Raw genomic sequence first — 72,089 nt, forward strand, 5'->3', positions numbered from 1 at the left:
ATTTCCGAATATATGGAAAGAGGCATCTATTCTTCCATTTGTGAAAAAACCCTCCTGGGATCCAACGAAGGTGGAAAGCTATAGACCTATATCCTGTGTACCTTTCCCTTCTAAAATACTGGAGAAAATACTGGAGAAAGTTATGAATGAGGAAATTCTAGCTTTTCTGGATGCTAACCTGCTGCTTGACTCTTCACAGAATGGCTTCAGAGCTAATCATTGTAGCACCCTCAGAGGAATTAAGCATGGTAATCAACAAGGGAAGCAAAGCTGCATTGATTCCATTGGAGCTAACCACCACCTTTGATATGGTTCACCATTCACTTCTCATTAAGCTGCTTCATTTGCTGGCTTCAGAAACTCTCCACTAACCTTGCTGAGCTCATTTTTGGGTAAAAGATAACAGCGAGTGGAGATGCTGGATGTGAGTTCTTCTTCTTTCTCCCTTCTCTGTGGTGTTCTCCAGGGGTCCTCCCTCAGCCCCACACAGTTTAATATGTATATTAGCCCCCTTATTAACCTCATTCACAGCTATGGTTTAGCAGGGTTCTTCTACGCCGATTTCATCGGATGTACACAAGGAGGCATGGCATTTTTGCAACTGCATGGCTCAAGTTACAATTTGGATGCAAAATAATTGTCTGAAATTGAATTCGGAAAAAAATCGAGGTGCTGCTTTTAAGAAAAGAAACCACCTTCTGGAAAGAGTCAGGGTGGCCACTGACCACCAGTCCCGGTTCAGAGTGCAAGAAATGTAGGAGTCTTTTTCGACACAAACATTATCTTTTTCTGAGCAAGTAAATTCAATTTCATCTTCAGGTTTTTTCATGTTGAAGGTTTTGAAGAAAATCTTTCAGTTTATTCCCTTTGACTTGCCAAAAACAACTCTTATTTTCATGAAGCTGCGCTACTGTAATGTCCTGCATCTAGGCCCTAATAAATATGTGGTAAGGAAACAGCAGTCTTTACAAAATGTAGCAGCTAGACTGCTGTTAAATAACCCCAAGTTTACATCTGTATCCCAATCAATGCAGGTTCTCCACTGGCTCCCGGTGAGAAAAAGAACTGGCTTTAAGGCCATGTGCCTGGTTTATAAGGTGCTTAATCGGACTGGTCCAAAATATTTTCAGGAACCGTTCTCCTGGTACATACCAAGTAGGAATCTTAGTTCTAGCTCTTCACGAACCGTCAGCATTCCGAGATCAATCACAGCTAGATGGGGAGGTAGAGCTTTTTCCATTTGTGCTGGAAAATGGTGGAACTCACTGTCTCCTACTCTGCGTCATCAACCATCCTTGATGCAATTTAGGAAACAGCTGAAAATGTGTCTGTTTGTCGCAGCCATGGAATAAACTGCTGTTAGAGTTAGAATCGTTTGGGTCTGTTGGCTTCCCTTTAGGGATAAGACACCTTAGAGTAATTGCGCGCTTTATACAATTATTTTATTCTCATACATTCATTCATGTTGGATTTTGGTAGAACAGGGCACTGTTATTCAGGGTCAAACCCCCAGGAACTGATGTCAAAGTGGGTAGGGTTGCCTCTGAGAATTTTTTCCCTATTGGACAGGGCGTTGCTCCCACCCACAAGCTAGTGCCAGGCATAAAAGCTGCACCCCTGAGTTTCTTCTTCAAAACACTACTGGACTTGAGGAAGACCGAAGGAGAATTGCACCTGCTGAACCCTTTGGACCTCAGCAAGAGGGCTGCACCTATTGCAACCTGTGATGTCAATGTGGGTAGGTTTGCTCTTCGGAACCTTTCTCCTGTTAGACAGGAAGTTTCCCCCACCCATAGGCTAATGCTAGCCATAAAAGCGCCCCTGGGTACCTTCAGCAAACCACTGCTGCACCTGAGGAAAACAGGAGGACTGTACTTACTGAACAATTGGGACTTCAGAAGGAGGGCTGCACCTATTGTAACCTGTGGAGAGTACCCCCAAGAGCTGGACCTGGTTCCACCTGAACCCAGGATAGAGGAGTGGACTCCAAGGGCTAGTCAGTCAGCATCATGTTAAACTCTAGAAATACAACAGCTACCACAAGCCTGCAACTTCAAGAGTACAGCTGATCAGTTTCACCTGGACTTGCCCTGGACCCTGATGCTGGGTTCAGGGAGATTGACCCTTGCCCTCCCCCAAGTGGTGCCCACTAGTTCTTGAAACACTTACTTGGTGCTAGAACTGCAAAACTGGGCACCTAGAAACTTTTTCCAAACTGTTTTAAAAAAGTACCAGAGTCAGCCACTGGACCGCTGACAACTAAGTCAGAAGGTGCACTTTTCAGGGGGATGAACCTGGTCCCAGTATCTGTCCTGTGCTCCATCACGGTTGGATTTAACTTTTGACTGTGACCAAGTCTAGTGCGACCAGATATCCACTGTTGGCACTTCATATCATCAGCTTCTTACATCACATTTTTGTTGTTTTCATGTCTCTATAAAGATTAAAATGTATACTATTTTTATAAATTGGAGTGGGATTTTTATTGTGTTGTGATATGTACTTTTTCAATGTTTTGATACTGACAAATGCTTTATACATTGCTTCTAAATTAAGCATGTTTGTTCTATGCTACAGCTATTCAGGGTTGAGCTCAGGTTTAAATTATTGAGAACTAAGTGGAACTTGGCAGAAATAGGTCCATTATTACTTGACGAGGACTACCATCCACTGCAACTACTAATCCACATTCTCACATTGTGCATGTATTTGCTTGTGGAACTTTTCTGTGTTTGGAGGTCTGGGTGGGTATACGGACCATTGGAACTGGCCCCAGCTTCAAAATGATTGAAGTACTTCATTTTTCATACTGCACAGTGCAGAGTTGGGCATCTCTGAGGAGGGCTCATCTATTCCCTCCCCCAGGATATGCCTCCAACACAGAGCAATCCTATATCTCTCTTGCAGTAGATGGATTCAGACATATGCAAAATGAGCAGAGGGTGATGCTGCACATGAAGCAGATACTTCCTGCCAACCAGCTTAATGCAGAGCAGGAGAGTTTGAAGACTGCAATTGCGAAATAGGTGATGATGTGACAGATGAGTGGATGGATATTTGCACATCTGTATTTGTATGTGTCTATGAGTGTATGTCATCTATATGGGTAGGTTTATGTAATAGTATACATGAATATCTACTCACAAATATATTCTGATCATAATATCACGATCAAAATATCCTGACTACAAATATGCCATGGACCTAAACATCAAAGGTAAGTATACCATTTTTTACTACAATATTTGAGTTCAAAATATTGTTATATTAATATTGGTTTTGTTATTTTTATTATGGTGTTTTATTGTATTATTTTGTTTTATTATACACATTGTCATTACAATAATTTTGTAAAAAATTATATGGTAAATGTTTTGGGTTGTGTTTATTAGGGGATAGGCTAGATAGTGTTTCAGTTAGGTGTTAATTCATGTGAATTGGTTAATATGTTAACAACTTTATGGGGTCCATTAGGATGACGGACGGACTTTGTCCGCCCGTCATCCTACCGGTGAATGGGACCACCCGCCATATGGGTGGGCGTCCCATCGAACAGATTAGGATGCGCCCGCCACAGTGGCGGGCGTTTCCTGCATTTTTAGCATTATGGCGGGCGGTGCTGAAATCACCGCCCGCCGTAATGCTAAAAATGCACGTTGTGCATTTCAATGCACAACATGACAGGCACCACAAGGTGCCTGTCATGTTGTGCATTGAAATGCAGGGGGGTACCATAGGTACCCCCATGAGCACCCCCACCCCCGGAGTCCCTGGGGGCTCGCAACGGGCCCCCGCAGGGGGACTCCGCATGCCATGCCACCACGGAAAGGCATTGAAAAATGCACATCCTAATATGGCTGGCGGTGTCTAATAGACACCGCCACCATATAAACCCTTTTCCAACCCGGCCGCAAGGCGACCGGGGCGGAAAAGCGGCGGACGTTCTTTCCGTCCGCCGCGGTACCCCCGCCATGCTAATATGGTGGGGGGTCATTTAGTGCAGGATGGCGGGCGGATCGCCCCCGCCAGGCCGGCGGTGGCTACCGCCATCCTGGCAGGGGCGATCCGCCCGCCATGCTGATGGGCCCCTATTTCTTTTAATTTGTATTTGTTTAATTGTTTAATTTTTTCTAATTATCCATTACATTATAGCTTTGGATTGTTGGGCCTAATGGGAGATTGGGTCAGTAGTCTTAAAATAAAATGCCTGTACAGGTTTAAATATTGATTAATCTATTAGCTATGCAACATGTTTATTTGGAAATGTATCAATTGCATGTTTAATTATTATTGCAACTTAAAAACAATTGTGTATATATCTTAAATACATGTTATTACATTTGTAATGACATGTTTGGAATACTGGGAGTGTGGGTGGGTATTGTGTTAAATTTTAATTTATAACTAATTAAAAACTTAAATATGTAAAATTAAACATTTTCGTTTTCAAAATAATTTTTTAGCAACATAGTACATTTATTTAGGTTTGTGTGCTTTATTTGTGAGTTTGAGGGATACATTTTCTTCAAAAAGGTGTTTTGTATAATATTTTTTTTGCCTCAATTCTTTATTTGCACAGTTAACAAAGACCATTTCAGTAATGAGGATAAAAGCAACACGCTTTGGTGGTTCATCAGATATTTGGACATTTGTCAAACCATAATAAAAATTAAAAAGGCAAAGATTAAAAAGAAGAGCTGGTGTCCTCTGCTAGACAACTTTTGTGCAACAAAAGTCAAATTGCATTTAAAAAAAGAATAACGTTCCCTGTTTCAGTAAGTTTCAGCAATTCAAGTTAATGAAACCTGAACAGTCGCTTTGGAGACATTTCTCTTTTGGAACATTTGTATAACCATAGTGAAAACTGAAAAGAGAGAGATTAAAAAGAACAATCTGGATTAATACAAGGCTATTTTTGTTAATTTCAAAGTATAGCAACTTCCTCAATTAAAGTAGGTTTCAACAGTCCTGTCTGTTAAAACATGAATATTCGCTTTGAAGACTTCTCCCTTGGATTTTATTGACTGGGAATATTCTAATAATGTAAATGGAAAAACTACTGTTTCTTGTCATTGAGTCTATTTTGCAGCGATTGGCAGTTTTGTGCAAACTGTTCCTTCTGGAGTATTGTTCACTTAGTCCACTCCTTAGAACCCCCACATGAATAAAACAAAAGTATGATACTATTGGACCTTTTCAAAGCAAGATTCCCCCTTTTGAGAAGAATTTTTTTTGAGCCCCCAGTGATTAAATTGAATCAAACTCAGAGTTGATTTGCTTCCAAAGCTGATCCACTTTTAGAAGAAATTTGGCAAAGAACGTTATAATTTGTGGGGAGGATCCTTTCAGGCAAATCAAACTTGTGGACAGATTCTAATGCAATTTGAGTTAGAAAGGTTTTGAAGGAGCAAATCTAGCTTGGAGGACTTCGATTTTCAAAAGATTACTCAAGATGGTATGCACATAGGATTGTGTAATTTGAGCTCTGAAGGTGTTAATGGCCATCCATATCTGTTTGCGCTGTCTACATTTTGTTTTGTCTTCCCACTTAAAAATCCGTCAAGATTGTTTGTTCAGAACTCGCTTAAACAGCTGTGCGGCAAATTCGAATTTGAGACCTGTTCTGCGTTCTGATGTTTTATTGAGGCCGATATTCTCACGGGCCACCTTTTAGTATTCTGGAATGTATTAAAATCAATTTCTTGCCATAATAGTGCTCTTAATAGGTTCGCTTATGCATGATTAAGTTCGGAAACATATTTGAGAAAAGCTTCCTCTTCAGCAACTATCTGTTCTTGTAGGTCAAATTCCAGTCTAATATATGCTGGTGAAGTCCTTTGTGGCAAGGAAAAAATAAGACGGAAATCTATGCTATGTGCTTTGATAAAAAAACATGAAAATTTCCCTGGGAAGAATTCCAAGCCATATGTCAGTGAGGGCAAAAACGTTGCTTTTATTACCAGGGGCTGCCAGAAGAGGCTTTACAATTAAGTACCTAAGGTCTGTAGCACGGTCATTTGAGATGTCACCCTTGCTTTCAACGTGTTCAAGTGCAAACGATGTGACCAGCACTCTTGCAACCATATTCCTAGGTACTTGCAACTCTCACTTCTGACCACAGGGTTTCTTCCACAATACCAGGTCTTCTTCCAGATAACCCTCTTCCCAAACACGATTACATTTGTTTTCTCGAATTTTATAATTAACTCATTGGTCATACAGTATTGAGATAGACAGTCATTAGGTTTTGTATGCTTATGCCCAATAAATTCATTAGAACAATGTCATCGTCATATAACAATGCTGTTTTTGGTTGTTGGCCTATTTTTGGTGGGTGTTAGCGAAATGGATCGAGTTGGGCACTCAAGTCTGCTAAATAGAGGTTGAATAACATAGGTACCAGACTGCACCCTTGATGCCACTCTCTATCTAAATTCTAGTTGTTAGACCTTGTTGCTTCTGAGGGAGACCCATGCCCAGTTTCTGAATACAGTAGCTGTATTACTCAAAGCAGATTCTCTGAATGTTCCAGTCAGTAAGTTTCTGCCAAAGGCAATTTCTGTATAAATATTTTATTTTTCTAAAAATCATGTAAAAAACATTTTAATATTTTATTTTTTCAATATTAAGAAATAAAATTGATAAAGATGTTATACCTGTTTTGCCCCAAAATTTTAAGATTATTGTTAGAGTAGCATAATCGAATTGTTCTATATATTTTTTTTTTTTTAACATTTTTGGATTTGCGATTGGAGTTAGATTTCCATTTTTTACTTCATTCTGGATTTTGCATACAGTACTTTAAGGGATTTCATTTATAAATTATGGATTTTTAATATTATTTCATGTTTTAAATATTTCTTTCTCTGTTTCCTTTTAAAATATTTCCTAATTTTTGTTATGTATTTAATATTCTAAAATTAGTTTTAGTTATACATGTTAGTGGTTTGATATGGTTCAATAAATAGAAAATATTTTCTAACTATTTCAAATTATTAATATTACAGACATATTTATATAGTGATTGTTTATTTAATATTAATTCATATTAATGTACATTTTATTAAATAGTATATTTTTGTATCATATATTTACTTCACTTTATAATGTGAACGTATTTATATTAATTATTAAAATGATGGTAAAGTTATACATATTTTTAAGAATTATGTTTTAAAAGATAATAAGTAATGTATATACACTTTTATGTTATTTATTTTTAAACTGTATTACTTCTTTAAACATTAACTTATTTTTTTAATTGCAATATTCCTAATCACAGTTAAATATAAATACTTACTCATATTAAGTTGACATTTTGGTCCACAGTATTTTTGCAGTCGATATTCAATTACTTCGCATTATATGTATGTAAAGCTGAAATTTAGACAAGAATATTTTTGTGCCACGATATTCTTGTGATCAATATTTGTATGTGTATATGTATGTATGCATGCATATGCATGTATCTGTGTGTGACACATGATGCAACGCCTGCCATGTGGCAAAGAAGCTGATTTATGCATATAATACCTTGTGCATGGCGGATGAACATGTAGATGCAATTGCGATCTCATCTGAGGCCTCCAGTGTGAATATCCGAGCATTTAATGACAATGCCTGCAATGTTAATTTGGCAAATGACAGCAATCACAGGTATGTGATGGGAGTGCTGAGGCCTACTGTAAATTCATAGCATAGTAAGACAGCAGACTGGTATATAACAGCAGCAGCTCAGATAATACTTTACTTTATAAAGTGCATTTCGATTGGGTAGTAATTGACACCAATGGCATTTTTTATGGTATAATTCTTTAATGGCCATTTACTGACACAGAGAGTAGTCTATTTTGTGGCTCACATGTATTCCTTATTAATGACTCTCTCAGATGGTACATTTTGCTGTTAACTAAAATAAATGTTTATATACCTACTTGACATACTCAGTGGCAGCTCCTCTGCTGAGAGGGAGGAGCATTGCCCCACTGCTCTCCGAGCAGTGAAAAACGGAAAACAAAATGTATAATAGCGTAATGTTATCATTATTTTCTTTTAACTACTGCAGCAGCTCTATTCATTCCTGGGGGTGGGGCTGGGCCTCTTGACCCCAGAGCACTGCAGAGGGACGAGTGGAGGCACTCCAAATGTGCATGACATTTTGACCGTCCCTCTCGGGCCGCCCAAAACAGTCATGCGCCCTTGACATGTTCTCCATCCAGGCTGCTTTACACTTTGGGTGGAGAACAAGCCCAAGGCTCCCAAACTTGGTCTGAGTGCCGAAATAGGGGCTTCGGCCAATGACAACACTGCATTGTAGCATTGTGATTGGTATGGGGAGCTTGGGAGCCCGGGAACTTCCACCTGCCGGACTCCAGACAGGAAAGGAGAGTCGGCAGCAACATCGGCCTTAGCCAGGTAAGTGCTTTTTTAAATTTACCTTTTTAATTCCCTCCTCCTTCCCCGGCGCTACCACCCGAGTCCGGTAGCAGCCGCTACTGGACACACTTATAGATTAACGTATACCATTGGTAACCTTTATTCGACATCACACCGAGCCACGTTGGTACGCTGAGCATCTCATTGCTGAAAGCACGCTGGGAAAATGGGCTAATACACAGATGCTTATTGGAAGTGTTCTTTGATTTAAATCTAGCTCATTAGGAATATATTATTATCAACCTGTACCTTAGTTTATGGTGCACACACGTTTTACGAATGTTAATCGCAAATTAAATCTTTTGGTGTGCAATCAGCCAAAGGTGTTCTGTTTTACAGGTACACACAAGCTGGGGAATATTACCTAGCACAGATGGCACTTCACACTTTAAATTATATTTTCTTTCACACAAATTGGCATGTGGCCGCCACTTTATGAGGTACTCTGAATAATTCAAACTGCAACCGTACACATGGAAGTACTTTATCTTATGATATCTGAGCCCTAGCATATATTTTATTTTCTGCCATATGAATTTCCATGGACTATAACTGTCACAGAAAAATGGAAGAGAATTATATAGCCTAATGCATTTAAAATCAGTCTAATTTCTCCTCGTGTATCCTTTAGTAATGTGATAATTGTCTTAGGGAGTGAGGCATTGTGGTACATTGCTGTCCCAAACACAGCCTCGGACTTACTACATATATGTTTGTCTGTTGTACATCTCATGTTTCTATCAGGTCTACACCTTTCTGATGGGCACATACATGAATGAAGGACCCATCAGAAATACCTCTAAAATGTATTATCTTTCAGACAATACATTAGGAAAATTGCATTTTAAAGCATCATTTTATACCAATTGTTGTAAACTTTCCAGACATGATTACTTGGAGGGTGAGGCTTGCTTGTGGGTAATGCTTGGTCACTCAGTGCAATATTTGGCTGCTGTTTTTAGTGAAAAGAAAAAAAGGTTTTGTTTTTTATATTGGCCATAAATGCTCAGAAAAGTATCAGTTATAAATCCTCTTCCAAAGGTTCTGAAGCAATTTAGATGTGAAAGAACCAAGGCTCTGATTCTCAAACCCAAAGCGAAAACTGTTTTGGGATTTACAAGCCAATACTAATTGGTATTAGCACTGGCTTGCATGTAAAAGTATGAAAAATCAGTGCAAAATGCTGCTTTGCATTACTTTGCATCAGGGGGCCGTTACATGGGGGATACATGAGCATACCCGCACTACCACCCCTGCTTTTTGATGCTGAACCCTACTCTCAAACAACAGTATAAAGGGTTTAGTGCTAGAAATGAACACAAATGAAAAGCAGGCGTTAAACCAAGTCATTTTTAGGTTTCGACCTGGCGAGGGGCACGCAGTGCCCCTCCCAGATCGAAAACCTTTGTTTTCAGTAGGGATGTTTGGACCGCCTCTGTTTCCAATTGGCTAGCTCCATAAATGGAGACTAGCCATTGGGAGACAGAGGCTGTCAATCGCGCTTTCTCTTGAAAACGCGATTCGGGGGCGTTTCTGGTGCTTTTTTTAAGCCCTGCCCCTTTGTCCCGGGCCGCGCTGCGATTGGCTGCCGGCCCGGGACACCCCCGTGACGTCATTACCGGGCCGCGCTGTGATTGGCTGCCGGCCCGGGACACCCCCGTGACGTCAGCCAATCACAGCGCGGCCCGGGACCTGACTTGTTTAAAACTTTTATTAAAGGTGCTGACTATGGGAGTAAATAGAAAAAAAGTGTAAACTCTCGTCTTTCCGACCGTAGACAGAATTAAAAACGTTGCAGATAATAAAAACGAAATGTTCCAGTATCATCGAATTATATATTTTGAAGTCACAGTACACAAGTGACTTGCGGCTGCGCACTGTTATAAACAAAAGCGAAAAGTAAACAGGTGCGTTTCAAAATGGCCTCCTGGCTTCGCAGGGTCACAGCGCTCGCCTCTTCCCGGTGCCGAGTCCCTTTATTTACGTGTACATGAAGTAAACATCTTCAGTGGTGATGCGTCATATCACAATTAACAATATGTATTAAAAACAGTACTGTATCGCTAAAATATCCACGCTAATCAATCCACGTTATCCTTTAAAAAATCAAAAAGAATGACTACGTTTCAAGAGCTCATTTTAAGTGTAATGAATGAGTTTTTATTTTCACTGATTTGCTTAAGCGATCCACTCCTGTTGCTTTGCTACAAGGTTCTAAACCTATTTCCCCTGTCGGTCTTGCATCATTCCTTCTGAAATCCGTATGCGGCACAGCTTCGACATGGCCGTCTGAATGTTCTTCCGTGCTACACCTATTTTTCGTCTCGCTGGCCATCTCTATGATCCTCGGCGGAGGGATCGCCTCTATGACGTCATTGCCATGTCTTCCGCAGATTGAGGTTGGTGGAAAACGGGTTTGAGAGGCGCTTCAGGGGGCTACAGCTTCCAGCGCTACCTCCCAGGGTCTGCAGGAGGACCACGAACATCTTGAAGCTTATTTTGTGGACCGAAGTGAGTGTAGAGCTCTTTTGAGGAGATTTGAGCCGCTGGTTGGGGAGAGGGTTAGGTCACGGCTGGGAGAGGCTCGGCTCTGCTATGCTCTATCGAGACTGTGCTTGAAGTGCATGAAATGTATGTTGGGAAAATAAAGACACTAAATCACTGGCGATCGAACTTGGTCCGTCTTAGGGGGGTAGTGCGATAGCACTTGAAGACGTTGGTTGATCTGTCGATGCCTCCGAATGCAAATGTATAGGGAAATTATATAGGCGCCATTTAGCAATTATGGTATTTTTATTCCACGTCATTTCCATTCGCTTATATGTATTTTACCCTTTCCTTTTAAAAATATTCACTCAAGACGCACCATACAAAGTGCTGTCACCTATTAAGCAAGGCCTGTCAGTTTGGACCCGACAAAGGACTTGTTTGTTTAGGAGTACATAGATGTTAAGGGCAAAAATGCATATTAGTGTATACAACTATCTAGGCCGCATCCGGAGACGGGTGGGAGTCTGAGGTATCCCTGTGGAGGAAGATGATATATAACTTGCAGTATTGCACTAAGGGCTTCAGGTTAACATTTTAAATCCCGAGGCTGAGTGGTTTGTAAATGTCACAATACCCCTGAAATGGACACAATTCTGTTAAGCGTTAGTCACAAACGGTGGTACAATCCCGGATGGATTGGACAGCATCGGTATTATTTACAGTCGATATATAAACAAGCATTTGGCAAAGGAACAGATTGGGCCTGGTGATAGATGACGGGGCTCGGCCCGCGCTACTCAAACATCCCCTCTTGGGCAGACCTCGGTGCCCACGAGGCCTCCGCGTTTCCTGCAGGCTCACTCGCCCCTTTGAAGCGCAGTCATATGTGCGGGGGTACTGAGTGAGGAGCGCTTACAAGGGAGGAGTAAAATATTGCAAACCGGGAAGGTTCCACTTCCTGCGCAGCGTTATTCAGACCAGTGCCCTCACATAGTAATAACACCATCCCTTTAAACACACGAGGTTTTCAGATACCAAAGCCGGAAGCATTGAAAGAGGCCAACCAAGGCAAATGTGCCTGTATTTTTGGGTACGAACGTGGAATTTTGTGTGCAGCCGTGATCCCCTTGATGCAGAAACATTTCTGTTTTCCAAACTTGCTGATTCACATCACAACTATCAGAATGTTCGTGAAAACCAAAGTCTGTGGAAATGTGGCCTCCTTTTTTTGGCCTTTATCTTTGACTCTTTCTCTTCCTTCCTTTCTAAATTCTTTCTTTCCCCTTTCTGTTTCTCCTTTCCCTTCCTTCCTTCCCTTTCTCTCTTCCCTTCCTCTTTAACACCCCCTTTACTCCTCCCCCTTCCCCCTCCTCCCTCTTTCCTCCTCTTTCCTCCTCTTTTACCCTTCTTATACTAGTGGGATGTAAAAGTGGATTGGATCTCTAAAACAAGCATTTACAATGCAACGGTTTCGCCTTTGGAAAAGTTTGAGCTATTGCCATTGTAAATGACAAAATTTGTATTTATGTGTTGGTTTTGAAAACAGATAATGGCATTGTCAATTTCATTGCCAATAGCTCTAACTTTTCCAAAGGCGAAACCGTTGCATTGTAAATGCTTGTTTAATTTCTCTGTGCTTTTCTGAGTTTGCATGCGTGCTCGTCTGTGCAGCACACAAAGTAGGAAAAGGTTTTTCATTTGCTAAGCATAGTATTTTGTACAGGAAGGATGCTGTTCCTGTACAAAACCTATGTTAGACTCACACACACACACTAGCACTATTGCGCTAAGGTGTGTATGTGGCACTCAGCAGCTGAAATCAGCACCAGCGTTAGGGAGGGGGAGGAGAGAGTCATTCCTGCTCCCTCCCTGTCATGCAACTCAGCGCAGCATCTTTGGGTGCTGCGCTGCATTGCCTGTTAGCTTTCAGAATCTGGGCCCATTTCTCCTTCAAACAAGGTAAAATGTAGTCTAATACCGTGCAATAATTTGCAGTTTGGGGAATAAATTTGTATTGAAGGTTGAATGAAGCTAGAGAGACATTAATGAATAACGTCTTAACAATATTGTTGGATCTATGTAAAAAGAGAAAAGGGTATTGCACAAACATGCCTTTAAGCACAATCAAAGAGCCATTGGTTTGCAATAAATGAACAATGGCTAATGGAGTAACCTCAGTAAATGATTTCTATAAAGATCGAGGAGCTCTCTCAGCATGTGAAGAGATTCATCACAAAAAGGTGCGATTCTCCTCTATACAGTTATATGAAATATCAAAACAGTTCATCATAAATCATTTATAAAATTTAGCAAAATCCAAAAGCCACTCTGGATGAATACTGGAAACATATGTGTCTCTTTTCAATAAAATAAATTCTCTTCACGTCTGCAAGTTAATGCCAAGACCGAAAAGTCTGACCTTTTTAACATACACAATCATTCCGCTCGTCAAATGTCTGTAATACAGTAAATTAAATTGTCGTTTCCTAAAGTGCAAATTTCCTAATTAGATTAAAGGTATCAATTTATTGCAAATTCTATATTTTGTTTTTCATATTATCTCCTTCATCCTGTACAATTGGGAACACAATAGCAATATCATCCAAGTCAATGAACTCATATCAAATCAAATATCATTTATAAAGCGCCTGGTTACACCAACGGTGTGTCCCTGTGCTAGGATCGTAGCCTCAGAGAAAGGAAGAGCAGTTAATTCAGACAGAAGCATAAACTAAATGGGGAACAAGAACAGATATTTAAGATGTAAATGGCCAGGTTTTCATTTGTTTACGAAAGGTGTGTTCCACTGATTCAGATCTCAGCATTATAGACAGGGTGTTCCATATTTTTGCTGCAAGATAGTTAAATGAACGAGCTCCCATTCTGGCTTTTTGAATTTTAGGAACTTTGGCCAGGAGGGGTCCTCTTGAACTGAGATTCCATTTGGGAGTGTAGGGAGTGAGGAAGAATCGAAGATAGCTTGGGCTCTTATGCCACCAAATTTTGTGGCAGAAGTACATGGCTTTGTAGATGATTCTCTTCTGTACAGGCAGCCAATGAAAGGAGATCAGAGCCCTAGAGGCAGTGGATCGTCTAGGGAGATTAAGAATTAAACGTGCCACTGCATTCTGAATGCGGTGAAGTTTGGTAAGACTACCTTTGAATGGTCCTAAATACAGAATGTTGCTGTAGTGTAATTGTGATGTGACCAAGGCATGAACGATAGTCTTCCTGGCTGCTATGGATAAGAGATCAATAAGTTTCCTTAGTACTTTGAGAATTCCAAAGCACTTGCCAGAGACTTTCCAAATTTAGTTATCGAAAGAGAGTTTCGAGTCGAACCACACCCCCAGATTTTTGGCTTCTGTTTTGGGGGTTTGTCCCAAGGACTCAGGCCACCAAGCTGAGGTCCAGATAGAGGGAGCTTTCCCAACTATCAGTACCTCAGTTTATTGCATTTACATTTAAGGCAATGATTGGACATCGATGATGCTAGCTCTTCTAGACATCTGGCAAAATGGTAGGCCATAGCCTCATTGTCCTGAGAAATGGTGACAATTAGCTGCGTGTCATCTGATAAGCCACAATTGTCTAATTAACTGTATAATTAAGTATCTGAGAATAGTCAATGTTGTTCCCTTTGCCAAAGAATGAGTTTGAGTTTAAATCACTTCTAAAGCGCACGTACACCTGACGGTTTCATGGCGCTATGGTTCACTAAGCCTCAAATTGGCAAGGGGGCCAGGGGACAGAAAAAGAAAAAGACTCATTGGGGGAAAGCTCGTGAAAAAAGAAAAGTTTTTAATGCTTTCCGAAACAGAGGATATTGGGTAATTGAATTCCAAAAAATGGGGGCAATGGTGGTAAATTTGGAGCCTCCCCATTTTTTTCGACGAAACCGGGGAACAGCCAGCAAGTGCTGGAAAGAAGATCGTAGCTCCCTTGCAGGGGTATAGACCTTAATCTCAGAGGAGATAAAGGCAGGGGAGGAACCTGACTGAGCCTGGACGGTGATGCAGCCCATTTTGAACAAGGAACGTTCGCGGATAGGGAGCCAGTGCAGGGATTTGAGAAGCGGGGTGACATGGTGAGACTTGGCCAGTTTGTAAACCAGGCGGGCGGCCTGATTTTGCACCAGCTGCAGCCGTCGGACACTATAAGCAGGCATACCACAATATAGAGCGTTGCCATAATCTAATTTAGAGACGACCATAGCCAGTACAATAAGTTTTAGGGCAGAGAAAGAGAAAAAGCGAGAAACCATACGGATAGTGCGGAGTGAAAGAAAAGAGGAGGACACCACCGAACTCACCTGGGAGTGCAGGGTAAGTTGGTCATTGATCTTAAATCCGAGGGCTTTGACAGAGGGAGAAGGGGAAGGAGGGGGACCCAGGGAAGGGGGCCAGAAGAGAGAAGACCAAGGACTGGCACAGCCACCGGTTAAAACCAATTCGGTTTTATCCGGGTTTAATTTCAGATGGTGGTGGCTCATCCAGTCCCGGATAAAGATCATAGTGGTTTGAAAGTTAGATCTAGATTCAGGGACTGAAGAAAGGTTAAAAATTAGCTGGAGGTCATCCGCATAGTTGAATACGGAGACCTCCATGTGTTGGAGAGCGAAAACAAGAGGGGCAATGTAGAGATTGAAAAGTAATGGGGAAAGAGAGGAACCCTGAGGAACCCCGCATGACACCTTACAGGGCTCAGCCGAGAATTCGCCCAGCCGCACTGCTTGGGTGCGGTCCCTTAGGAAGGAGGACAACCAGACAAGGGCTACCCCGCCGATCCCAGCCGATCCCAGCCGCCCGACACGGGAGAGTAAGATGGAATGATCTACCGTGTCGAAGGCGGCGGACAGATCGAGGAGGACCAGGGCCTGGTGAAGATTGGTGTCCATACCTTCTCTAAGGTTATCAAGGATGGATAGGGCCACAGACTCGGTGGAATGAGCAGGGCGGAATCCGGCCTGACGGGGGGTTAAAACCTGGTTGGCTTCCACAAAGGTGGTAAGGGCTCTGGTCACATGTCGTTCAGTACTTTCCCTAAAAAGGGTAGTAAGGAGATAGGTCGAAAGTTGACTGGAGCAGAGGGGTCAGCGCCAGGTTTTTTTAGGGTGGGAAGAATAATGGCTGTTTTTAAGATAGGTGGAACAATGCCCTGAGATAGGGAACAGTTAAGAAAAGAGAGGGGGGTAGCACACAGGTTGAAAAATTGAGCCTAAGGATGTGAGCGGGGCAGGGGTCTAGAGGGGAACCCGATTTGACCAAGGGAAGAAGGGAAAGGAAAGATTCTTCTGTTAGGAGGGGGAATGAATCAAAGCAAGCTTTTGCAGAGGGACTGAGGGGATTGTGGAAAGAAGAGGAAGGGGGAGGAATATTGGTTTTAATTTTCACAATTTTATCCAAGAAGTAAGTGTTCAGAGAGTCGCATAGGGACTGTGACGGTGGGGGTTTGAGGGTAGTTCTGTCGGCGTAAGCAAGGTCGTGCACTATCGAAAAGATTTCTTTGGGCTGGTTTTCTGCGGCTAAGATTTTGGAAGAAAAATATTCCGATTTAGTGGATAGGATGTTTTTTTTATATTGAGACAGGAGGGAGATGTACTGGGTTTTGAGATTAGGGCAGTAGTGGCGTCTCCAGGCACGTTCAGCGTGGCGAACTGAAAGTTTCAGCACCTTGAGTTCCTGGTTGAACCAGCGATTAGAGTTTTTAGGCCGTTTGGACGAGACTCGCCGGAGGGGTGCGATCGAGTCGCAGCCTGACTGGAGCCAAGAGTTGATAGAATCAGCTTGGATTGTAAGTGGTAATCCGAGTAAAACTGGACAGAGGGGGAGAAGAGAAGAGACCACTAAGGATGTATCAATCCGCCCCCAAGAGCGTGCCCAGATGTTTTTAGGAAGAGAGGGCTTGGAGGTTGAAACAATGGGCGAAGAAAAAGAAATCAAAAAGTGGTCAGACCAGGGACAAGGGGAAATAGAGAGGGACGATATAGGGCAATTGAGAGTCCAAATCTGGTCAAGGGTGTGTCCATGAGTGTGAGTGGGGGAGTGCACATGGGACTCAAAGTTAAGGGAACGAAGGATATCAGAGAATTCTTTGGAGGTAGCACATTCTGCTGGGTCAAGAGGCCAAAAGTTGAAGTCTCCGAGCACCATAATGGAGGAGTTGTTAACTACTAGGGTGGCCACCATCTCTTGAAACCCAGGAAGAAAGGTTTGGGAAGGTTGAGGGGGACGATACATTAATAGACAGGTAAGGGGGACTTTAAGGGAAAGGGAATGGACAACTAGGAAATCCGAAGTGCCAATAGAAGGGAAAGTAAGGGGCTGGAAAAGGAGTTCTTTCCGAGCGATCAGGGCAACGCCTCCACCTACTTTATCCGTGGGTCGATCAGCTCGAACCGCGTAATAAGTGGCGGGAAGAGCAGCTAATAGAGCAGGTAGAGAGCTATCACAAAACCAGGTCTCAGTGAGGAATAAGAGATCAGGTTTGTGTAGATCTAAGAGAACAAAAAGCTCATGATGGTGCTTAACCGCAGATCGCGTGTTTAGGTAGTAGGTGGAGAAAGAAGCAGGAGTAAGTGGAGCCGAGTGCTCAGAGCTAGGCACAAAAGGGAGTAAGGGGGGGGGCAGAGAGAAAGGGGAGGAAGTGAGGATATGGAAGCTGTGAGTCCCAGGCTGTCAATGTGGAAGGACGTGGAATCATTGAGCGGCCAGGGGCCTTGGAGACCGTAAAGTTGAGCCGAGGTATAATATCTCAAAGGGACAGGGGGGGGGGTGGCCCTTGGTCCGGTCGGTCGCGGACGGGCGCAGACGGGCTTGCCTTAGGCGCGCCTTCGGCGCGCAATCGTCGCGCCCGCTGCGCCCGTCCGCTGCGCTTCCTGTGGGGACACATATTATATACCAATGAAAAGTGGGTTGGGTGGGGGCGTGTCCTGCGCAGGTGGGCGGGGCTTGCTGCTCGTGGCGAATGGCGGCTGTAAGGACCAAACACCTCGTCCGCTACAGCGCTGACTCCGCTGTGCTGGGGGTGTCGGTGCCAAGGTGTAGTGATGGCCCAGAGGTAAGTAGCGTGGTGAAGGTTAAAAACACACAAGTAAACAATTTTAAAAAGATTACACAGGGCTCTGCTCCCGGCTGTGCCTCAGGAGGAATTAGTGATCTAAAACGGCGCTTGTAATCAGCGCTTAAATATGATCCTGGTGGAGGGGGCGTGGCCTGCGCAAGTGGGCGTGGCTTGCTGCTCGTGGCGAATGGCGGCTGTAAGGACCAAACACCTCGCCCGCTACAGCGCTGACTCCGCTGTGCTGGGGGTGTCGGTGCCAAGGTGTAGTGATGGCCCAGAGGTAAGTAGCGTGGTGAAGGTTAAAAACACACAAATAAACAATGTTAAAAAGATTACACAGGGCTCTGCTCCCGGCTGTGCCTCAGGAGGAATTAGTGATCTAAAACGGCGCTTGTAATCAGCGCTTAAATATGATCCTGGCGGAGGGGGCTTGGCCTGCGCAAGTGGGCGTGGCTTGCTGCTCGTGGCAAATGGCGGCTGTAAGGACCAAACCTCGCCCGCTACAGCGCTGACTCCGCTGTGCTGGGGGTGTCGGTGCCAAGGTGTAGTGATGGCCCAGAGGTAAGTAGCGTGGTGAAGGTTAAAAACACACAAGTAAACAATTTTAAAAAGATTACACAGGGCTCTGCTCCCGGCTGTGCCTCAGGAGGAATTAGTGAAGAAGTGTTCTCTTGAACCCAGCAACCCTGACGTTTTCAGATTGGATATGCAAAAAATGTGTAATGGATCCGGCTCACCAGGACCGACTTTGGAAAGCCTGATTTTAGACCAATCTTGAAACTACATCAATTTCTGTTGATGGTTTGAGGTATGGATTAAAATATCCTTACCTCAGGGCTCCACACAGGTGTGCTATAGAGGCTTCTCTTCCTTTTCACCTACTGACTGTGGTTCCCCACAGCAGCCCTTCTCTGAAGCCGGCCGTGCTGTGTCAATGCAACAAAGACAACATCCTCAGTGGTAGCCATTTTGAAATTATGCTTGTCAGCTTCTGAAAACATTTGTCTCCAGTGAAAACCCTGTTACTGATTTTTAATAATTTTTTTGCCTTTTTCACAGAGATAAGAATTAATTCCAAGTTCATATTATTGTTATTTTACCATTTACATGTTTTTTTCACTTATTTATTAATTTTCCTTCCCAATCCAAAATGGCTAACTCTTTTTAGGAATTATTGAATATCATATTTTTCCTATAAAACTGAGTTCCATAGTTAGTCCAGTTGCTTAGCAATTGTTCCCGAATTGTTGCTTGCTCACTAGACTTCATGGACTTCACATATTCTCCAGGTCCTGGTGTTGCACCTAGTTCCATCGCCTCGTTCCTTGGCTTGATTAGCAAGAAGGTTTTATCTGGTGTCCCTTTCTTTTCTCCCTCTTGCCGAATTATTTTCTGGAGCATTGCTGTACTTCCTGTTTAAATTATGCCATCTGGCACTGACTCTGGGGATAAGAGGCCCTTTCTTTTGCACCAAGAAGAAATTCCAAGCGTCACCCAGAAGACCACAGCGTGACTCTTGACAGCCTTCACCTGGCATCAGATGTGGGTGAAATAAGTACCCAGGTCTTGAGTCTTTTGGCAGCGTTTGATCTCTCTACCACCCTAACCTGCACAACCAGCTTGAGATATTTGGTCTCAGCGCTATGGATGGCCCATCAGTGGCCTCCTGCTTTTCTTCCTAATAGGGATAAGATGGTGTTTAGTACACCTTTCTCCTCTCACCCCAAGCTGTTATCCAGTAAGGTTAAAAATGTTCATCAATTCTCCAAATAGTCTATATATTATGAAAGTGGATCCTTTTGCATTTTTGGTCTCTTGCCTGTAATGCTTACATGCAAGCAGACAACGTCCATATTCTCCTCGGATTAGATAGTGATTTGTTGGTGAAAACCCAGCATGTTCACTGTATGGCTATGGAGAAACAGTGACTGAATCAAGTTCATGTCAAACTAGACTGGAGCCTTGATAGTCAGTGAGTTGAAGACAGACAGAACCACTTATTTTGCCTGCTGGCAGTGGGCCTCTGCCCCATTCACTTTTCTTCCACAAAGCTTGGTGTTCTTGTCAATGATGATCACTTCAGCATGACATTCAGATATCGGCTGTTTCCTTTCTTACTGTTTTTCAATTAAGGGTCCTTAGAAATATCTTATCTCATCTACTCTGGAAGATCTACATTAGCAATGACCCTGATTGGTTCATGAACTGATTGCATGAATGCATTTAATGTTGGTGCTGTTAAGTATCTCCTTTCTCCACTCTAACTGTTTCAGAATGCAACTGCCTTCTTTCTGTGCATTGGCTGTAAATTATTCTCTTCAATAAACACGAGGGTCTCCTGATCAATAGTTTTTTGTGGGTCTTAGACTTTCATATAAATCGAAAGCCTGGGAGGTCGGGCTTAGCTGTTTCTATTGAAGCAGGATCAAGCATGGTTACCAGTCTTATTAATGGCCTGCTAAAAGTTGTTTAATGAGTAATATACTAGGAAAAGTTACTATTTTTCATTCCTAAATGCATATTTCTTTTTAAGCAAAATAGTTTGTTACGCAATGCAAGCACTAAAAAACTAATATTACACAATTGTAAAAATAAGGTGCACCAACAATGAATAACTATTCTTGAATTAAAACATCTTTACCTATTGCTACTAAAGATCATAATGCTTCAACAACCTCTTTTCTTGTCATCACTATTAAAAACATCTCATCACATTTCCTAACTACTGATCCAGCATGATTTTAAAAATCATAATACACAACACATGTCTACACAGAAGACACGAACATTGAAAGCATGTTGCACACGTTAGACACAGTGACACATGAAACAGAGACACGTGTAGTAGAAGCATCATAAAAGCATGCTTTAAAATATGAGATGAAGAAAGCACATTTATATGGTAACAAAAATACATATAAAGCAGTTGCGCTAATACATTTTTAATGCATATGTTGCTTATTGACGTATAATAATAAAAAATTGTGATGCTGTGTGAAGTGGCCTAGTGCTTTTTATGTTTTTGCTGAGAATGGACTGGTTAGAACATTGGTGCAAAAATGTGTGGCAATTAAGTACAGGTTTGAGAATTTTCAAATTGATACTCGAGACTTTATAGTTTATGAAATATTAGAAATGATTTTAGTAGAATACAATTAGAAAAACATGTATTTACATGAATATCTTAAAATGTTGTGGTAGTAAGATATGTCTAATGTTAGCCATTTCCATGTAATAATTTTGTAAAAATGTAAATATTCTTCATTTGAATTGATTTCATTTCATTATGTTTGAAATAAAGTCAGAGCTCATTTCTTTTAAAAGTGGAATGCTAACTTAAACACCTTCATGAAATAATTTTTCATGAATGCTGACCATTCCCCTGATTGAATACAGTGGATCTCTTCTTTGCAAGTAAAATTTGACATATTTGTCCTGTGCACAACTATCCCCTGACATTCTTGAATGCTTTTACATAGTTCACAGTGAAATATTTCTTTGGGAATAGAATTTCAGCTATGGCTTTAAATTGCAACTTTGTATTTTTATTCTCTACCAATGCTAGGCCCGTGAGGACTCACAAACTTTCGTTCCTCATGACTAGCATGGGAAACCAGCTTGATGTTTCAATCATCTCAGGATACAATATGTGAGCATGGACATGTCTTTCAATGGTGTTGTGATGCCACGCCACTGGACATTACTGAAATACTATAAAAGAAGAAACATCAAAGGAGGGGAAACAACCGCTGTTCTGTTTTTTCCTATTTGGGACCTGGATGCGATGTTGCTCGATCTTTTACTTTGGACCATTTTGTCGATGCTCCAACTTGTAGCTGTTGGAGTGAGACCTTCTTTGCCAAACCATTTCTATTTTTAAAATGTTCTATTATACTTTTAGCTCTAAGCTAAAGGACTCACCCCTAACTGACTTTAAGCCTGAACCTTTTCCCCTTTTTCCATAGGACCTGAGCTGTTAGAACTTGATCCATCCTTATGCCTTAAAAGGTAGTGTAGCTCTGCATTTCTGGTTTTATAATCATTTGATAAAGATTTGCCTAAATGCTTGGTGCTTTAATGCAAGCTGTGACATGCTTAAGAAGTTGCTTATTTTAATACATTTTTAATGTTTAATTTAATAACCAAATTTACTAAAATATCTGTCTGTGTTTGTTATTAAGTCCTGTTAACTTTTTTATTTGACTGTGAATATTTTAAATGTATTTTAGGGAGAATCATCAAACTTTTGTCAGAACATCAGGTATTATTTCTCCTGTTTTGTGTCACAATTGCTAAGCTTTTGTTTGCATCATCCTCACTTGACTTAACGTCTTTAGGAAGTTGTGGTCTTCCAGTTGTTATTCTTTATTTTTGCAGCATGGTTTTGAAAGTGGTCTATCCGAATCTGATTTCAAATTTTGTGAGTTGTCTGTCAAGTACTGGTCCTCATTGTACAGCCAACATGATGTTTGGTCACCCTAATTTCCACCCCCTCTATCTGCAGAGAAAGATTCATCAGAACATCATTGCCTCTGTGGCAATGGAAACGCTTCAGAGTATCTAATCGCAAAGGGCCCAGTATGGTTAGAGGAGAAGTAAAGTAAGAGTACAAATAAATCCATTTTACACACACTTCAAGCTACAACACTACCAACAAACTTGCAAAAAACATAAACAGACTATTTTTGTTTCAAACAGTCGGGGAGGTAAGAAAAATATGTTTAATATTCTATGTAACCAAGACAACTGCCATTATTCTTTTTGAAACACTGAATTACATTTTTAATCTGCAACCTCAGATTTATATCAGTTCTCAATGTTAGCTAATTCCTTAGCTGTTTTCATCTAGGCCATGGTATGAACAGATTGTTTGCTTTTCTCAAAATGCAAACCCATTTGCAGGCGTTTCACATTTGTTTTCTAGTAAATCAAAAAGAGGATTCCTGTCTATTACCAGTAGATTTCCACCATATGAGGAGCTGTGCTCAATCTTCATTCCAAAACTGGTAATGTTGATTCCACAGAAAAGTGCTGGCGGATCATATAAAAAATTTCAAGAGGCACTAACTTCGGAATCAAGCACTATGTCTGATGTTCTACTTCACCTACAGAACAATTGGAGGCCAGTCTTAAAAATCACTGGTCTGAGAGTGCAGTCTGGGGAAAGAGAATGGGAAAGCAAAAATGAAAAGAAAGTAACAGTTTCGATGGCTAAAAAGGATGCAGGCATCCTTTTCTACCATTCCTTCTGCTTGTATGGATTTGTTCTGGAATAATAGCAATAAGAAACATTTAGCAAGTTGCACAACAGATTGTTTGGCATAACACAATTTCTTAGAACAAATGTACTCTCCTTGTAAATTCACAACGTCACACATCAAGTTTTCTGATCTCAGAACATTGCTAGCTAATGAATATTTAAGGTTAGTCTGGTATAAGTCTTCTTCTAGTTGTTAGTGTTCGTTCTACTGGTGACACGCTTACACATTCACCTCTGCAAAATTGGCTTATCACAAGCATAGTTAGAAAATGAAGCTCAGAGACAAATATTCTTGGGTAAGCTCCTCCTGAACAAGACAATAATTGCTTGGTGACAACAGGAAGGCAAGTAATGCAGTGCCGAAAATGACCGATTCTAGCATGGCCTTTGAGCATTTGGTGTGGTATTTATAGTACTGATAGCCAAGATAGCCGGTTAGAGTCGGTTTTCACAAAAGGCGTTGGAATATCAAAATACAACCGCTTTGCTTTATTTGAAATGTAAATCTTTTGGCTAGCTGCACAAAAATCGCAAGGGAGCCAGATCTGTAAAGCTCTGTCACCACACTCTAACAGCAGTAAGCCAGGTTTAATCCATCTTAACTTTGGTGCTGGATTTACCTTTGGGACTATGCTGGATATTTCCACAGTGGAAATCCTTGTGGGTGTCTACTGTTTGGATGCGCAGGGTAATTTTGTGGGTGACCAATGATGGGTGTGAGTGTCCTCAACAGTCCAACAGTGAGGCATTGCCACAAGTGGGAATGACTCTGGTGCACCAGTAATTGGTGGTCATGACACAGGGTATAAACCAAATATTTGCCAATACCCCAGCCACCAACTTTGTGAGACCCCCACACTTTTTAGACGTGGGGAAAGCATTGAATTTCTGAAGGACAAAATGTACTATTCTCACTCCAGTCAGAACAACAGTAGGAAAAGTGTTGGACTTGGGAGGGTTAAAATGAACTATTCCCACTCCAGTCTTTGTAACAGTAGGAAAATCATTGGATTTCAGAAGAGTGACATCTCACTCCAAACAGGGCGAAAGTAGGGAAAGAATTAGATTTTCGGGGGGGTGAGGGGAGGAGGATTTACTATTTCCAGTCCAAACAATGCAACAATATTGAAGTGTTGTACCCGTTGGACTTCGGAGGGGTGAAAATTACTGTACTCACTCCAAGCAGGGCAAATGTAGGAAAAGCACTGGATTTCGGAAGGGCAAAATTTACTATTCTCACTCAAAACAACGCAACAGTGGAATAAATGCTGGATTTTGTAGAGGTAAAATTTACTATTATCACTCCAGTCTGTGCAACAGCAGGGAAAGTTTTGGATTCCAGAGAGATTACATGTATTATTCCTACAGCACAACAAAGGGAAAGTGTTGAATGCGAAGATAATAACTTTACTATGCCTATTGCAGTCTAAACAAGAGTAGGAAAAGTACTTCACTTCAAACACATTACATATATGAGTAACACCATGAATGTAGAAAAAACACTAAGCTCTTAAATATATCAAATATTATTTTCCATAAAATATATGTATTAAACATTAAAACAATTAATCAATTTACATAATTACTATTCAATAAAATAGTTAGTTATCAAATAATAAATAATTGGTATTCAGTTATTAATTAATTAACTTCCCACCCTTAACCCTCCAAACCTAGCAGCCTGCACCTAAAATATAACTAAAATAATAACTATTCTGTGACTTATATATTTAAAATCAATTAAATAATTAATTAACAATCAATTATTACGTCATTAACTTCCCACCATAGACCCCTACAGAGCTAGCATCCCACAACTAAAATAAAAAATAAAAAAAGTATTCCAGAAATTAAATATTTAAAATTATATGTATTAAATAATTTACAAATAGTAATACATAGTTAACTATTACCTAATTAACATCCAGTCTTATGCCCCTACAAACGTGGCATCCCACACATAAAATATAAGTAAAATAGATCAGTATTCCATATTTTGCATAATTAATAATCAACTAAACAATGTTTAACAATTAAAAATAAATTGTTAATATTACTTAATTGACTTCCCACCCTACACCTGTACAAACCTAGCAGCCAGCAAATGTAAAATATAAGTAAAATAAATAAGTATTCCTTAAATTACATAATTAAAAATCAATTAAATTGCTAATTTACAATTAATAATTAATTGTAAATTAATTATTACCTAATTAACTTCCCACCCTATACTCCCACAAACGGCGAGCAAATAACATATAATAGAAAGAAAATGTATTAAATAATTCTTGATTAATTAATACCTAATTAACATCCCACTCTATCCCCCTACAAACCCAACAAATCCCTACGACATTATAAATTAGTTAAAAAAATAATTAAACAATTCTATTACTTAATATTGCAATCTATATTTTGAAAAGCAACTAATAACACTTATATAAACAATATTAACACATAAAAGTAATACATCAACTAAAACACTTAAAAATAATTTTTAAACAATATTTTTAACCACTATATTAGTGAAAACGACCTCAAAAACATACATATTTTTTAAAACGATATTACTTACCTGAAAAAAGGATGCTCTTCTCAACAATATTTGTGCATCTTAAAATCTATGTGTCATCAAATTTAGGGCCTGATTACGATGCCAGTCAGATCGACTTCCGTGGTCCTCTCAGATGCAGTCGGACTGCTGCGGTGTCATCAGAATCGGTCGGTACGACTGCCGGATTACAATGCATGCATTGTGTACTCCAACCAACCACTGACAGACCACCGACTCCGGCAGCCTTTCTCCGACCACCGAGATGTCAGTCGGACATCAACAGCAGCCGTAGGGCAGTACAAGGATCCTCAAACACCATCTGGATTACAATGTGGGTTTCTGACGGCCCGACCATGGCCATCCGACCGAATGCCTTGAGTCATCGGACACAAAGGTTTTGGGATGCATACTCACCCAAATCCTCTTCTCTCCAGCAGCCTCCACTGTGGATCCCTTTTTCCAAGTCCCTCCACACCTGAGCTTCTGAACCCCGATGACTCCCACCTTGTGGGAGCCAGAATTCAGGTAACTCCTTCTTCTGTAAGCATCCCCATTGACTGGACTGTGCACATTCCGTAATACTCCAGCTATGGCGTACATGGAGCACCAGGTATATCCCCACATATGTCATGCATATGTGTATAATTCACATGTTTTCTGTGATTTTGCATGCACTTGAAGCAACATCTTCGGGGATATGTGCACTGCCGTAGATTTGACAGCCGCACTAGCACTGGTTCCATCATAATATGGCAACGGCACTTCCCAGCCTCGGTGGTCAGAGACGGCTTGCAAAGATAGTGGTCTGGCAGTGGGTCAGACTGGAATTGTAATCAGGCCTTAATTTCCAATATTTCTGCCTCCCTGTATTTTTAACCCAGTCCACAAATCTACACACATGGACTGTCCAAGTATCATGCACCTGGGTATTTGTACAGGCCGATTAACTATTCTTCCCAAGCTCTCCCATAAATGTCACCATGTTGGTCTTCTCAATTGTCAAGTAACCCCTTCTCTACTAGCTCCTAAATCTTTTTCCCAATCAGCCAATGAAAATAACTTTATGTAATTCTTCTCAACACCAAATTGCATTGTTGCATTTTTTCCCTCTTACCATCTTTTACAGTCTATTGGAGATAGTTTATGTTTCTCGATGGAGACCCTATTTCCTTTCCCAAGATCCCAGGTTCTTATAGTAATTATTTTAATATAGCTAGATTCAGAGTTGAATCCAATAGAATATATGAAGCCAGCTCCTAAACCTTCAACATTATTTTCTTTGACAACTTCTTGGTTTCAAAAATGTTGCATACCTCTGCACAGACCATACCTACCAATCTGTTGGGCCACATCTTCCCTCTTCACTGGAAAATATTCCTTCTCCTACTGGCATTCCAATACGTACTCCAAGATATCCATGGCCTATTTTACTGAAATTCTTTAAAGGAAATCAGTCTCTTTTTCTAAGAATAGGGCATCGTCTTTTCTCTCTTTTACTGCCATTGGCCTTTCCCTCCTTCTACCCATAAATTCCCACCAAATCCCCTTGGATGGTTTGAAAAGCACAATTTCTGGGTGGTAGCACACAAGAAAATGAGAAGGGGGTCACAGTATTGTGATGAGAAGGCCTGCACAGTAATGAAAATTACTGGCACGTAATCAGCATATTAATGCCCTTTTACAATATGGTTATATGGACACCAACCAAGTGCTCAGTGGCACAACCTAAATACAATTTGGGATCCACGAAACTCACCTTAGATGGCAAGGAAACGGGTACAACGAGCAAGTGATGTGCTGAAGCCGAAAGCAAGAAGTGTGTCTCAAAACCCTTAAAGGGTGGTGAAGAAAAGATTCCAAGAATCTCACAGTGAGAAACTCAGCCGCAATAAGGGAAAAGGCTCTAGAATGCATTACCTGAAAAATTCCACATCTGAAAAACAGAAGCCAGGGGTAAGAAACCCATGCCCAGATTCAAGGCTGCTGAAATAGGTGGCCACAAGCCTCCTCCCATGTACCAACTAAGATGGAGATGTTTAAAGCACCTAACACCCAGGCCACATTGGGGAGGCACAGAAGGACAGCGGGAGGCAGGCATGTGTATGAGATGGAATGCAGCACGGGGAGGCTTATAGTTGTAGGATCAGGTAAACTGCACTGTTAGAAATGGGGGTCTCTAGTTGAGAGTGGCTTGCACCCTTTCCATGTAGCAACCCTTATTCTAATCAGGTAAGGGAATTACCTAGCTAAGATAACCCCTGCTCATCTCCTTGGTAACTTGGCACAGACAGTCAGGCTCATCTCAGAGGCAATGTGTAAAGAATGTGTAAAGCCTTTGTACAACACACACACAGTCCATAGGAAACTATTGATGCATCCCTTTGGTCACAAAGTACCTGGGATGGGTCAAAATAAAGATGAAAACAGGCACAGGGGAGATGAGGCACCAGAAAAGCAAAGTGATGTGTTAATTCTTAACTCCCAGGGGAGGTGATGCATCGATTCCTTACTGCAAGGGGAGGTGATGCGTCGATCTGCAGAGACACTGCCTTGGTTGTTTGCTGCTGGACTATGTTGATGAAGAACTTGGCACACAGGCGAAATGCGCCAAAAATCCAGATGCGCTGGTTAGATACAGTGGCAGCGAAACCGGTACTGCACTTATTTCCCAGCCGCGTGGCAGGTGATGCATCAATTTCTTCGGCAGCACAGCAGAGCTTGTGTCCGAGTTGGACTCGTACCTCGGATGTCGGAGATATGGTGCTCAGGGCTCGGGCTGTGTTGATCTTTCAGCCACACCGCAGACGCCGCATCGATTCTTGGGCCACACTCTGGTGATGGATTGGTTTTTCAGCTGCACATTTGTACTGCATCAGGAGAAACAGACACTGAAGGTCGATGTGTAGATTTACTTCAGCCCTTTGCAACAAAACCACCTCCAAGGACCAAGAACTGAAATTGGCACCACTTGGCAGGTCAGAACTCCCAGAAGAGGAGTTCAGGGGCTGCAGCTGCAAGTCTTTGATGGCCCTGAGACTTCTTAAAATGGGGCAAGCACACACAAGCCCTTGAGGAACTTTGGCAAGCAGGATGTAGAAAGCAAAGTCCAGTTCTTTCACTGCCGAGGACTGATGCAGCAAGCAGCAGGCCAACACAGCAAAGCACACAACAAAGTGGAAGTCCGTCCTGACAGTTTCTCCAGCTCTTCTTGGCAGAACGTCCTCTTAGTTGAGAAGTGTTCTAAAGTTATGGTGTCACACCTCAAGTACTTATACCAGTTTCTGCCTTTGAAATAGGCAAACTTCAAAGGAAATTCTTTGTAGTGCACAAGACCCTGCCTTTCTGTGACCTGGATCCAGACACACTACAGGGGGTGTAGACAGCTTTATGTGAGGACAGGCACAGCCCTATTCAGGTGTCATTGATAACTCCTCCCACCACTCTACCTGAGGAAGGCCCATCAGCCTGGTGATGTGACATTACGATATGCAGGGCACACCTCAGCTCCCATATGTGTGACTGTCTAGAGTAAATGCACAAAAAGCCCAATTGTTACCTTCCCTCAGATGTGGATTTCGCAGGTAGGCAGAGGCACAGAGTGGTAAATCAAGAAAATGCCCACTTGGGTAGCTGTGTTTTTTTCTTTTTTGTGCAGTTTTTCGCTCCTGTTTCTCCCACGACGTGTTTCCCTCAAGAGAAATAGTTGCAACCACCATTTTGTCTGCTGCAAGCCGCGGTGGTGACTAGCTGCAGTTTTTAGTGCCCTGCTATTGTATTTGTCAGTAACAATAGAACGATGGTTAATGTTTACTTGGAAGAGGGGCACTGGCCAATATGTTCCTGAAAATTGCTGTTATTGAGGTTTTCTTTCTGCTTTGAGGGTTACCAGTGGCTTTTCTTTCTAGACTTTCTCCATTCTTCTCTGCAGTACACTGGCTGTCAATAAAGGAGGGGGACAAGAGAATATGTAAAGAACTGTGTATGTTTCTTCCCAAGCTAGGCTCTTTGCTGCACATTGCAAGCTCTGGTAATTTACCATCATTGGCGGTATTTCTTCCTCCACATATATATGGTACCTCCTCCAATCAAAACGTTGCCTCTACCACTATGTCTTCCATACGCAAAGACTCCACTGCTGTTGTGTCAAAACGCCAAAAAAAAGGTCCGTCCTCTCCCTCAAAGTCTCCATTACCTATCACACTGGATGATCTCATGGATGAGATAAAAGATTTAAAACATGTTGTCATTGATACCAACTCCACCCTTCAAAGACTAGAGGAGAAATGGTTCAATTTAGAGTCGAGGGTTACGGTGATGGAGCAGAAGATTAGCGATACTCAAGACGTGATTCCTAAAGTGGAGTTTATGTCCAGAGAAATAGCCCTTCTCAAACAACAGATGGAAAACTTGGAAAATCGCAGTAGGCGCAACAATCTTAAACTTTATGGTATTCCTGAGGGAGAGGAGGGACCTGACATGATCGCCTTTCTTAAAATCCATATTCCTAAGTTATTTGGCCTTCAGGACGGTACTACTCTCAACTTGCAACGTGGGCATCGTATTGGACCTAAACTTGGTGGCTCCCCCTTCACATCGTCTGGTAGTCGTCCCAGAGGGATAATTGTTCTTTTCCTTGAATACACTGAACTGTTAACGGTTTTGTCAGCAGCAAAACAAAAGAAGCAGATCTTATGGTCTTGTCACAAAGTCTTTCTCTCACAGGATGTGGCTCGGGCCACTGCCGCTCGTCATAATGAGTTTCTTTCCTTCCGTCCTTCTCTCCGATCCATGAATGCCAGATAAGGCCTTGTCCGTCCTTGTTTTTTTAAAGTCACCTATAAGGAACATACTCACTCTTTTGACTGCCCTGAGGGTCTAAGACAATTAATTTCTCATCGCAAAGGAGAGGAAATGGACCTGAGAAAATATGAATACTGACTTTTCTAAGATGTTTTGTTTCTCATTTGATTAATTATTCTCAATTTACAGGTCCAGATGTTCTTTATCTTTATTTGTTTGTTTAGTCCATGATTGTTATATGTTCACCCTCTCAAAGTGCTGCTATCTTTTAATGATCTTGTGGGTTTTCTTTCACAGATACACCTTGTCTAGTATGGACACCCCTCCCTGTTGTTCTCTCCTCATTGTGCCTCCCCTTCTACTCCTATTGTTTACAATTCTTTGCGTATTGGTAAGTGTTCCTCCCACCTTAAATTATGCACGCTTCCTATATTTGTTCTTATTATATTTCACTCTTTGAGTTATTCTGGCCTACCACGGTTCTTTGACTGCTGCTCCCCAATATATACTTTATATTTACTTATTTATTGGTCTGTGTCATTTCTCCTTAACTTTGCTGACTCTCTAGCAATATGCTCTGGTTATTTTGACTGAAGTCTCTCGGCTTCTTGTCAACTCTTCCCTTTCTACCATTTATATCTTTTGTTTTCTTTCTTCCTCTCTCCATTTTTGTTCCTGTCTTCTACTATACTCTTTGAATTTCTCAAATTTATCATCTCTGACTAATTTCATCTCTTTGGTTTTTATTGCTAATTTTCCTGCCTGTTGGTTAACTTTCAGTTTTATCAATTTTAAAATGCTCATGGTGTTGTTTAATGTTTTTCTCCTTTCATTATGACTGCTAATGTTTGCATAGTATCCTGGAATGTGAAGTTGTGTAATCCCATCAAGAAACAGAGGGTACTTACCCATTTATCTAGATTACATTGTAAACTTGCGATGCTTTAAGAGACTCATCTTAATGATAATAGTATTAGTTCTCTCAAGAAGCAATGGGTAGGTCATGAGTATTGTTCTCCGGGTAAAAACAGGAAAAATGGAGTGGTGACATTATTTCATAAGTCCTTTTCTCTTGTTATAGAGAAGGAGGAAATAGATGATGATGGTAAATGGCTCCTTTTGCATCTCAATATAAATGGTTCCCCTATCTCTCTTCTTAACATTTACGGACCCACTGGTGTCGATTCACAGTTTTGGAAGTCCATGTCACATATTCTTCACTCTTGTCCTGATTCTAGCCTCCTGGTGGGTGGATACCGCAATCAGGTCATGGATCCCTTTTCTGATAGGTAATCCACTGCTAGATTTGTTCCTAATAGAATGCAAAAAACCTTTACGAATATGATTCACTCGAGAGGTTTGGTGCACACTTGGAGGATATATAATCCCTATCAGCTTGGAATTCACTTTTTACTTTCCTACTCATAATTCTACATCTAGAATTGACTACATCTTTTTGAGACCCCATCTCTTTCCTCATCTAATTCACTCTGAAATACTAATTTCCGATCATGCTCCTGTTTTTATTAATTTAGATCTTCCTTCTGAGCACTCCCAGCCCCAGCGATGGTGCTTTGATAACTACTTACTTAAAGATCACACTTTTTTAGGGCGCTTCTAGGAATTTTTGTCAGATTTTTTTCTTATTATTGCTAGTCCTGACATTCCCTTTTACAATATCTGGGACGCCTTTAAGGCGACAGCCAGAGGGTTTATCATTGATTATGTTGCGGTTAAAAAGAAACAACTTCTCAAGGAATCAGCTTCCTTACTAGCCTCCATTAAGCAACTTGAACACATCTACTTTTCTTCTAATAATGACGACACTCTTAAAAAACTTAGTCCAGGCAAAATTTTATTTTAATAGGAAATAGACGAAGGAAGCCTCTGGGGTGTTACTTGAAATGAATTCTAAAGTTTATGGTGGTCGTAATAGAGCCAGTATATTGCTGGCGAACTACTTGAGGTTAAATCCCAAAGATCCAAAATAGTTCATATCATTGATGACAAAGGTATTAAACACTTCAAGGACGAGGAGATATTAGAATGTTTTACAGATTTCTATAAGACATTATACACTCCAGAATCTTCTACTTTTGATACTGCTTTGGAGTAATTTTTTGAATAATTTCCTCCTCGCTCCTCCTCCTCTCCTAATTGCTCTTTATTAAAGAAGGATTTATCCCTTTCTGAACTTAAGTCAGCCCTAGCTCAGTTACCTAAGGAGAAGACCCCCGGCTCAGATGGTTTTACCACTGAGTTTTATTCCTGCTTCTCACAGACCCTTCTCCCTCATCTTCTATCTCTCTTTCAACACTTTATTTCTTATAAAGAGGCTTGTGGCTCCTTTCTTGAAGTCATGATCTGTTTAATTCCGAAGAAGTATAAAGATCCCTTGTCTTGTGCCAATTACTGCCCTATTTCTTTAATTACGTTAGATTGCAAACTTTTTGCTAAGGTTCTGGCTCTTCGTATTAATAAAGTTATTCCTGATTTGATTGGCTACGAACAGACAGGGTTTGTAAAAGGTATAATGCTGGCGGATAATTCCAGAACTTTTTTGAATATCATCCATCTGGTGTCTAAGAGTTCCTCCCCTGTTGCAGCCATCAGTTTGGACATGGAGAAAGCTCTTGACCGCATTCTCTGGCTTTTTATGATGCGTGCACTCAAATGGCATGGTTTTGGCCCTGTTATTTTATCCCTTATAAGTTTGTTATATTCTTGGTTTACTTTGGATTTTGTTAATGGATATCAATGTCCTTACTTTACTCTTCAGCGAAGCACTCGTCAAGGTTGTCCTTTTTCACCTCTGCTCTTTATCTTATCTCTTGACCCTTTTCTCCATTGTCTATGACATTCTTCCGCTTTCGGGGTTTTACTCATAAATCAATGAAAATCATTTCACTGCTTATGCGGATGATATTCTGTTATATCTCTCTGATCCTTCTATTTCTTTACCCACTTTCACAGATCATTTATCTTCATATGCCACCCTGTCTGGATATAAATTACATTTTTCTAACTCCGAAGTCCATCCATTAAACACGTATTTTTTAAGAAGTATGTTCAAAAGGACGGTTTTCAAATGGAACACCAATTACATTACATGTTTGGGAATAAAATATTAATCTTTAATTGCTAGAACGGTTCAGCTTAATTTGGAGGATGTTCTATTAAAGGTATCTGGCATGGCAGAGAAATGGTCTCCTTTATTTTTGTCATGGTGGGGCAGGTTGGACACCTCCAAAATGATGATGCTTCCTGTTATTAATTTTTACTTGTCCATGCTACCAGTAAGGCTTCCTTTGAAAAACATTAAAACTCTTAATGGTGTTCTGAGTAAATTTCTCTGGAACAACCGGAAAGCTTGTATATCTTTATCTTCCTTATCTGCTCCTAAATATAGGGGAGGTGTTAATTTTCCCAATTTTCGTCAATTCCATTCTTCCTTTTTAATCCGTCAGGTTTTACCTTATCTGTCTTCCTCGGAAGAGCCTCCTGTATCAGTGTGGTACAGATTGCAGGAATCTGCGATTCATCCGTTTCCCTTCTCCTTGTTAGCTAGTTTTACTCACTCCCCTCGCTCTTTTAAGTCCCCAACCATTTCACAATTTATATTGACCTTAACCCGGTAATATTGGCATAATAAGTATATTAAACTTTCTATTCATAATATTTTTGGAAAGATTGGGTTTCCAAAGGTATTATCCAGGTTAAACACCTAATACAGGATATGCAATTTTTGTTTTCTCCGGAAATACAAGTTCATCTAAGTTCTGTGTACCTGTTACTTCACTCCTTAAGTATGAATCCTTAAGACTGCTCTTAACTCAACAGATTTCTCTTATCTCTGGAACATCCTCCTCTCTGTCTGACCCCCTGTTGGAACCACTACCTACTTCCCTTTCCGTTCAGGCCTCCCACATATATAAGTATCTCCATTTCTCTCTTTTCACTCGCCCCAAGAGCAAAACTGAAATGTTATGGGAATCTGATTTGCAACGTACTCTCCCTATTCACACATGGAATTCTATTTGCGGACAATTACACGACACTTCTTGCAATGCGAGTACCACTTAAACTCTTTAATATTTTTACCAGAGGTTATTTTTAACCCCATTATCTATCTCTAAATTCAGTTCCGACCTATCCCACAATTGCTGGTCCTGTAAAAACACTCCTAACACATACAACACTCCTTCTTCCTTTGCCCTAACATTTCCTTTTTTGGGATAAAGGTATGTAAACTAATTGCCTCCATTTGTTCCACCAATCTTCCTTTTGATATCTACTCCATATTTGTGGGTAATAATTCCATACATTGGCTGGGTGCTCGTAAATTGGGTTCATGTGTGGATTTGTTACTTGTTCGGAGTTGGGGAGGGGTTCCGGAGCTGGACGAAAGTGCTCTATTCTTCAGCTAAGGCGAGAGTGCGGTTAGGGACCTTGGTGTCCTCGGTTTATCCGGTCTGCAGGGGCACGAGGCAGGGCTGCTCGCTATCTCCGTTGCTCTTTGCTTTAGCAATGGAACCGCTGGCGGCGCAGGCGAGGCAGGGAATTGTTTTTGAAGGGATTGCGCTGGGGCTCGACTTGCATTATATTTCGCTGTATGCCGACGACTTGCTATTGTATCTGGCAGACTCTGGGAGGGCTCTTGAGGGTGCGGTGGACATGCTGGACAGGTTCGGGAAGCTCTCGGGCCTCAGGGTGAACTGGACTAAGACTTGTGTGTTTCCGCTGCGGAAGACCACGCGCTGCCCCCAGCTCACGAGGCCGGTAGTGTGGGAGCCCTCTTGTTTTGTTTATTTAGGAGTGCGTATATACCATGACACGGCGGACCTCCTTGAGGGGAACGTGGGGCGCTGCATTAGGGCGCTACGAGGCAGTATGGACTTTTGGGCCTCTCTCCCGCTATCTGTACTGGGCCGTGTGGCGCTGTTGAAAATGGTGGCACTCCCGAGGCTCCTTTATTATTTTAGAACACTGCCGGTGTGGATCCCGCAGGGTGTCTTTCGGGAGTTGAGGGCATTGGTGACTGGCTTTCTATGGGGCCGCGGCCGCAGACGAGTGGCATTGACCACCCTGATGAGACCCAAGTGTGAGGGAGGGGTGGCAGTCCCCGACTATGAGCTATACTATCTGGCAGCGCAGCTCCAGGTCCTGACGCAGAACGTGGCCAGAGAGTTCAGGGGGCCTGAGGATGGCCGGGAGGTTGGCATTCGGAGGTACGTCTTGTCCTCTATTGTGATGCAACAGAAACTGGCCAGTAGGGACCTCACGATGGAGGAATGGACGCTCAGGTTATGTTGGAACAGGTACCTGAAGAGAGCTGGGAAGCGCCGACCGTACGCGCCTGAGATTCCGATGGGAATGCTTACGGCCTTACCGCATGGGGGTGATTGGTCCCAATTGTTAGAGTGGGAGGACCTGGGATTACAGATGGTAGGTGACCTTTATGTGGACGGGGCGCTGGCCCCGTTCCAGACCTTGCAGGAGCAATTCGGCCTGCCGAGTGGTACCTTCCTGTTGCACGCGGCGGTTATTACGGCCCTGCAGAGGCACTGGGGGGGCGGATTGACGGAGCCGGAGGTGACGACGGTGTGCCAATATGTAGTGATGGCCGCGGGCACCGTTAAGGCGGTGACCTGCCTCCACAATAAGATGTTACATGACGGCCTAGCCCCGTTGGCTGAACTGAAATCGCGTTGGGAGACCAGCATTGGCAGGCAAATCCCGGACTCGGTATGGGGTCAGGTGCTCCACAGGACCTGGAAGGGGACGAGGAATGCGAGATTCCAACAGGTGCATTATTTTGTGCTCCATAGGGCATATTTGACCCCGGAGAGGTTGCGTCGACATTTCCAGGTGCTTGATGCCATGTGCCCGCGATGTCTAGAACCTGAGGTGGACCTTGACCATATGCTGTGGGGCTGCCCGAAATTGGGGGACTACTGGTCTGAGATTGGGGACCTCTTGAATGCAGTCACAGAGCGGGAGGTAGATTTCGACATGGCCACATACCTCCTTCTTTGGTTCCCGCATACTAAAAAGACCAAGGTCACGAGCAAATTCATTGGGTTGGGATTGATACTGGCACAGCGTGAGATCACGTGGCATTGGAAGTCTAAGGAGGGGCCGTCTGCACGGAGGTGGAGGAATGAATTGGTGAGGTGGTCGAGCTGTGAGAGTGTGTTACGAATGCGCCAGGCGACTAGGGCTGGCAACGAGAAATGCTTGGAACTGGCGCGGTCCTGGTAGCTGGTGGTGCAGGCATTGAGAGACTATCTCACCGAAAGCGAGGACACTGATTAGTTATACCCAAGGGTTCCGTGTGGCTGCTTGCTTACCGAAGTTTTCTGATAGTTGTCACCCGGGAGCAGTAAGGAGATGGTGGATCCCGCATTAGCAGCAGTTGGGGGGGGTGGGCACTGGGAGGGAGTTGTATGGAGGAGTGGTTTGCCAACTAGCGGCAACCTCCTAGACAGGACTGGCCCAGGATAGTACTTGAGAGGCTTTAGTAACATGACATTATTGTGGCCTGGGCTCTGATGGAGAATGAGGGTTGGTTGTTGTGGGATAAAAGCGGAAACGAAGTGTTATACTTGACCTGTGTCCCGAATAGGGCATGCACCGTGGTACCTCCAGTGTATTGATGTATTGCTGCGCCGCCCAGCCTCCGGGATGTGGGCCGATCGGCTGTGTACTGTATGATTATTGCACTGTGTGATGGGGACTGTTGGTGCACGGGTTGGTTTGTTGGATGTTTTTCTTCCTGACTCCGCAATAAAAATATATTTAAAAAAAAAATGTGTGGATTTGTTACTTGCCATTGCTTTTCAGGTTATCACTTCCAATTGGAAGGTTGCCTCCAGAGTCACTTTTTCTGCTTGGTGGAATCTTCTCTGCTACCATCATAGGCTAGATAGAGGCTCCGCTACTACCTCTCAGCAACTCCTTCGAAGAGAAGCCTTCTGGTTTCCACTTACTAACTATTTATCCTCTTTTGCATTACATACAAAGACAGTAAATTTGTATTATAGCCACTGTGTGTATTGTGTTAAATCTTTCTCACAGTGTTCATATATTATTGACAGCATTTTGTTCTCTGAGATTTTATAATGTTTATTGTTGGAAATTCTTGTTAATACATTTGTTAAGGATGTTGATTTTCTGTGGTTTTCACTTTCCTTTTTCTCTCTTTTTCTTTCTCTTTCTCGTTTCTTCCATCCCCTTTAAAACTTAAAAAATGCTAATTTATTATGGTACATAATTGTTTAAGATTGTTTTTAACATTGGTTTTAGTTCTAGATAAAGTTCGATATATGAAGTTTTCACCTTCACTTTTTCATATATATTTCATGAAATCTTCTGTACTCCTTTTATAATTGTTGATATAATTCTGTACCTTGGCCTTTGCCTGTTTCAATAAAGCGCTTTAAACTTAAAACAAGAAAATGCCCACTTTCTAAAAGTGTCTTTTTCAAAGAGAATTTAAAAACCAACTTCAATAAAAATGGGAATAAATAGGGACCACAAACTCCAAATCTTAATTTCTTCCCAATTGGAAGTTACACTTGTAAGAGGTGACACAGCAGCTTCAATGATAACCTGTGGGAGAGATAGTCCATGCAATAGTGAAAATAGAAATTAGCAGTATTTCACTATCAGGACATGTAAAACACATCCGGGTCATGTAATACCTTTCAAATGCAATGCACCCTGCCCATGGGCCTACTTTGGGCCTACTTTAGGGGTTCCTTACATGTAGTAAAAGGAAAGGTTTGGGCATGGCAAGTAGGTGCACTTGACATGGCAGTTTAAAAATGCACACACAGACACTGCAGTGACAGGTCTAAGACATGGTTGCAGGGCTACTCATGTGGGTGGCACATTCAGTGCGGCAGGCCCATTAGTAGCATTTGAATTACAGGATCTGTGCATAAGTGGTGCACTTTACTTGGGGCCTACTAGTAAATCAAATAGGCCAATCATGGATAAACCAACCACTAATACAATGTACACATAGAACGTATGCACTTTAGCACTGGCTGGCAGTGGTAAAATGCCCAGAGTCCTAAAATCGACAAAAACAGGTCGAAAAAATAGGAGGAAGAAGGCAAGAAGTTTGGGGACAGCCCTGCAAAAAGGTCCAGGTCCAGCATGCACAATAGAGCTCCATAAACCACAAAAACAGTCAGGTGCTACCAGACTTAACCACATATATCTGCCCTGAACCAAACTAGTGAAAAGGTAAGCACTATACAGATTTTAGGACTGGGTTTGAAAATCAGGGGGATATGAGCACCCGTTAAAAACAAATGGCTGACACATGCCACCCTTCCCTAAGAAACAAATGCAAGGAGACTCAATCAAACACTGCAACAGAACAGGAAGCAAGTTGGGGCCAAACTGGGTAAAATATCACCACCACAGACTCCAGAGTCAGTTGTTGCCTATAACAGGGAACTGGGAAAGAAAAGGCCTGCAGGATACATAAGGCACCAGAAATAGAGGCACAAATACCAGCCTCTGAGAGGATAAATGAATGAATTATAGACAGCTTTGACAACCACTTATAGGATGCAACCACCAGATCAAGGATACCAAAGACAAGTTACCTCATCAGCAGCTGTGTGTAAATTCCCAAATGACAAAGAGTCCAAGATCATAAATATCAGGCAACGTTGGTATGCGAACTCGCACAATGCTAAACCTGACACTCCATGTACTGATTGAAGTAAGGATGCAATCCAACCCTTGGACCAGCCTACTGGTATAACAGATATGGTTGACCCTTTGCCTAGGGTTACACACATGGTGGCTGGTGACATTTGAAAGTGGTGAGTGCCCTGTGATAAGTGGGGGGTTCCCACTACTGGGAAAACTTAGAAAAAAGAGTGTGCACTGGTGCATTTTCTTGCAAATTTGAGAAAGCAAGAAGAGGAATAAAGCAATTTTGAAATTGTAGTTATGACATCAATAAAGAGCTTTCATATGATAATGAAGTAGGTATTTGCTTATTCAGTATAACCAGATAATTGAAAAAGTGTGTAAGTGCATGTCTTCACTCTGTACCTCGCTGTCATTTCAGAAAGATAGGCTTTGTTCAGAGCTTAATGTACTTTGAAAATACCAGTCCTCATCACCAGCCGACTGGTCTATGGCAGTGCCTTCTACATAGGAATTGCCGCACACCTTTTACAGAGACTTCAGACCATAAAGAACACCACAGTCAGACTCATGCTTGGAATTCCCCGACAAACCATCATCACACCCTCCTCAGGAAACTCCACTGGCTCCACGTACAGAAGAGATGCCAATTCAGTCTGCTGACCCATGCATATGAAGTTCTACACAACCAGGGATCTGCCTAGATTACCCACTATCTGAACTTCTATAAACCATCGAGAAGACTACACTCTGCTTTCCTTTCACTTGCCCATACTACCGAAACAGAAGTGGAGGATGCTCCTTCAGCCTCCCCACACAGCTACGGACCATCAACTCACTTCCGGAATTACGAATGGCCCTCAAGACCTGGCTGTTTGAATAAGGCTCTGGGCCCCGCTAGTGCCTGGATGCCCTATTGGGTGATTAGCCGGGCTTTATAACTCCTTATTGATTAAGTCTGTTCGTGCATATTTATATATGGTCTATTGTAGAGCCTGCTTGGCACTGTAAACCTCCTCAGAGTGTTTGAGGGCTATGGATAAAGACAAACCCATAGACTATTATAATTGACTTCATTGGTTGCTAGAATGATGTGCCAATGTCTTGCTTGTGGCAGGGAGCTTAGGGAATGACCAACAAAGAACCCTACTGGAACCCTATAGGTGTGTGGGTGGCAGAGCATAGGAGTGAGGTGACTGCCAGTAAACCAGGGATAAAGAAAAAAGCTGCGTAATGTCCAGTCAGATCTGTGGTGAGAATATCAAATCGTCTGTCTCCAAAAATCTCTCCCATCCTGCAGTGTGTCAAATGTTCAGCTTTGCCTGCAGCGTACTGCGACATCCCGCTGTGCCTTTTAGAACTGACAAAGATGGGCTTTTATTCACTTGCATATGCCCAAACTTGGAGCTCAAAACTCAGAGAAGGGGAGAGAGGGAAATGGTTCAGGTGCTCTGTCTACGAAAAACGGCATTTGAGAAGTCCTAATTATTTCCACCGCCACTGTAGCCTTCAATTATTTGACCCACACATCGATATGTAAACAGACACTGTACTGTTTATTTTCACTTTTGAGATTGCCTCTACGCCACAGCTGCCATGTGCAAAGACTCACCTCACAAATCCACACATATATGTAGACTAACTATAAACGACTAATACTAGCTAAATATTAATTTACTTACTACTACTAACTACTTCAGGCAAATCAAGCAAGAACAATCATCACCAGCCTCACTCAAGTGTATTACTCAGTGGAGGTTTCTGTGTGAGGGCGTCGGAGCTCCGCCCCTTTACTTTCACACCGCGCCCAGCCCCCGTCATCCAGTGCAAAAGTAAAAACAAAGGGCCATATGTATCAAGCTAATTAGCATTCGCAAAGGCCGAAATTTCGGCCTTTACGAATGCTAATTAGCTAAATGGTATGTATCAAACATGTTTGATGCAAAATAAGGAATAGCAAAATTTGCTATTCCTTATTTTGCGATTGCACTTAAGGAATCGCGAATCAGTCCTACCACTTGTCTGCTGCCTCTATTTAAATGTCTTGATAGAAAACGACCAGTAGAGGTCAGTAAAATACCAGAATTGCTGTCTGCTTGTTCAAATGCCTCTATTTAACTGTCTTGATAGAAAACTACCAGTAAAGGTCAGTAAAATACCAGAATTGCTTTCTGCTGTGGGCCATTCTTTTTTTTATTTTTCTGGCAACTGCCTCTATTTAACTTTCTTGAAAGAAAATGACCAGCAGAGATCAGTAAAATACCAGAATCACTTTAGCATTACATAGATTCCAGTCCATAGAAATTGTCTTCCACGAGCACACGTACACAATAAAAAAAAAATCAAATCTTGTCTTGTCAGTGATATGACCACCGAAGGCCGTGATTTTATATTAAAAACAGAGCTTTGGACTATACCATTTCCCACCGAAAGGCAATATTTCTCTCCATGTGTTCCCATAACTGGTGTGTCAAGCAGTTTGGTGCTTACTTTCCCTCCATGCCAAAGAACAGTAGATGTTTCAGCCCCAGGGTGATGTGCTGCATAGCTAAATACATATAAGGTCCAAAATGCGAGACTAATTGCAGTGCAAATGCTTGTTTAAAAGACTCAGAACGATGGGGACTGGATAAGCCTCGCAGACAAACAAATTTGTGACCTACTGAGCACCTCAAATACCGACAGAAAATGCTCATTCACTAAGCCATGTTATTAGCCGGGCCACAGATGATGTTATAGGGGCGGGCATCATACCATTGGTTCCTGCAGCTATCCCGCAACACAGAATTCAAGCAGCATCAAAGAAGACCCATTAAGCAGAGCCAAGCAGATATAACAAATTCAAACCCCAAACACAACCAGCCTATGCAGAGCACCAAAACAGTGGTGACATGTTACTCGGGTTGTAGCCACTCCTTGCCCCTGAGGACCCATAAGGGCAAAACACCAACAGCAACCGGATGGGGAACAGTCCAAGGAGAGGAGAAGTACAGAAGGAGTGAATTGAGCAGTCAGTTAGATTAAACCAACTTACCAGGAGCACAGAACCCCAGCTAGCATGGATCAGAACCAAAACCCTATCAATAGGGAAGATAAAGGACCCATGAATGCATATGGGGCAGGCTTGTTACAGAAGAGACACAAAACATCTGTCAACAGGGCAACATGATAAACATTATAGCCTGCATGGCAGAAGTTACCACAAAAGCACCATGCCCTCATGCAGTAAGGACTGTGATGATCAAAACCTGACAAAGGTGTAATGAAGATGATTGTTGGAGCTCCAGGCGACAGTGGCGTAGCAAGGTCAGGTGGTACCCAGTACAGAGAATTTCTTGTTAACCCCGGCTTAACAAAATGTTAAAAACATGTGTTTCAAACACATATTTTTGCCATTTTGTCACCCCCTCTCAGTTATGACACCTGGGGCAGCCTGCATCCACCACACCCCACTTCCTACCCCACTGCAAGGCGATGTAAAGTGGCAAGGTCTTAAAGAAAAATAATCCTTAACAATGAAGCAAGCAGGTGTATTGGATTCCTTGTTAAATGGCGATAGTATTTTATATTCACACTATCTTTAGAATTAAAAACATAAAATAATTACATTCCTGCAGGATAATTAAAAAAATTTGTGTGAGAGGAAAGCTGAATATACGAATATGCTGTTCTTCTCTGCTAAACTGCGGTTGTTGGCAGTGTTAGGTATTGATCCAATTCTTTAAACTTTGTGTCACAGTTTATGTGTTTCATGATGTTTTTGTATAAAAGCCATAAATATTTAAGGCGCATTGCTTAACTGCCTGAAATGGATCTTAAAGCTCGATAGGCCTTTTCTTTGTTTCTTCAACAAACAAATACAGTTTGAGCAGCAAGGAATAATGCTTGCACCATGGATTTAATTCAAGTAAAACTCAATGAAAAAGCCCTAAGTCTATGTTTGTACCTAACTTTTCAGTTCTGTAAAATGTGGGTGACTTTTAATACCGATTCTTTTCTGGCAAATCCATATTTGAATTTTAAAATATACACTTATGAACTGATTTCCAAAATGGTTTTAGAGCATGAATGTGAGTCGTGTCGCCCCAAAAAAGTGCGTTGCCACAATTCCTATGGGTAACGAAGCTATACGCTTTTGTACTGTTGAGATGTGGCAATCTGTGACGTCTTTAAAAAAATTCTGAAAGAAACTTGGTCGTGTTTTAGGTTACATTAAAGGGGGGGCGTGGCTTAGCGCCCGAAGCGGATGGCGGTCCTGGAGTAGAGCTCCGTCCTTACCGGGGACTCGCGGCGGTTCCAGCCTTCATTTTTCAACATGCTCTGCAGCATTCGCCACCGGAACACTTCCGTTACCTTTTGACATATCTGCCGACTGCAGAATCACTCAGCTCTGTCCCGCAGCTCCTGTTTTGCTCCGGTCGCGACTCTGCTTCAGCCGCGACCGCCATTTTGTTTTTTCAAGACGACGTTTGTCTGAGTTACGAACATGCGACGGCGGCAGCCTCCTGACACCGGCAAATGATTGAAAACACCACAATTTAGCAGGAAATGCTATACACCAGTTACAGCTTCTACAGGTGACTTTATTCTCATTTTGGAAACGTTTTTTTTTTTTTTTTCATATCGCCTGAACTGCTGTTTTCTCCTCAGCTTTGGCAGCCATTTTAGACTTTAATCTACGTCAGCTCCAATTTCACCACTAACTTGTTTTTTCTCATTCTCCATATCCTAATTTCATCATTTCACCTGTTTTTTTGGATTTTTATCTTCACTCCTCCTCCTATTGACTTTGTTGATTCTATCTATTACCTGCAGTACTCCTTTGGCTCATATTTTACTGGTGACCCTCTCTACCTGTGATCTCATGGCGGAGTGTCCTGGCAAGACTTCCAAACGAAATTTCATCAAGAATTCAAAACTATTTACTGCATTGGCTCATTTAGAAGCATCTGCAGACCCTTTCACCTGCGAAGCATCATTCACAATGGATGTTCCTCCTCCGTCAGGATCGAAAACTACCCCAAAAAGGTTGAAGCACAATCCTCCGTCACCACCAAAGTCGCCGACAGCCATTTCCTTGGAGCTTCTCCTTGAGGAAATAAGAGCACTGCGTCCCTTCATGGAGGAGACAAACTCTAAATTGCAAACATTGACCGACAACTGGTCCCTCATGGACTCCAGGGTTTCCACGGTAGAAAAATCTGTGTCATCCCTCCAGGAAACCGCCACCAAGGTGGTCCACATAGATGCACGCGTCTCGTCACTCCAGAAGCAAGTGGAGGACCTTGAAAATAGAAATAGGCGCAATAACCTACGCCTCTACGGCCTGAAGGAAGGTTGCGAGGGGACCGACGCCATCGCCTTCCTCAAATCCCTCTTACCCAAACTTCTGCATCTTCCTGAGGGTACCTCTCTTAATATCCAACGAGCGCACAGGCTTGGTCGAGCTCCCTCCACTATCTCCCCTGCGACGAAGCCTAGAGGTGTAATAATGTATTTTCTTGAATACACAGACCTGCTGAAGGTTCTATTAGCGGCTAAGGCGATACCTCACCTTAAGTGGTCGGATTCCACTTTATTCTTTGCCCAGGATTACGCCAAAGCTACTGCATCACGTCGCAAAGCATTTCTTGATATGAGACCAGAGCTACGTTCCATCGGAGCCAGATATGGACTTTTTCATCCTTGCTTGTTCAAAGTCACTCATAACAACAAGACTATGACTTTTGAGGATCCTCTTCGACTCCGAAGTTTTCTGAATTCTTGCGGATCTAATGATATGGAGTTTTCTAGCTCTTCCTCTTCATTTCCGCCTTGACTTTTTGCTTCTAATATTTTTTGGATTGCCTTGATACTCATGGTTCCTGGTTTTCTATATACTGTTTTGTTCTTCTTTCCACAGGTTCTTCAGCTGCTGCACAACTTCAGTGTTCATTGCATGTGCTGATTTCTTACATGTTCTTTAAATGTTTACTCTTGTTTTCTACCTGGAATTATTGCCGTTTGCTTGTTTCTAAACTTCTTGTTTTCCTTACCTTCCACAGATTGTTTCTCTGTGTTCCGTCACGTCTCTCCGGTTGGACGTCTTGTTGCTCCGTCACCTGCCTTCCGCTGGTTGGCCTTCCCTCCCTCCTCTCATCTCCAAATTTTCCCCTTTTGTGTCCTGCCCCTTGAACGTATCCATTCCCCACCATTCTTTGTAAGTATCACCCTACATTTTCCTTTTCCATTGTTGCCATGATCCCTTTTGTTCTGAATGTTCTCGTCTGGTTTTTTTCTAGGTTATTGCTGCCTCTTTTGGTGCCACTTTCTCGTAGTATGGTCCTGATTTTCTTTTTGATTTTCCTATCTCAATCTCTTATTGTTATTCTGTTGTTTCTCCCCTTTTCCAATTCTTTTTTACAATCTTTTTTTACATCATCCTTTCTCCCCCTTATCTTACATTTTTACTCATTCTCTTGCAACATTCTACAATTTCCTCTACCTTTTTTTCTCTTTTCCATTCTTACTGCTTGCTCTTCTTCTTACCTTGTACATGACCTTTTCTTTTTACTTACGTGCTCTTCGTTTCTATTACCCTTCTATGTTGATCTTTTCCTATCGTATATCTTCATGACTCTTTCACCAACATGGTATTACACTGTCCCTCATGTTCTTTCTCAGTATTTTCTTACCATTTTACATCGTTTACTTTTTCGACTTCCTCTACCTCCCTTCCCTTGCCATCTCTTCATGATATTTTCTCTTTGTTTCCTATGGTTCCTTTCCTCTGCTGCTTTTTCCCTGGCCATAATCACTATTGCCTTCATATCAAGATTTCCTCATTATTCTGCACTGTTCTTTTTCTTCTTGATATTCCCTCTCTATGTTCTTTTTCTCCTTTTCTCTTTCGAGCATTCTTATTTTTCCCTCGAGCATTTTTCCTTTTTTAGATATTCTTAGGCTTTCTTATGTTTCCTGTTTACACTCTCCCTTCTTAATTGTTCTTGATGTCAGTGCGCATTGTTTCATGGAACGTTAAAGGTTTAAATTTGCCTATTAAGCGGCAAAAGATTCTCTCCCATTTAGCTAAATTAAATGTAGATGTCGCCTTTTTGCAAGAAACCCATCTTTCTGATACCGAGGCTGCTAAGCTCCAAAGAGGTTGGGTGGGGAAGGTCTTTTCTGCTCCTGGTGATGGCAAAAGAAATGGTGTTGTTTTGTTGATTCGAAAGTCCTTGTCTCATTCTGTACTGCAATCCGAATCTGACCCTGATGGCAGATGGGTATTTGTTAAACTTTCCTCTAAAGGTGTCCCCTTTTCCTTGCTCAATGTTTATGCTCCCACAGGTGGGAATCCTATTTTCTGGAGTGCGTTTGCCTCTCGAATTACTGAATGTATTGATGACAATTTTATTTTAGCAGGCGATTGCAACCTACCACTCGATCCCTTTTTGGACAGACATTCCAAATCTTCTTTTGTTCCTAATAAATCCCACAAACTCTTTACGCACGCCATTTCCCAACATAACCTGATTGATGCCTGGCGAATATGTAACCCAACCAGTAAAGAATTTACGTTTTACTCCCCGGTTCACCAATCCCAATCACGTATTGACTATATTTTTCTCTCTCACCATATGTCCCAATCCCTTACCCAAGCTGAGATTGGCCCCATAGTATTCTCCGATCATGCCCCAGTTCTAATCAACATCGACATTCTACCCAAATCCAATGGTCCCAAAAGATGGCGTTTCAACAATGCCCTGCTTCTTGACCCCAAATTTACTACCTCCTTTATTGAGTTTACCACCGAATTTTTTGTTATTAATGACACTCCCTCCTTAGCTATTCACACAATCTGGGATGCTTACAAAGCCGCAGCCAGAGACTTTATTCTCAGACATGTTGCTACGAAACGTAAACTTGCCCGTAAACGTACCAATGATCTTTTATCTCAGATCAAAGCTCTAGAGCACGCCTTCTATACCTCTCATTCCCAGGAAAGTTTAACAGCTCTTGTTACCGCGAAAATGAACTATAACAAACAGTCTACAGATGATGCATCCCTGTACTTATTGAAATCTAGCTCGAAATTTTATGGGGGGAAGAATAAGGCGGGGAAAATTCTTGCTAACTACTTGAAAGTTAAACAAAACAAATTGAATATTGAGTCTGTTTTTGATGTTAATTCCATCCTCCAACATAAAGATGTGGATATCTTGGAGGAATTTTCCCGATTCTATTCTACACTTTACTCTTCTGGCACTCAACCCTCTGCTCATTCTCTCTCTACCTTTTTTACTAGCATTCAACCTCCTCCCAACTTTCCTGTAGACCTTACTTCCCTTGAATCCCCCCTCACTATTCGCGAATTACACAAAGCACTTTCTTCCCTTAAGAAAGACAAAGCACCCGGCCCAGATGGCTTCACAGTCGAATTTTATCAACACTTTGCCACTCTTTTGATGCCCAAATTACTTTCTCTTCTTGATTCCTTCAAAACTAGTGGTGCTTCCTCGGGCACTTTCTCAGACGCTTATATTTGTATCATACCAAAGGAGGGGAAGGACGCTCAACATTGTAAGAATTATAGACCGATATCACTTGTCAACATTGATTACAAGATATACGCCAAATCTTTAGCCATTAGGTTGGATTCTTTTCTCCCAGATCTCCTTGGCCCTGAACAATCAGGATTTGTTAAAGGTCGCATCATTTCCGATAACACCAGACTCCTCTTCAATGTTTTGTCTAAATCATCGCGCTTTAGTAATTCCTTAGCCGCAATCGCCCTGGATGCCGAGAAGGCATTCGACAGAGTTGAATGGCCATTCCTTTTCTCCGCACTAAAATGGTTTGGGTTCGGCCCTAATTTCATTTCCCTCATCTCCTTTCTTTATGCAAATCCTAGAGCAGCGGTTTGTGCTAATGGTCTGATTTCCTCTTTTTTTAGCCTCGGAAGAGGCGTAAGGCAAGGCTGCCCTCTCTCCCCCTTTCTCTTTAACCTTGCTCTAGAGCCCTTTTTATCCAAGCTACGTCAAAACCCAAATATTCACGGCTTCCCTCTTTCTCACTCGCACATCAAGCTCGCTGCCTACGCAGACGACATTCTACTTTTCATTTCGAATCCATCGCTATCTATCCCAACTTTCCTAGCCGAAGTCAACACTTATTCCCACCTTTCTGGCTATAAACTGAATAATGACAAATGCGAAATTCTACCCCTTACCAAATTCACCTTCAAATCTGATTTGGCGGCGTCTCAATTCAAATGGAGCCCGACCCATATAAAATACCTCGGTTTGCATATTACTCCTTCTATCTCGGATACTATCTCACTATGTCTTACTAAATGCACCCAGAAGTTATCTGACCTCACCTCTAGATGGCATCCCCTATATCTTTCCTGGTGGGGTCGCCTTGATACCATTAAAATGATGTTATCCCCAATTGTCCTTTATACCATCTCTAATATTCCTATTTCCATCCCTGCCAAATTTTTTGCTAAAATCAATACTACCTTATCCTCCTTTTTATGGTCTGGTAAGAAACCACGTATGTCTCTATCGAGACTACGTCTCCCTAAATCGGAAGGCGGGGTTAACTTCCCAAATTTTCCTGCTTATCATCGAGCCTTCCTCTTGAAACAGGCAGCTATCTGGCTTAAAGATCCTACCGATCCTCTCCCCCTTTGGGCTGAACTCGAACGCCTTTCTCTTTCTCCCTTTTCCTTTGCCGAATATCTTTCCTTTTCTCGCAAACCCCAATTTGTATCCACTCCAATTCACAAATACACAGCGAAACTACTTTTAGCCTCTACTCTACCTCCTCCCTCCTACATCACTGAACTCCTTACTACCACGATTTGGTATAATAACAGCATTCTTATTAAGCTGAAACCTTTCTATTGGAAAACTTGGAGGCAACGAGGCTTAATCTGGGTCTCCCAACTCTTCTCTGGATCTGATTTCATACCTTTTCAGGATCTAAGTCGTCTCTTCTCTCTCCCTTCTTCCTTTATCCACAAATACATCTTACTTAAGACTGCAGTTATGTCTGTCTATGATTCCCTATCTCATTCTTTTCCACCTCCAACCTCCCCTACTCCGATTTCTTCTCTACATTTCCAACTCCGCTCCGATTCTTCAGCGTCTTCCATATATCACTCCTTCCCCTCGGCCTAAAACAACGGTGGAGGAGCAGTGGGAATCTGACCTTGCCGTCTCGTGGTCCACCTCCTTGTGGGATAAAATTTGGATTAAGATCCGCAAATCGTCCAGAGCTGCCTCTCTCACACAAACACTTTTCTTCCTTTACAATCGACTCCTTTACACGCCATCTCTCCTTCACAAAAGATTCCCTGCGGTTCCAGACCTCTGTTGGTCTTGCTCCACCCCCGGTGCCACACTTTTTCACATGCTTTTTCTATGCCCTCTCACACACGCATTTTGGACTAAAGTGTGGGACCAACTCAACTCTATCTTCCAGACTTCTATCCCCTTCTCTGTCATTGACATTTTCCTTGGTTCACTTTCCCCTTCCTGGACTGCAGTTGAAGCAAATGTCCATGTTATTGATTTGTTACTAGCTGTTGCGTTTCAACAGATAACTGTTAATTGGAAAAATTCCGAGAGTATTACTTTCAAAGCCTGGTGGTTTAATGTCTGTTATAATCACAGATTGGACACTGCATTCGTTTATCCCATTACTTTAGCCCCGATACGACATGCATTATGGCTCCCTGTCACCCTTTATTTAGATATCTGTGCCAAACGACCTTCTCACTTACCCCCCTTTCAGCAAGAAGTTTCAAAGCCCCCCTGAATAACCTTTTGTTCCTTCTCTTTCTTTAGCATTTAACTTCCCGCACGTTCTGTACTGTATCCCACGTTACATAGCCTCTGTGAGTGTACACTTTAATTGACTAGCCTCATTTGCTTTTTTATTTTTTTCCCTTTTTTCTTTTTTCTTTTCCCTCCCCTGCATTCTTTACCATATGATATTTATTGTGATAACCTAATTTATTATCTGTTTTGATGATGTTGTATTTCATTTTGCTCTTTGTAATATCAACTTTGTTTCTCCTAATAAAATTCTACTTGAACTCAAAAAAAAAAAGGTTACATTAAATGCTTCAAAAATGCATCGACTATACTAAATATTTTATGGGAGCATCAGCAATGAGAAATATACACCTAACTAGAGCTGCCTTTTGTGTACATGTTTTGGCTTTTGAAATACCCTTAAAATATTGGCTATTAGGGTTTTGCAAGTCACAAAAACAATCCTTGTTAAGTTTCAACGATGTTTGATTGTAGAGAATATTTTATTGTAGCAAGTCATTCATTTCTTAGGACCGTTAAACCATTTATGGATTCAATAAATTAAATTTGAGTTCAGATAAAAATGTGTTTAGGGAAGGGGCTAGCATGTAGAAAGACGGCTGATGCCTGGTCACCTCTGTACTACAAATACATTGAAGTACTGACAATGTTTCAGTGCATGCTTCTTTATTTGATGAATGCTTTATATCCACAGGTCTGAAACATGTACCAACAGGGACGTAATGCAGGCCCCTGTAGCCCCCTGTGGTGCAAGGGGCTCCCAATCCTTCAGGAGGCCAGCACTCAGCCGAAGGCCAATGCATATCTGTGAGATATGGAAGACTCAGGGTCCCCTCCTCACATTTTGCAGGGGGGCCTTTTTATTCGGCATTATGCCACTGCGTACCAACTGTGGGATCTATGTCTGAAGCAAGAGTTATGAGAGGCCCTGACCTTGAGTGTGGTAGGGAATGCGTCCTGTCAACCTCTACAGGGAACTCAGAATATTTGGAGGGTTGGAGCCATCCAAAGAGAAAATAAATAAATAAATAAAACGAATTTCATTCCATGCCCTGAAACGCATTTGGCGTCTCTTAATAATTTTTATTTTATCAACTAATTTTGCCATCAACATTAAGGCTGACACAAGTCCAACGCTTCAAGATTTCTTGAATGTGTAAATTTCACAGAAGGTGTATGATGATGTGTTTGTATATGGATTTGTGTAAAAGGATACCACCTGATTTCTGTTCACTACCAAAGGACTGGTTTTAGCAAACACATGCCTGCCTAAACAACAAATATACATCAGGTTGTTTGATGTTATAAGGGACAGTTGTACCAAACAGACCACCAATTTTTATTGTGTCAGGTGTGATACTCCTTCACTATTGTGAATGATGTAAGGTTATTAAGGTGACATAGCAGGAAATGCACTTATGATACAATGGAAGTTCCAAATGTCACATTGTTAAGTTGGCTTTATTCACAAACAAGAGGGAGCATGTGAGCCAAAATGTCTAGTCTCATCTGATTAAATGGCTACATTTTAGATTCAAAACATATCACAAATGTGTTTTAATTACAAAATACTATTTCATCCATGTTATAATTGACAGATTTGCATGATGTTTTTCTTATTCACAAATGTACATGTAAGCCAGTCTGTAATTTTACTCATGCTGAAGTAATTTGTCAATCCACAAAAAACATCATTTGTATTGTCTTCTACAGTATACGTATGTACATAGTGTGTGACACATTGATAAGCTACTTCAGTACTGAATCCATATATTAACTTTTACATTTAAAATATACTTTAGTTACCATTGTGAAATGACCACACAAAGGAAACAGGCTTTCAGTTTACACAGCTATTGGTACAAAATTGCAGTGTTTGTTGACACACATTGATTCATATTTTACTTTTTGTGAATACAAATTATGCAGCTTATTTAGGATTGTACACATTGTACAAAAGCGTTTTTGGTTTATATCCTCTTTGGTGACATAAGTTCACTATTCTAAACAACAAAGCAAAACCATTCAGAGGTGTTAAACAGCTCCTGGAGTGAATTCAAAATGGATAAAAGACAAGATCTTAAATGATATTGGCGCTATCATGAGAAATTACCAAACGGTGACCAAATGGTTTCTGAAGATGTCCCCTACTTGCATTGATAGTGAAAAGCAAGATTTTGAGATCCTTGAAGCAGGGGGAATCTAAAAAACTTGGAAAATGTTTTGATATCACAGTTCATGATCAAATGTATTTAAACAACTACAATAAACCTGCTTTATGAGTCTTTTCAGCATCATCAAGAACAGGCAAAGGAGAAATTGGCCATGTAGGTGGGGAAGCAGCTGGCCACTATGTTTTGACTGCTGAGACCACAGACACCAATGGACACAGTGGCACGAAAGGTGAGGGGAATGGCACAGAGGCCACCAACTCTACATCATCTTCAGAGGCCTCCACAAGCAACCAGTCCCTAGTGGAGGTGGACTCTACAGCAACTGTTCCACCTGCATCCTTGTCTGCCACCCAGAGAGCCATCTCCACCCTCCCCCAGTTGGCCAAACCTGCCCCCCAAAAGGGCTGGGTTCTCCTTCACTGCAGGCACCTCACCCCTGGACCGGTCTCCCCGGCTGTGCTAGGTAAGGAAGCTATAGGCAAGACTGCACTCCTAAATGCCATATAGGGGTTCAATGCCATAAGTAACAGATGGTAGCATACCTGGAAGGCATTCATAGTGCTATATCTGGCCTGCAGTGATTGTTTACTGGACTAGTCTCCTCACTGCCCGCAGCCTCCCAAGCAGCCCAACCTTGGGCTTCAACTCAGGCCCCTTCCCCATTCCAATTCCCAGTTCCCAGCCCTGTTTCAAGTACATGTCTCCTTTGCAAACATCCACTGTAAAAGACACAAGCAACACACCAACACATAAAGACAAACATATCAAGAAACATAAACACACACCCAAACAACATACAGACTACCATCCCCACAACCATGAGTACAGCATCTCACCACAACCACCAGCAACCCACAACAGCCCCACAACCACTAGCACCACCATAACAACCACCACCTGCCCACCCGCAACCACCAGCACACCCACATGCACTAGCACACCCACAACACCACACACCAGCACACCCACAACCACTAGCCCACCCACAACCACCAGCACACCCACTACCACCACAACCACATCACACCCACACATACCACACCCAGACCAACCACAGCACTTATCTAAACAAACACCTACACATTAAAAACAATAGCAACCAAACCCAAATGCACATACTCAACTGAACACCACACACCTGACAAAAACCCCAAACAAATAAAACATACACCAGACCCACATGCAACTGCACAACAGACAGAAACATGCACACAACACACTCCAGCTCCCTTTGCCTCCAAATCCCAGTCCTCTCCCACCCTTCCTACCCTTTAGCCTAGGTCTGTTTTTATTTCCTCTCTGACATTCACCGCTACCTAATGCAAAACCACTGCTCTAAAACACAAATCCACCTCTCGGAAACTCAAACCCACCCCTCCCAGCACCCAACCCCAGCCCTACCACACCTCCCAAACCCACCCTTCTCAAGGTGCCTTCCCTGTCCCCACTAGATGCCTCTACCTGAGGAGGTTCCTCTTTGTTTAGAAGGCAAGCTTGGGGCAACAGTCCAACATCTTTGGAACATTTCAATTTTTTGATTTTTTATGTTTGAAAATAAAATACATCTATTATGAGAGAAGTATATTTTTTATTAATAGAATATACTTTAATTTCAGCAAGTTTGTCCTGAGAATATTTTTCATTTACTATTCTTTGATTCCTAGAACTGTTAATGATTAAAATGTGATTTGCATATTTTACTTCAGAACAGAATAAACTTTATTCGATTTCAATCATATAAAATCACAAAAGCATAATACATAAAACAAATCTCTTAAGTATACCTTTGATTTAAAAACACATATGTACAGTAATTCTATGTTTCATCTATTTACATATGCACATAAACCATATATATTTGATAAAAGTAATAAGACATATTTAAAACTTTACAGTGAGAAAAAACATTTCAAGAAAAATACAACCAGACAAACTTTTTATGGGGGTTAGATATCAACAGTTTTCCTTACTCTCAATATGCTTTTTAAGAAACCGGTCATAACTCCAATACAGTAGAAGCTATCCAGAGTTTGTAGGTTTAGAAAGGCGGGTCGGCATTTTCTTCACCCCCACTCCTTAATAAGGGCCGGATCCATCTTGATCTCTCTTTAACATAACATTTACAAAATAAGATCACATGCATAGTTGTTTGTGGAGACAAGTCATCACAGGGACAGCAGCATAATTCTTTAGACCAAATGTTTCTCTCTGGGTAGCTGATTAACCGGTGAAAAATCCCAAATCTAAAATGGGTTAAAACATATCTGTCATATCCCCCCAAACAGCATAAAAGATGTGATTGTATATCATATGTTATTACTGTCAATTAATGCTGGACTACTGATGATTTATTCATTTCATGTGTAAGTCTAGTAGTCTCTAGGTGGGACATGCATTTTTTTAGTTCCTTTCTAGGAATAGTATTCATTGTCTCTGGGCAATTGTAATATTCTGGGTGCCCTAGGTCACACATAACATTTTTTATATACCTCAACCAATTGATCTTGGTAGCATGGTCCAATTGCATTGCATCTGTGATTATTTCCTTATTTAAACCTGCGCTGCTTGTGGTCCAGATTCTATGCCAAAGTAGCACTGGTTGTACTTTGACAACATCAGCAATGTAAGGAATACCCAACTCACTATGTAAATTAAAAACAGGGAAACTAGCGGGTATAGCTAAAATAAATCTTAAAAAGGCATTTTCAACATATTGGATAGGAGATGAATCATGGAACCCCCATAGTCTCACCCCATAGACGGCTATACTCACGTATTTCGCCTGATACATTTTCAAAAGGATCCTCGGGCCCTTTACCCATTTTTTTAGAGAAATTAACCACAGCCGCTGTCGCCTCCATGAACACAAGACTCCTATTCCTTACCGCCTGGGTCGATAATCCAATACGGTGGAATAAAACACCTAAGTGAGTAAACATATTTGTTGTTTCTATCCGATTTTTCCCATATGGTAGTGTTATGCATTTTCGTCGCCCCCCCCCACAGGACATAACAAACATCTTGGTGTTTATTTTTAGACCCAATGTATCCATAATGCATGTATAGGCCGCAAGTGCCTTTTGTAGGCCCAATTGTGTGCGGGCCATAAGCACTGCGTCGTCCGCGTAGAGAAGGGAGACAATCTGGAGTTTATTAATGTATGGTGGGTCCTTCACCTTGCTCACTGGTTCCTGTTCCAAAGAATTAGTATAAAGAGTAAACAGGAAAGGTGCAAGGACGCATCCCTGTCTGACCCACCTCTCCACGTTAAATGACGCAGTGCATTCCCCTTTAGTTCCATAGCGGACCTTAGCGGTTGCACCAGAGTATAGTTGTCGCAAGAATTGAACCAAAACTGGGTCTACCTTTAGCTCTCTTAAAATTTCCCACAGTTTGTTATGTATGACGCAGTCAAAAGACGCTGTCAAATCTACAAAGGCCATATAGAATTTCCCTGCCGTTGCCTGTGTTTATTTCACAATCAAGATGTTAAGATTAAGGACCTGTTCATTAGTTCCTAGCCCCTGCCTAAAACCATACTGGACATCACTTAGAATATTATTTTCTTCAGCCCATACTTGTTACTGCTCTAAAATAATCCTGCCTGCAACTTTCATTAAAGAATCTAATAGAAACATCGTCCGGTAACAGGCAGGATTCTCCCGGTCCCCTTTTTTAAAAATAGGCACGATGATCGACTCCGACTAAGAGTTGATAAAACCTTTTACACAACAGGCTTGAAGAACCCGTGTGATCAGCGGTGTCCATAAAAGAGAATTTAATTTAAAAAGGTCAATTGGCACCCCATCTCGGCCTGGGGCCTTTCCGCTTTTACTTGCATTTATAGCGCCAATGACTTCCTCATGTGTCAGCTGCAGGTCAATAGGAGAAAATGAGAAAAGATCCCCCGCCCTCCCACTTATACAATCTATTACACTTTCTACATCTGCATGTTGCTTATAGACATTTGAGAAAAAGTCGATCCACGTCCTCTCATCTATTGCCACCTCCAGTGAAGGACCATCAGCCTTCTTTAGTCGTGGAGGCTTTGTAGAGGGTTGTTCATGCTTCTTCTTTTAGCTCTTTCCTATGTGTTTTCCTAGCTTGATTATAAATCTTCCTGCACTCTCTAATTTCTTTACTATCTGTGGAAAAGTAAATTTTGTCATGTTCTGTGTCCCTACGTGTCATCCATCATATGTTATGTGTGCATGACCAATATGCATATGTTATTCCCCATGTCCGATTAATGACGCAATTACGGTTGTGTCCACCTCTAATATGCCAGTTTCCAGTCCTCGTGAATACTACGAATATCAGGCCTATGTAAAGTTACGTTGCCACGTTTCTCAGTGTGCACGTTATTTCATTATAAAGTTCCCGTTTCCAGGCCTCAAAAGGGCCCGGACATCAGATTCAGCTCCTGTCTCCTGAAGCCTCGCTAAGGAGCGATACAGCCCCCACCTGTATCCTCGACCCTTCACTTACTTCCTGCCTCGCAGTGCCCGGTGCAGCTTGGCTCTGCCTCTGAGTCTGCCAAGAGTGTGTTATAGTTCCAGTTATCAGTTCAGTCCTCCTTCTCTGCATTCCTAAGCTACTGAACTGCATCAATAGTTTCCGTCATTGTCTAGCCTTCACGGCTCCATGTTAAGAGAAATACTGCATTTAATGGTCATTTAATATTCTTCATCACGCACTACATGTAGAATAATGCATGGTCCAGTCTTAGAATCAAGTTAGCCTTTCCCCTCATGACTTCTAGTTTATATCAACATGTTCCCTAAACATCAGATACTGGATAGGGTTTAGGTACATGTCGCTCCGACCCTCCAGACTTTAGTCTCTGCTCCTAGCACAGAGTTCATAGCCCCCAGCTTCTCCTAGTAATACGTCATTGCCAGTTTACGCGCACCATTAGGTTAGAGGTCCCGGCTCCTTAGGTAGCCCCCTCCTATGTTTCCGCCCATTCATGACATATTTTGTTTCGTTTGCACCACATGTCTATGTATACGCCCAGTTACACCTACTTTTACTGTTATCTTCCGCGACTGCTACGCGTCACGCTTTCTGCTCCACCCACTGCTACGCCTACTGCAATGTAATGCTATGTGTTCGCGCTATGTATAAATGCTCATGTATTGTTATTAAAAGTTAGCGCGCTCATCCCAGACCCGGCCCCAGCAGCTGCTGGGTCATCCTATGCAGGTTGTCCTGATCCTGTCCTTATGCTGTAATAAACCTGCAGAAACTCCTACTACCTCGAATCTTGACTCTTATTTATTGAGCTATCTGTTATGCTATATGCCTAGTCAAAAATAGGGTATTATTTATTTATTTACCACATAATGGCGCCCGAATAGGGACTTGCCCTTTCCCCACGCGTCGGTGAAGCCACGCCGACCCCCTGACCCTCTACAGTCGTGACGGAACTTTTCTGCGCAGTGGCAGATATTTCTGCTCAAGTATCCCTCAGGCCCACGGAGGAGACGGAGGAGGCGGTCCAGCATCCGAACGAGACGGTGGAGGAACGCGGCGAGTCCCGACCAGAGCCCAAGCCGAGAGTCCAAGGTCCGAGGTATCCGGAGGCCCACCCGTAACTGAAGTCCGAAGTCCGTCCGTCGTCGTAGCAGTCCAGTCCAGTCCAAGGCCTTCCGTTCCGTGCTGCCCGGTGAGTACCATTGCTGGGGTAGTATCTAGACAGGACCAATCTAAATTGACTCCTGGTCCGTGGGTTGGTGGTGCCCAGACTCACAAACGAAGTGTTCACCTAGGTGGATACGGGTCTTGATGCGTTCCTTTATGGGACCGGTATGTTCCGTACTGTTACAGCAGTGCATCCAGTAATTCTAGTCTGTTCCGTTCTCGAGAAAATTCTTGTATTTCTGCTCTCAGTATTCCAGGTAATATTCTGTTCAAACTGTTATTTATAATGTTCTTCATGTATTGTAATGTTGTGGTATGAGTGTGACGTGATTTCGTGTTTATTGTGTATTGTATTGTGTCCAGATTACAGTTCAGTCATGCCTATATTTTCCAAGTTACGTCAGTTAAAAACTAGAAAGGGTCTGCTGGAAGCAGCAGTTCCTGTTCCGCCTAGGGACAGTCCAGGTCACTTTATGTATCAGAAACATGGCATAAGCGCCATATTGTATCTAGATTTATGGGTAGAGTATACCAAACGGTTAGAAGAAAAGTATAGATGGCCCGTATCGGGTACATGGGATGCCGAATGTATCATGCGAGTAGAAGAAGCATTATGGAAAAAGAAAGCCAGACAGTCACAGAAAGATGCCATCGAGTTATGGCGTAAAGAAGCGCATAGAAGAACCGAAAAGGAAGTCAGAAAGTCAGAGTTAAGTAGAGAATCCCAAGAACGAGCCCAAGAAAGAGAATTAATCGAGATAGGTGAACGAGTCAAAGCCGAACAGTCAGACAGACAGAGGCATGCCCTCATTAAGGGAATGTATCCTCTTCTTGCCGAGGGCTTGCCAAAAGCGACCCCAGAGGCATCCAGTAATTTCCCGCCACCATTAGTTCCGACCAAGCTACGTCACAAACCGACTGCAGCTGATATTTTTATTTCGTCCTATTTGGACGACACAGTCCCAGAATATGCAAATCCTGTTCGCGCTCCGCCAGTCCCTGTAAATCAGGCACTTCCCGCTCCTCCAGACACCGGAGTACCTGTTACGGTACCCCCGGTCCAGCCCGCCATACAAGTCCAGCCTACATTTCCATTTCCCACTCTGCCAGGACGTAGAGCCTCAGTAGACGACTCCAGTTTAGGGGCCGCAGGGGGAGGTCCTCCTCAAACCCCGCCGCCACACAAGCGTTTAACGTTAGCCGAATTACATGCACAAGCATCACAGCGTACGCCTAGGCATCAGTCTGTTGCAGAAATAAGAAAATCCCTTGCCGAATGTTGCTATGACCCAGTCCCAGGCGAGGATAATATGGTTTTATATTCATTTCGCGTAAGAAAGGTGGCCGAGTATCTAGTCACCTTACCGAATATGAAAGAAGATCTAGACAGAATATATCGTTTCATCCGTACAGGGGATGATCCAGAAAGTATTAGTGAGACCATGTCTCAAAGGAAAGCCGAGATCCAGCTCATGATATTAAAGTTCCTGATCAATTGTCTAATAAGAGAACAAGACTACCCGTCTAAAGATTCCGCCGAAATGAGAATCCTGACAAGGTGGAGTGATAATATAGCCGAGGGTAAGCACAAGACCGTCGGTGCTATGGAGAGTATGTACAAGAAAATCCGTAAAGAGATAATAAAGATACACGAACAGCGTAAAGCAGCACAAGTAAGCGAGAAAGAAAGTATCTCTGATCCCGAAGAAGAAGAGGACGAGAATCCCGCCAGAATAGCGTATGTAGGAAAATCTAGATTTCCAGACCGCCATTTACGCCTAGAACACAAGTCTATTTTTCATCATTCAGCACCAGAACAAGGTTCTCTAGAACAAGTATTCCAAGCTACCGATCATATTCTGAAATCACGAATCGGTTATAGTGAGTTAAGTACCATACATGAACAAGAACTAGCCCGATCAGCAGTCCGATGGATTACTGATTCTACCACTTTTCCAGACGAAATAGTGGCACAAATGTTCCTGAAAATGCCCCCAGCCGAGCAGCGACTGGTGGGTATGTATATGATTCAGCACCTCATTACTCTGTATGAGGGTCAACACTCTGATCCAGGTCCGTTACATGATATCCTGAACGAGTTACTCCAGTACAGATGGAGAGGTCTAGGTACCGATTTAATTAGTGTCATTCTAGAACAACGCCACAAATATAGAACGTTCTTGAACCCACATTTTGTTCATGTCTCACCCCCAGAAAGTAAATCATTCTACATAGACCGACAGAATCCGTTACGAGAAGTCCACCCAGTCAGAGGGACGGGTGGCGAAATGCAACGAGTGTTTGTATACACTCCAATAACAAAGATGGAACTTCTTGAAATGAAGAAATTAATTCCCTGTCATGACAAAGATCCAGCAGGGTTCCATAGAGAATTAAAAGACATGCTCCGTATGGGAGAATATACTTACCCAGATATCATTAAAATGTTAAAGGTCCTGTTACCCGCAGGGGTGTATGAAAAGTTAAAAGAAAAAGAATGGGAGGTGGGAGAGAAAAAGATCGATTGGACAGCTCTAGAAGCTGAAGACAAGGCACGAGTACCAGGTACCGGTCTTGGAGATAAATGTAAAGAATTACCAGAATTATTGATTCAAGTTTTACCCCGATTATTGACAACTAGAAAAGAAGACTGGGATGCAATCTCAGCCTGTAAACAGAAACAAGACGAAGATATTAGTGATTTTTATTCTAGATTTGAAAAATGTTTTAGTATTAACAGTGGTCTCAAGACAAGTAGTGAGTCATACCCTCACCTTTTCGTTACTAAATTAGTCGAGAATTCAAGTCCTCAAATTAAAAATCGAGTTTTGAAAGTCGAAAGCACCTGGCAAGCAAATACTCCGTCCCAGATGCTCCAGATGCTTCAGTATCACCAGAATAGAATTAGGGAAGAGCAAGAGCACGAGAGAAAACGTATGAAAGACACGAAAATGAAAGTGCTAGTTGCACAATCTGTTCCTCAAGACAGTCAGAAGAGGGGTCCGAATCAAGCCAGTCATCCTGCAGCTCCCGTTAAAGGGAACTGCAATTATTGTAAACAGCCAGGTCATTTTATAAACGAGTGTGCAGTTCTGAAACATAACATAGCTACTGGTAAGACTAAAGAAAGACCACGTCCGCCTAGACAAGAACCAGTTTCACAGATTCCTCAGTCACAGAATGCACAACAGACAGTTACAGTACCGCAGCCTATCGCTGCAACACAGCACGTTACATCGCAGATGTACCAGTATGCACAGTCCGAGTATCCAGAGTATCAGCCATATTCATGAAACAGCCTGGAGAGGGAGGTAGGCTTGCCTCTCATCGAGATACCTGTAGATCAAGAAGGTCCCTATGTTCACAGTCAAGTATTAGGGAAAGACAGAAAGTTTTTGATCGATACAGGGGCAAGTAGGACCACAATTAGTCATGCCGAAGTTCCAGGGGCTCCGCTCTCAGGCTCAAGAAATGTTTCCCTTGGATTTTCAGGAAAACCCATTATAAATGAGATCTCAAAGCCAGTTACTCTAGAAGTAGGTCCATTGTCCCGCACTACTGATCTGTTACTTACTAAGTCATGTCCAGAAAATCTATTAGGCATTAAGACACTGAAAGAGTTAGGTGCCGTCATATGCTGTTCCCCAGAGGGAATACGATTGTTCCTACGTGACTTTAAGGGTCACTATGTATTACGAGATTTTGATTCCAGACTGTCTAATGTTCCGCAGCATCTATGGGCACAAGGTCCAACAGATGTAGGTTATATGCAAATCACACCCTATCGTGTGACTCTCAAACCAGGTGTAGTGTTACCCCGAATCAGACAGTACAGATTGCCACCTGAGGCTGTAGCAGCCTTATCCAAAATTATTGACGAGCTCATCGCTCAAGGAGTAGTTGTAGAAACTGACTCCAATGTATGTAATTCTCCGATCATTCCAGTCATGAAACGTACTGATCCAAATGCACCTCCAGTATATCGATTAGTGATTGATTTACGAGAGCTTAATAAATGTATTATTCCTCAGTACCCAGTTGTCCCAGATATTTCCTCCCTGTTAACTGCTATTGATTCCGAAGCCACGTTCTTCACTGTCATAGACCTCAAGAATGCATTTTTTAGTGTTCCCATTCATCCAGACAGCCAGTTTCTTTTTGGATTCTGTTTAAATGGAAGGAGCTATATGTTTACACGCGCTCCTCAAGGTTTCACAGAAAGTCCTAGTATTTACAGTCAGGCACTTAAGAGACAACTAGACAACATTCACATGCCAACGGACACTGCCCTGCTCCAGTATGTCGATGATCTACTGATCACAGCCCGTTCTGAACGTGCTTGCGAGCGAGCATCACTTACAGTCTTGTATTTTCTAGCCGAGATGGGGCACAAGGTGTCCCCTTCGAAGCTTCAATTCTGTGTCCAGCAAGTGGTATACTTAGGACACTTACTGTCCAAGAGGGGTAGGCAGTTGACACCCGACCGTATCCAGTTAATAGCGAGTCTTCCCCAGCCCAGAACCCAGAAGGAGGTACGTGCTTTTATCGGCCTTACTTCTTATTGTAGACAATGGATTCCCCAGTATGCATTTCTAGCCAAGCCACTGATACAGTTAACGACACAGGAGGCAGCCGTATCGACTGTCCTCCCTTGGACATCTGAACATACACTTAGTTTCAATGAGTTAAAGACAGCTTTATGCCAAGCTCCAGTTCTAGCTACACCGAACTACAGTAAGCCTTTTACACTTTTCGTTACTGAACGTGAAGGTACAGCATTATCTGTTCTCACACAAGATCAAGCAGGTCAATACAAGCCCTGTGCTTATTTTTCTAGCACATTAGATCCAGTCGCCCAGGCGTTGCCTGCGTGCCTCAAGTCAGTTGCAGCCACAGCACTAGCTATCAGACAAAGTGATTCCATAGTTTTAGGACATTCCCTGACAGTACAAGTTCCACATTCCGTGGAAGTTCTTTTAAACCGAACACAAACTCAGCACTTGACAATTGCACGTTTAACAGGTTATGAATTGACACTGTTCCAGCCACACATAGAAATTAGACGCTGCAACGTTCTGAATCCTGCTACACTGTTACCATCAGTCAGTTTGAACCCTGACCCACATGACTGTGTGGAAGTAGTTAACATTACGACAAAGCCAAGACAAGACCTGACAGACATTCCGTTACCAGATCCTGACCTGACACTTTATGTGGATGGTTCATGTATGAGAACTAGTACAGGAGAACTAGTCGCCGCGTATGCAGTGACTACTGACACTGAAGTTATTGAAACACACCGTATTGATACCCTGTCCGCTCAAGCAGCAGAGCTAGTTGCTTTGACACAAGCCTGTATACACGCCAAGAACCTGAAAGTTAATGTTTATACAGATTCACGTTACGCATTCGGAGTTGTACACGACTTCGGAGTGCTCTGGCAGGAGAGAGGTTTCATGACTTCTCATGGAACCAAGATTCAGCATGGTCTCCTTATTCAAGCTCTGTTAGATGCCATACATTTACCGACATCCATTGCTATCATGAAATGCAAAGCACATACGAAAGTTACTGACATTATTTCCCAAGGTAACGATCTAGCAGACCGCACAGCCAAGCTTACAGCACAGACTCTAGACATTCCAGTTAATCAGACACATACTCCAGATCCGACTACATGCATGACAGTTAAGGACCCTACACAAGATGTCATAGATATCCAGTTACATGCTACTCCCGAGGAAATCAAGAAATGGTCCGAACAAGGAGGGGTCCAGACAGATCAAGGATGGTTAACGAAGGGTAGATAATCTATTGGTGTTGGATGGATGCACAGCTCAAAAGTTATTTGATATTAGAACCAAATTTGGGGAGGGTTCAGGTGCACCAAAAGGGTGGCGTCGAGGGTCCCACGACGTCAATACAATGCTGAGATAGTGAGACTAGAACAATCTAGAATCATCCCCCGTGGGCACTCGTTAAATCGTCTTCTGAATGAGGAAGACTTCCAGTTTGAGGTTTTTCTCAAATGTTCATTTTATTTCATGATTGACATTTAAAGTCTTTTTTGATTACTTTTGCAAACAATTTGATAATATCAGGCAATGTCCATTTCAAAATCACCAATGCATTTCGGGCATTAGTTTCATGCCCTTCATCAGGGAGACGACACTACAAAAGATATATGATGAGTGACTGTTAATATATGATTAAAAACGGGTAAACAAACAGTTAAAGCAACATGGTTAACTCATTAGCATTAGGCTAAAAATGTAATGTACTAGTCAGTTGTTAAATTGGTTGGACTTCGTTGTACCAAAGACAGGTTATTGCAACAGAAAACATTCAAATAAAGAACAGTGTGTCAGTGTCACTTACATGCCTTTCCAAATCAGAGGTTCGAAGTCTAGAAGGAAAGTAAAGGGACTGGTTTACTATTAGTGCGGTCTGCGCGGTCTAAAAGCGTTATTAGAGGGATGGTCAGTGAGAAAAACGTTGGGATAAGACTAACCTGAATAGTTAGATTCCGGGTGTAAATAATCCAGTGCTCACTTCGGTAAATGCGGCACGAAGAAGACGCGCTTCCCTATTCAAACAGAGAGTTATCTGGTCATGTGGGTAGTCACATGACAAAAAGGATAGAAAAAAGACTAAACGTAGTTGGGTGGTTCCACTCGCTAAAGCGAGGGTAGATATCCATCTGCAGCTAGATGCCCACTCCAAAAGGTAAAACAATTTAGCACGAACTCATGTTTACCAGTTGGCAATATAATCTGGAGTATGCTACGCAAAAAAAATAAAAAAATAAAAAAATGAAATTAAAATCAAAGGACTCGATCCACTGTGTGTTGCATGTGGGGAGTGTGAGGTTGAGAGATTAGTCTGTTGCGCCACCGTAGTGGTGGATGGTATCAACGAGTGTTAGACCTTAAGCCTAATGTTAGTTAGGGATGAGTGTGATGAGTGTCCTGTGTGAAATATACCAACGCAATAGGCACAATAAATGATCATAGGAGCAATTAATTACAGGTAACATGCAAGTTCAATTCTCTCATTCAAGCCCATTGGCTTCTGGGTTGACAGTTTCTGGATCCATTGATTTTCTCTGCGGAGTAGATGGCTGGAATTGTCACGACCTTCAATTTTAGGAACAGTTTCCAACACAATGAATTTGATCTGTGAAATGTTATGTTTCTCTTCCGTGAAGTGCAGTGATAAGGCTGATTTGATATTTTTTAGTCTGATGTTTGACTTATGTTCAGTTAAGCGCACTTTGATGCGGCGCTCAGTCTTGCCCACATACATCTTACCACACGGGCAACGTATCCCGTATATTAGGTTGCTTGATTCACAAGTTGCATTAACCTTGAGTTTGATTCGATGGCCTTTGGATGGGTGGTTTATGCTACTGCCTCTGATGATGTTATTACAGTGACCGCAGTTGAGGCACGGTCTAGTACCAGAGTAAGTGGTCTTGTCCGTGCTGGGGTTTTGTAGGATTTCTCCCAGGTTCTTAGCTCTGCTGAAAGCAAAAAATGGTGGTTGGCTAAATGATTGTTTAAAATCAGGTTCAAGATTCAGAATTGACCAATGTTTGCGAATGATTTGTTTGTATCTTTTGCTGGCTGTTGAAAATTTTGATACCGCCACTATCCGTGACTGTTCTGTTTGTGGTTTGTAAGTGAGTAAGGTGGTTCTGTTGATGTTGTCAATTCTCTGTCTAGCTTGATTGACCACAGATGGCGGATACCCTCTTGCTAGAAACTTGCTAGTCATTTCTTGTAGTCGTACCTCCAAAGTGGTTTCATCCGATGTTATTCTCTTCACTCTCGCCATTTGGGAGAATGGTAAATTGTTGATTAGGTTTGGTTCATGAAAACTAGAGTGTAGCAGCATGTTATTTCTATCCGTAGGTTTCACGTAAAGGTCCGTTGTGAATCCCATGGGGGTTCTTGTCACTTTAACATCCAGGAAATTGACTTCAGTATTGGATGTGACCCATGTCAGTTGGATGCGTTGGTCGATGTCATTGAACTTCATCAGAGCATTGATGAGTTTCTCTTCGGTGTTAGTCCAAACGATGAAGAGATCATCGATGTATCTCACGATCATTTTCAGGTTGTCAGTCCATTCCTTGTTAGATAGAATGTGTTGGTTCTCATACCACTGCATGAAGATGTTAGCATACACGGGCGCTGCCGAATTGCCCATTGCCATCCCGGTGAGTTGTTGGTACCAGGTGTTGTCTATTTTGAAGTAACTGTGATATAGTATAAAGTACATCAGTTCCATAAGGAAAGTTTGGAGGTCTCGATCCAATTCAGTTTGAAGGAGGGCTGCTTCCATCGCTTCAATGCCCATGTCGTGAGGTATGCTAGTATACAGACTCCGTACGTCTGCAGTGCATAGGATGATGTTTTCTGAGGGGTTCAGGGTCACCTTCTGGAGTTTTAGAAGAAATTGAGACGTGTCTTTGATGTATGTTTGCATTGTCTGTACCGTGGGTTGCATGTATCTATCCAGTAGTTGTCCGATAGGTTCGTGGAGACTGCCTCGTGTGGACACGATCGGTCGCATGGGTGGATCAAATGTGTTCTTGTGGATCTTAGGGACCAGTCTAAGTGTTGGACTTCTGGGATGCAGGGTTATCAAGAAATTCTTCGTCCTCTCGTTTATGGTGCCGTTCGTGAATGCTGTATCAATTATGGATTTGAGGTTTTTTGAATATTCTGAAGTTGGGTTGTAGTCCAATCTTCTATAGGTGTTGATATCCGTGATATGTTCCTTGACTTTAGCATTATACATCTCGCTATTCATGATTACGATGGCTCCCCCTTTATCCGCTTTGGTGAAATTGATCAATTCATTAGAAGCCAGTTTTTTTAGAGTATCTAGATCCTTCTGAGTAGTGTTGCGACTTTTGGGTTTCTTGTGTGATATCTTGTGTAGGTCTTGTTTCACAAGGTTTTCAAATAAATCCAAGGTTTTGTGGCTGGTCGGTGCTTGGAAGGTACTGTGCGGTCGTAGTCCACGTAGTTGATCGCTGTCGGGTTGTGGGCGGTCCGGCACGATGTTGTCGAAGAAATGTCTCAATCTGAGTTTACGCATGAGTTTGAAAAAACTCACCTCCAGTTCTAGATTGTCAGTGGTGGCTGTAGGTACAAACGATGTTCCTTTCTGTAATAATGTCAGTTCATATGGGCTAAAATTGTAGTCGCTTATATTGATCACTAGTTGTTTTGTGGTAGATTCTTCTTGGTTCTTTTCTCCTTCTCCTTGTCCTTCTCCTTGTTTATGGCTGATGTACTTCGTGTAGTCGGTGGGTCCCTTTCTTTGTCTTTTCCTTGGCCCTCTCCGGGGTCTCCTTTTTGGGCCTGACCCTGGTCTAAAAAAGGATTTATATCAGAGGTTTTGCTAGTGGTGGGTTCCTCCGTTGGTGTCTTATCATGAGGAGTACGGGTGGATTGAGGCTTGCGTGATCTCTGCGTGTCACTATCTGTGGAGGATGTGTCCGTGTTTGAGTTGTATGGGCGGTTTCTGCGTTTTTGTGCATAAATATCTGCCCATGTGTAGACTTCCCCAAGGCGGTAATCAAGAGTATCCCTTTTGTATTTGCGAATTTTTCGTTCGTTTATTTCCTTGGTGTGACGGTCTATTTGGTTTTTGATGTCTTCCAGAGTATTTTTAAGTTCATCCTCAGTCATCATCCTAGATAGTTCAGTTGAAGTTTCCTCAATCTCCGTGCTAAGTTCTTCTAGAATGTTGGATAGTTCCTGTATAATTAACAGAATCAGGTCTAATGAACATTTGTTCAATATTTCGTACCAACGTTCTTGAAATTTTTTTGAGTGCTTGCAGAGGGATGGTTTGAGTGCAATCCTCAGGCCACGTGGTATGCGTGCGTTCCGATGGTACCTTATGAGTGTACTTGCATGTAGTTGTTGGTTGGTTTTTCGTTTCGTGAGGTACAATAAATGTCTTATATTTTGCTCTTTAGATCGGCTTGTGCTGTCCTGCGTAAGTTCTTCCCTGATTAAGGAGTAAATCTGATCGGCATCTTTGGTTTCAAAAGCGAAAGTGGAGGCCCTAGCTTCCGTGCTTTTCGTGATATCGTCGTAGTTGCTCATAGTTAGTTTAAGGAGTTGTGATTAGGTGCGTGCCATCCGTCCCGTGGACTCTATGTGGACAATAATCTATTGGTGTTGGATGGATGCACAGCTCAAAAGTTATTTGATATTAGAACCAAATTTGGGGAGGGTTCAGGTGCACCAAAAGGGTGGCGTCGAGGGTCCCACGGCGTCAATACAATGCTGAGATAGTGAGACTAGAACAATCTAGAATCATCCCCCGTGGGCACTCGTTAAATCGTCTTCTGAATGAGGAAGACTTCCAGTTTGAGGTTTTTCTCAAATGTTCATTTTATTTCATGATTGACATTTAAAGTCTTTTTTGATTACTTTTGCAAACAATTTGATAATATCAGGCAATGTCCATTTCAAAATCACCAATGCATTTCGGGCATTAGTTTCATGCCCTTCATCAGGGAGACGACACTACAAAAGATATATGATGAGTGACTGTTAATATATGATTAAAAACGGGTAAACAAACAGTTAAAGCAACATGGTTAACTCATTAGCATTAGGCTAAAAATGTAATGTACTAGTCAGTTGTTAAATTGGTTGGACTTCGTTGTACCAAAGACAGGTTATTGCAACAGAAAACATTCAAATAAAGAACAGTGTGTCAGTGTCACTTACATGCCTTTCCAAATCAGAGGTTCGAAGTCTAGAAGGAAAGTAAAGGGACTGGTTTACTATTAGTGCGGTCTGCGCGGTCTAAAAGCGTTATTAGAGGGATGGTCAGTGAGAAAAACGTTGGGATAAGACTAACCTGAATAGTTAGATTCCGGGTGTAAATAATCCAGTGCTCACTTCGGTAAATGCGGCACGAAGAAGACGCGCTTCCCTATTCAAACAGAGAGTTATCTGGTCATGTGGGTAGTCACATGACAAAAAGGATAGAAAAAAGACTAAACGTAGTTGGGTGGTTCCACTCGCTAAAGCGAGGGTAGATATCCATCTGCAGCTAGATGCCCACTCCAAAAGGTAAAACAATTTAGCACGAACTCATGTTTACCAGTTGGCAATATAATCTGGAGTATGCTACGCAAAAAAAATAAAAAAATAAAAAAATGAAATTAAAATCAAAGGACTCGATCCACTGTGTGTTGCATGTGGGGAGTGTGAGGTTGAGAGATTAGTCTGTTGCGCCACCGTAGTGGTGGATGGTATCAACGAGTGTTAGACCTTAAACCATAAACGAGAGGACGAAGAATTTCTTGATAACCCTGCATCCCAGAAGTCCAACACTTAGACTGGTCCCTAAGATCCACAAGAACACATTTGATCCACCCATGCGACCGATCGTGTCCACACGAGGCAGTCTCCACGAACCTATCGGACAACTACTGGATAGATACATGCAACCCACGGTACAGACAATGCAAACATACATCAAAGACACGTCTCAATTTCTTCTAAAACTCCAGAAGGTGACCCTGAACCCCTCAGAAAACATCATCCTATGCACTGCAGACGTACGGAGTCTGTATACTAGCATACCTCACGACATGGGCATTGAAGCGATGGAAGCAGCCCTCCTTCAAACTGAATTGGATCGAGACCTCCAAACTTTCCTTATGGAACTGATGTACTTTATACTATATCACAGTTACTTCAAAATAGACAACACCTGGTACCAACAACTCACCGGGATGGCAATGGGCAATTCGGCAGCGCCCGTGTATGCTAACATCTTCATGCAGTGGTATGAGAACCAACACATTCTATCTAACAAGGAATGGACTGACAACCTGAAAATGATCGTGAGATACATCGATGATCTCTTCATCGTTTGGACTAACACCGAAGAGAAACTCATCAATGCTCTGATGAAGTTCAATGACATCGACCAACGCATCCAACTGACATGGGTCACATCCAATACTGAAGTCAATTTCCTGGATGTTAAAGTGACAAGAACCCCCATGGGATTCACAACGGACCTTTACGTGAAACCTACGGATAGAAATAACATGCTGCTACACTCTAGTTTTCATGAACCAAACCTAATCAACAATTTACCATTCTCCCAAATGGCGAGAGTGAAGAGAATAACATCGGATGAAACCACTTTGGAGGTACGACTACAAGAAATGACTAGCAAGTTTCTAGCAAGAGGGTATCCGCCATCTGTGGTCAATCAAGCTAGACAGAGAATTGACAACATCAACAGAACCACCTTACTCACTTACAAACCACAAACAGAACAGTCACGGATAGTGGCGGTATCAAAATTTTCAACAGCCAGCAAAAGATACAAACAAATCATTCGCAAACATTGGTCAATTCTGAATCTTGAACCTGATTTTAAACAATCATTTAGCCAACCACCATTTTTTGCTTTCAGCAGAGCTAAGAACCTGGGAGAAATCCTACAAAACCCCAGCACGGACAAGACCACTTACTCTGGTACTAGACCGTGCCTCAACTGCGGTCACTGTAATAACATCATCAGAGGCAGTAGCATAAACCACCCATCCAAAGGCCATCGAATCAAACTCAAGGTTAATGCAACTTGTGAATCAAGCAACCTAATATACGGGATACGTTGCCCGTGTGGTAAGATGTATGTGGGCAAGACTGAGCGCCGCATCAAAGTGCGCTTAACTGAACATAAGTCAAACATCAGACTAAAAAATATCAAATCAGCCTTATCACTGCACTTCACGGAAGAGAAACATAACATTTCACAGATCAAATTCATTGTGTTGGAAACTGTTCCTAAAATTGAAGGTCGTGACAATTCCAGCCATCTACTCCGCAGAGAAAATCAATGGATCCAGAAACTGTCAACCCAGAAGCCAATGGGCTTGAATGAGAGAATTGAACTTGCATGTTACCTGTAATTAATTGCTCCTATGATCATTTATTGTGCCTATTGCGTTGGTATATTTCACACAGGACACTCATCACACTCATCCCTAACTAACATTAGGCTTAAGGTCTAACACTCGTTGATACCATCCACCACTACGGTGGCGCAACAGACTAATCTCTCAACCTCACACTCCCCACATGCAACACACAGTGGATCGAGTCCTTTGATTTTAATTTCATTTTTTTATTTTTTTATTTTTTTTGCGTAGCATACTCCAGATTATATTGCCAACTGGTAAACATGAGTTCGTGCTAAATTGTTTTACCTTTTGGAGTGGGCATCTAGCTGCAGATGGATATCTACCCTCGCTTTAGCGAGTGGAACCACCCAACTACGTTTAGTCTTTTTTCTATCCTTTTTGTCATGTGACTACCCACATGACCAGATAACTCTCTGTTTGAATAGGGAAGCGCGTCTTCTTCGTGCCGCATTTACCGAAGTGAGCACTGGATTATTTACACCCGGAATCTAACTATTCAGGTTAGTCTTATCCCAACGTTTTTCTCACTGACCATCCCTCTAATAACGCTTTTAGACCGCGCAGACCGCACTAATAGTAAACCAGTCCCTTTACTTTCCTTCTAGACTTCGAACCTCTGATTTGGAAAGGCATGTAAGTGACACTGACACACTGTTCTTTATTTGAATGTTTTCTGTTGCAATAACCTGTCTTTGGTACAACGAAGTCCAACCAATTTAACAACTGACTAGTACATTACATTTTTAGCCTAATGCTAATGAGTTAACCATGTTGCTTTAACTGTTTGTTTACCCGTTTTTAATCATATATTAACAGTCACTCATCATATATCTTTTGTAGTGTCGTCTCCCTGATGAAGGGCATGAAACTAATGCCCGAAATGCATTGGTGATTTTGAAATGGACATTGCCTGATATTATCAAATTGTTTGCAAAAGTAATCAAAAAAGACTTTAAATGTCAATCATGAAATAAAATGAACATTTGAGAAAAACCTCAAACTGGAAGTCTTCCTCATTCAGAAGACGATTTAACGAGTGCCCACGGGGGATGATTCTAGATTGTTCTAGTCTCACTATCTTAACGAAGGGTAGAGCCACATGGTTTCTCCCCGACTCTATGGTTCAAGTCATTATCAATACCGCACATAGTCCAGCACATTTAGGAGAAAAAGCTATGTTAGACAGTAT

Source organism: Lissotriton helveticus, chromosome 10 (genome assembly GCF_964261635.1).
Source record: "Lissotriton helveticus chromosome 10, aLisHel1.1, whole genome shotgun sequence".
Lineage (NCBI taxonomy): Eukaryota > Metazoa > Chordata > Amphibia > Caudata > Salamandridae > Lissotriton > Lissotriton helveticus.